Source organism: Lygodium microphyllum, chromosome 3, assembly GCF_053477565.2.
Source record: "Lygodium microphyllum isolate KBCC chromosome 3, Lygodium_microphyllum_v1.1.10, whole genome shotgun sequence".
Lineage (NCBI taxonomy): Eukaryota > Viridiplantae > Streptophyta > Polypodiopsida > Schizaeales > Lygodiaceae > Lygodium > Lygodium microphyllum.
In genome coordinates, this window is record NC_141137.1 from 84,379,176 (window position 1) to 84,451,264 (window position 72,089).

The window sequence follows — 72,089 nt, forward strand, 5'->3', positions numbered from 1 at the left end:
TGATGATTTGATTATCATAGGTGATAATGATGAAGATATCCTTCGTGTGAAAATGCTATTGAAGTAGAAGTTTGAGATGAAGGATTTGGGAGAGCTGCGTTATTTCTTGGGCATTGAGGTGATTAGATCACCAAGTGGGATATGGCTCTTGCAAAGGCAGGATGGATTGGACATGCTGTCCAAATATGGGATGGCAGGCTGTAAGCCTATTTTAGTTCCTTTGGAGCAGAATGTGAAGCTGAGTGCAGATGCAGGTGAGCTTCTAGAAGACCCTACTATGTGTAGACGCATAGTAGGAAGTTTGATTTATATGACTATTACCAGGCCAGATTTGAGCTATGCTGTTGGATTGGTAAGTCAGTTTATGCAGGCTCCAAGGAAACCGCATTTCGATGCGGCTAGACGCATACTCAGGTATGTGAAGTCCACATTGCAATATGGACTATTTTATGAGACTGGGGTTCAGATACAGTTGCATGGATACACTGATGCTAATTGGGCTGGTAGTATTTCTAATAGACGATCTACCAGTGGATATGTGTTCTCTTTTGGAAGTACTGCAGTCACTTGGAGCAACAAGAAATAGCCTACAGTTGCCTTGTCGAGTACAGAGGCTGAGTACAGGGGTGCACCAATGGCTGCATGTGAGGTAGCTTGGTTGCATAAGCTACTTTATGATATGCATCAGCCTACAGATGGGCCAGTTGTCATTTATTGTGACAACATGAGTAGTATACACTTGGCAAATAACCCAGTATATCATGCTAGAACAAAGCACATTGAGGTGCATTATCACTATGTGCGGGAGAGGGTTTTACTAGGTCTTATTGATCTAGTTTATGTCAGCATAGAGGATCAGGTAGCTGACATATTCACGAAGGCATTGGGCACAGAGAAGCTGCACAAGTTCAGAGACCTGCTTGGTGCGCAGGAATTGGGATTGAGCTCGAGGGAAAGTGTTGAGATATCAAGCTCCACTCGTGATATGCCAGGGTGACCGTTATGCATTTATGTCACCCACTTATTAGTTGCAGATGCGGTTGGTACACCGCCCATAAATAATAGCTAGATGATAGCTATCCTTATCTACTCTAGTTCGTGGCTCAGTTAGTATGCCACCTTAGTTAGTTGAGTTTGGTTTGAGACCCATATATAGGGTTATTCTATTTCTTTGTACTAGAGTTCTTTTTTGGCTTACACAACTAAGAAGAGGAAAAAAAATTTTAGCCTCCACCTTTGTGTGTATTCCCCCATTGTGCAAGCAAGAAAGCTACAAGTGAGACTCCTTCCTTCTCTCCCACATTCTTGACAGATTGGCCCCTTGATGCACTGCTCAACATATAAAACAATCGAATACAAACTCCTCTCTTTTATATTCCTCGTATTTCCAGGAGATATACCATGTTTCCTCACTTAACAGTCCCTTAGGAAACCGCCCCTCTATCCTACGGCAAGGATAACCTTACGCTCTCAATCGTAGGTCAAATTCCTAAGAAAACAATTGCTATGCAGTCTAGGAGCTTTTCCTTTGATACCATGAACTATGCATAGTGCATAACGTGAATGGTTTAGTGTATAAACAGAAGAAAAATCAGCAGTGTGCATCGTGTGAAACAATTCTTTTCATAATTTCCATGCTAACGTTTATGTAATGAAAACAGACACCGAGCCTTACGCTCATGCTGCCTTTCTCTTTATTTTAAAACAACATCCTATAGGCATGATGCAACACATAAAACGGATTTTAGCTTATATTTTGACGCTCAACCTCCCCTCTCACCCTACCGTTTAATGTTTTGCATTCGTTGATAGTGAAAATGTCGTTTTATGTGTATTTCCTTACAAAGAAAGCAAAAAAACACAGACGGAAACATAGAAATGAGGGTAAACCGGGCCAACCTCGTGCTCTACCTTCGTTATACATTGCACAAACTCACATGTAATTTTCTGAAATTTTTATTTTACCGTTTCTTAATTTTCTCCCATTTAAAATCCATTTTTCACCATTTTTTGTATTTTTTCTCTATTTTCTTCAATAGAAAATGACTTGAAATTAAGATTGATTGTGGGTTGTGGCCCTTAGGTTTCTTGACAGCAAAATTTAAGGGTTTTGTAGATATTATGTCTCATATTTCCCATTTACTTTGCAAAAAAAAAAACCCATTTTACTCCTTAAACGCGTATTTTACGGGTTTTATACCATTAATTTCAGCCATATCACTTATGATTTTCTGATTTTCATATCATAAACTGATAAAACTCATAGAAAGCAACATCATAATGTATAATCAGCCTATGGGAACAATGTTTCATCAACCGAATAGCATAAAAACTCATTTTTTCTTCATAAAAATTGAATTACCGCTTAGGCTTCATGTCTCGGGATCTCGATTTTGGTGTGGGACTTCGGGTCAGCCCACATTCAATGTCCAGCATCTTCACAATCAGCAATCTTCATGTCTTCATCCACCCGGAAGCAATCCGGTCCCAACCGGACAAGCTTTCCTTCACCACTCTTCATTTTCCTCTTGCACACAAGAACAGCCCCTTAGGGGAGAGAGAGGGAGGAGAGAGAAATACTAGAATTGGCTCTCTTCATTCAAGCCATCATTGGATGGGTGAAGAAGGGCAATAAGATCAACAGGGAAGGAGTAGATCAGCCCCATTGTCAGTTGGGTGGGTTGCATTCAGCCCCACATCTCCATCTCATCCATTCATGGCACAAAATGCGGCCGCTTGTAGACAATGTGCTTCTCCATTTTCTCACAATTTTTTTTCATCCTAAATGTCAAGTGGCATCAAATGCCCCAACTCCCCAAAGGTCATGCCCACTCTTGGCCAAAACAAGTCCACCTCTTCATATCTTGCCCAATTTGTGGCCATTTCCCCGTCCGGCATCCGATTTGAGTGCTGTAAATTTCTGGGCGTCCGGCTTTACATCCCGCACTAACTGCAACTCCTGACAACCCGCACGGCAGTCTGAAAAATTATCAAAAATCAACAAGTGTCTCTCGAGCGCCTTTTAAAAGTCGTCTTTCACTTGGTGCTTAAAATCAACCTAGCTACAGCCGCCGCCTTCGATGTTAAATATTTTTCCCCTAAATTCTGGATTTTTTGGCAAATTTAGGCACATACCAGGTTCAAAACTCCGCTCTCAATGTTGGTCATCCTCTACATCAAAACCAGATTTGCAAAGTTGACAACTCTAGTGCCTTGAATGAGAGGCCAATACCCTCTCTCCATCATTTTGTACTTTATAAGTACCTGCCATGGGTGGAAATCTTTGCCATCAAACTTTCAAATTTGAGGATGGACATCAGCATATGTTGTGGTCATTGGGAAGGTCTTACCACTTGTTAAGACAAGGGCAGTGTCTAGTCCCTTACAAACTTGCCACTGAATGCGGAAGCAAATCAAACAATTGAAATCAAAGTTGTAATGAGGAGAAAGGCTGAAAATCATACAAATGTAATAGTTCAAAGTATGACTGTGATGGTCCTTTCTTATGTGCAATCTTCTTCTAAGGTTTAATAGTCTTTTTAGGTTTTAATGAGGTAAACCTAGACTGGACTTCAAGCTCCTCCTTGTGGTATGGCTTAGTGGATGAAGCTTGTGTTGGACAAGGTCAGTCTATGATCTCAATGCTTGTTGTTGATGATTCTGAGAAGAGTACAATGACACTTATCCTTTTGATTGCATTGACTAGTGTACTTGAACCAAAGTCACTCAAGATATGCAATACAAATCTAGTGTATGATGGTCTATGTGTTTATAATTGTACACATAACCTTACAACAATATAAGAAGAGAAAGTTGACAAAATAACACTCACTAGATTTAGTAAATACCCAACAAGCAAATGATTAGATGATTAATGATTAATGTTTAGAAACACTAATGTCAAGCCTAGTGAAATGCTTGAATGAAAGCAGGTTGGAAGTCGGCTTCCCAATGCACTTATGTCCATTGAGCATGTCCGAGAGCTTTTAGATTTCAAATAAGCTTCAAAGAAGATGCTTTAGTGATTAGAATCATTGTTTAATAAAGCTCATAGTGAAAAAGGTGAAAAATGCCAAGTTTAGAGCTTATTGGCTATGGATACCACAGGGTACACAGTTAGGGTTTGTCAGAGATCTCTCTCTATAGAGAGAATTTCCAAGAACCATTGTATATGAGGATAGCCCACTAGGGGGGCTATCAAAGCCCCAAGTGGTTGTTGGGATTGTGTCACCTGCTGCATGCACAGTGGTACGAATGACACGCTGACAAAAAACTGTGCCATTATGACTCAGATCTTAATGCCGTCCTTCTGCATGGCTTATTTCACGGTCTATGGTGCTAGGCGGTTGTGCCTTGAGATGGGAAAGAGTTCTCCAGAAGGAACAAGGACTTGAAACCTCTTCCTTTATTCTCCCTGAGTCCTCCATCAGAGGTGGGTCTGGTTTGGCTATGGAGGCAAGAGGTAAAAGATGAAGATGATGGACAATCATGTGCACTTAGTGACGCTGAGGGTATAGGAAGATGAGGGGATCAGAGGAGGCTCTAATACCATGTTTAGAAATCAGAGTTGCAGCATTGGAATGTGTGCACAAGAGGGAGAAAGAGGCTCAAAGTACAAGAACAAATTCTTGTTTATTAAGTTGCTCAAGGTACCAACTTGGGTACACTCTATCTCAAGTTTGATAGTGACCCATAGACTGTTTATATAGCCTCTACCAAGCTAGGGTTAGGGTTTCCCCTGCCCCTAAGGCTACTCACACCCATCTGCCCTCATACACCCTTGCTTACAATGGGTTCCTATGCCTATCTTCTAGCAAAATCCATGTCTTCAACCAAGTCAAAACCAATAGACTTTATTACAAAGACATTTCTACATTGAAACACAATCCTAACATGTAAGTATAATAAGAGAGACCTAAGAACCTTTCGTGTAAAGCCAAAGATGCAAAGTAAACTCTAAATGCATATATAATAGAAGTAAGAAGAATCCACAAAAGTTAAACTATAAATGCAAAGTAAACTCTAAATGAGTATATAATAGAAGTAAGAAGAATCCAAAAAATTTCTTTAGCCTAGGCTAATTAGTCTATGGGCTCACTAAGTTCATAAAATTAACCTAAAGAGTTATGGAATGATAGCTTCACTAGCCTAAGGACAAATTAGCCTAGCTTAGCCCAAGAAAAACTTAACCAAGCTAAGAATCCTAAGTCAAAGCAACCTGTGGATCTAAAAAGGAGCCTAAGAAGGATTCAAACCAGTTAATAAGCCATCAAGGAACTATTGGAGGGGATAATTTGTAAATCCACAGCACTATAGCTAGCCACTAATAGGATTAGGTACCAAGTAGTGGAGAAATGGCACACTCTCTCTAGGTAGTACCCCTTTTAGCCTCCTTAGAGTAGCACTATCATTGCCAAATGGAATTGAGGTGAAATTGGAAGTAGAATTATTAGATTTGAATAAACTATCCTTATTCATTAAAACACAATTCTCATCAAGCTAATCGAGTTTCTTATCATATGTGCAAAATCTACTCATTTTAGGCATGGTGATGCTAAGCAAATTCTTTTTAATATACAGAACATGTGCTACAAGATGCACCTAGAAAAAAAAAGATACAAACCTAAACTATTATGAGGAAATGTGTAGAATGTAGATGGGTGTGATGACGGATGGGCATTGGAATTAGGATTTGTACCAATAACCAAAATGTAAACTTTAAAGTATACATATAGAAGATCTTTCTCTTCTAGATACTCCTTAATTTACATAGTAGTATTCATATAGGTCCCTAGAGTAACTTACTATCCATTTTGAATCAAAAGAAGCAATCAAGAGAGGATTTTGTTCCAACAAACTAGACACATATACAAACTCACCACCGAGCTTGGTTGAGATGAATGCATTGAATTGCCAATTGTTTTCTCAATGGTACATTCATCCCCAATGAAAAGTAACACTCTCCTAGAGCCTTTAAAGATAGGTGAGGATTCATGCTCTAAAGGTGGATGCTTCAATGGGGAAGACTAAGACATCACATGTCTATTTATATCACTCTTGCGCAACACAAAATGCAAAACACAAAGGCACTTTATGGCTAACGCAAAATCCAATGCTCATGATAGCATGTGAGGATGCACTAGAAACATTCCATAAACAAGCCTATTAGATTAACTCAAAAAATGCAAATGGAAGAATGTGAGAGTAGAAAGGAAGGATGTAGAGCTAGCAAATACATCTTCAAGTGGGGATGGGACTAAATATATTCAAGTGGTTGCAATACAACTCAGTAAGTTAAAGGCTAGTCAGTAGCTCTCAAAGCTAAAGGCATGGATGCAAATGATGTTGTCGGACCTCTAGATCTTGGAAACAAAATTTTGGAAGCTCCTAGGGCTATTGCAACATGTAGCAATGAGAAAGTAATGATGGAGCAACTTGAAAATGTAAGAGTCCTTTGAAGATTGTTCCCAGGATGGTCAGAGTGGGGTGTTGATGGGATTGGCCATGATATGAGAAATGGTAGCTTATGGAGTTGTGAGAATGAAGGATTCCAAAAGAAACTATAGAATGTTATGAGCCAATAATCATATAAAATACTCTCAAGTTTTGTATGTGGAATAAGTTTTATCTAGAGAATGTTTTTAAGCTATATGAGAGTTCAAAGAAATTAACCCTTAATTTGAGATTAACTGTTAGGCTAATTTTAAGGCCGCTTAACACCCCATCTTGTTTTGTCATTTCGTTGGAAGTTATTGGACAAAGGGTTGTTCTAGTGTCCCAAGGAGCCTATGATGCTTATCTCCTATAATATTACCTATATAGTTAGATGCATCATTGTACATACACGAGCATGTTTATGTATGCATATACATGTTCCCAAAACAAAAAACATTCACATCAATAAATGCCCAAACGAACATATGTGTAACATTATAGAGACATTCCTAAACCCTAATACCTACAAATCCAAAGATGCATGTGTACACACACACACACACAAAGTTAAAATCTCTCTTTTAAAACTATACATACCCAAATGTGAAAAGTAGCATACACCAATACTTTAAAATATGATACAAAGTCTTAAGGTGCAACAATTATACACCTACCCCTATAGACACGCACATGTAAGATGCACCAATCAATCTATCTATATATATATATATATATATATATATATATATATATATATATATATATAAACTTTTTCCTATAAATCTTTAAATTTTACACCCTTTCAAATATGCTCATGTAGCCTTTTCTAATCTCTCATGTGATTTGGGGCCTTGCATGCATGTACAAAAGGGGGAAGATTTGAAATATCTATGTTTGAGAATCAAGTTTTTATGGATAACAAGCAAGTTGTCGACATGCTCAATCCACTAAATTACATCCACTTAAGATCACTAAAGTTTTCTAAAATGTGAATTTGAGCACTGACGTAGGATATTTTCACTTCCAATGAATGCCACATTAACAGCATAGTGGTCCTTTTGCACTAGCACATCTTATTTATAATAGAGAAGGCATTTTGTACCTAGGCTATAGTAAGCACAACATTACAAAAATAAAGTACATTTCATACCCTAAGTTGCACCTTGTGTGACAAGAGTGTTACATTTACATTAACATATTGACATGATTATTCATATTAAAACATTATGTTCTTATACTAATACCATACATTGTAGTAATGTATTAAGAATGTAATAAATATGTTAGTATTTAGCTTATTGATATTAGTAATAAGCATATCCATAACTATATATTTCATATATTAACAGTGTTATTACCTATATTAAAAAACTAAAATTTATATATAAGCTATTAGCTATTCTAACATATAAACTATACTATATCTACTCTTATCATGGGTTACCAAATGACATTGTTTTCAATCAAGGATCACAATTTGTATCAAGTTTTTGGAGAAGTTTCCTCGAGCTTCTAGGTATCCAAACCAACCTCTCTTTCAATCAACCATCCTTGGAGTAATGGAAAAATAAAGGAAGCAAAACAAGTCTTGTAACAATATCTCCAATATACAATCAATTTCCATCAAGATAATTGGATGGATTTACTTCCCTTGGCTAAATTCACCTATAATAATGCTAGTTATAACTCTACTAGGCAAACTCCATCATTTACCAACTATGGAATGCATCCTAAAATGGATATTTACATGAGCCATCCAGTAAAGAATGGAGCAACTATGAATCTAGCTAAACACATCAAAGATTCACAGGGACTCAAAGTCATGTATTCAACACACCAAGAAAATATATAACAATGTCATTGACAACAAATGCAACATTGGAGATTAAGTTTGGCTTTTACAACGGTAAGGTTTATATTTTTTTCCTTCTCAAAATCTAATTTGACCATTTAAGATTATTTGCTAAGTGGATCCAATCACTTATCATCTCTACTTACCACAATCCATGAGAATTCACCCAATATTCCATATCTTAGCCTTGGAGGCTTGCCATACATCCTCAATAAGAGGGAGAAATCTACAACTACCACTATCTGCCAAAATCAAAGATCCACAAGTATGAAATCGAGACTCTCCTTGATTCAAGAATGTCTTACGAAAGACTTGAATATGTTGTTTATTAAAAGAGCTAGTATACTAGTGAGCGAACATGAGGATCAACCTCCCACCCTTACTGAGCACCTATAACAATGAAGGAGTTTCATCAACAATATCCATTGAAGCTAAGATTCATATCAAGAAACTCCACTACTCCTCATAAAGATCATCACTAAAGGAGGGAGTAATGTCATGGACACCAAGAAATATAGTATTAGAATATTCTAAGAATGTTCTAAAAAATTCCTTGAAAGTTCTAAAAAAGCACTTGCATTAGCATTACATATGCATTTCTTATATTGTCACTTATGTTAATTATACTTATGTCATCAATGGTGTCATCTAAAAGCTTGTCCTCCTTAACCTCCTCTAGCATAAATAGGGATTTGGGACTACAAGCCCTTTAGTCTTCCCAACACCAATTGTGAGACTCTTGTGAGATAAAGTCCTCTCTAAATCCACTTCAAGCCATGTATCTCAAGTTCTTATCTTATCTTATCTTTTTTATCTAGTCTTGTACCGGGGTCTTTTCTTGTATCAATCATGTGTCAGGAAATATATTGTTATACTTCATCCTTTTGTAATAAAGAAATAAGTTTTTTGTCTTTTTCAAGTTATTCTCTTGTAAGTTGTGAGCTAACAATCATTGTCTTGCCAAGTTCTTGTCACCCTCATAACACCTTTACTAAATGACTGTGTAGAATGTAAAAGTTAAACTCGAGACATCCTCGTCACCACACATTCGACTTAATCGTCTAAGCTACACCCATTTGCTCTCCCTCCCTCCCTCCCTCCCTCCCTCCCTCCCTCCCTCCCTCCCTCCCTCCCTCCCTCCCTCTCTCTCTCTCTCTCTCTCTCTCTCTCTCTCTCTCTCTCTCTCTCTCTCTCTCTCTCTCTCTCTCTCTCTCTCTCTCTCTCTCTCTCTCTCTCTCTCTCTCTCTCTCTCTCTCTCTCTCTCTCTCTCTCTCTCTCTCTCTCTCTCATGAATGAGTGTATATTAATGTATGAAAATTTTTACATTAGGCCTTTAGGCCAACCAAACGAAAAAGATATAAGTGTTACATCAGGCCTTCTAGTGAACCATGAGAAGTGTGTCAACAATGACATCTGAAAATCAGAAGGCTACCATATAAATAACACACAAATATCATACAAGCTATAGAGTCAAAGTAGATCCAACCAAGGAGCAACCACATCAAGGAGGACCAAGTCTATTAAAATCATGGAAGAAATCTTCCATAAGGGTAATCCTTGAGCATGGGTCACATGACCATAAATACTCGAGGCTAGATTGAAAATAAAGGCATTGTGGATATGCCAAATGTACTAAAGAGTTATCAATTTGAGGAACTGGAAAAGACATGGATAACCTGAGTGCAAAGAAGACAATGAAGGCATCTTGCACAAAACCCAAGAATGGATAGGTTATTGTGTGGAGTTGTCAAGGTCCACACCTGAGAGACAAAGCTCCAAATCTGTCTCACCAGAGAGCAAGAGATAAAGAGCTCAATTGGTGCCTCATCATAAGTAGTGTAAAAGATACAATGGCCCTTCAAGATCTTACAGGCACGTAGGACATCCCCAATAGAAAGACCATTGATAAGCAATATTTATATAAATACTTTACCCTGATAAGGAATCTTTGACCTCTAGATTTGAAGAAATATATCCCACCACTTCTCTCTACAATCTTGAGCATACCAGACTTTATTTGCTTTCTCAGCTACCATCACGTGTCGTCTACCATCTTGTGGTAGATCTAATTAGCTGATCTTTTTTTTAAATCATCAGGTTTCACAAACATCAATCATACCAAGGTAAAGTAGGCTGAAAAGCATGCAATTGATTATACTACTAAAGCTGCTCTTATAGGTTCAACTAAATGTGGCTATAGCCTCTAGGCACTCAAAAATATTGGTGTGTGTGTGCTGGAAAAAATAAAGATAAGACTATTTAGAAATGACAACATCATGTACCAATTACAACCCCAATTGAGCCATCCAATTAACTTGATCTCACTGCAAATCTTTATCTGGCCAATGAAGTAGCATGGATGTGACCAACACCTCTACCTGCATTGAATTAGCCTCATTTTGGAGCTCATGAGGATGAGAATTTATAAAGTGAAGCATCTCTTGCCACGAAGCAATCAAATGAGTGAGAAGAAATGGCTAAAATGATTTAAGAGGCCTCATAGAATTTAGTACCACATGCCATGAAGATGCCCGATTAATTGTGCAACCATGGGAGGTACCAATCTCCTCAGTAAAAAATTTAGAAACATCTATCTCAGGACAATTTTGCATGCAAAGGGCTTGCAAAAACACCATTCTCAAAGCTATCATGTGAAGATTAACATCCAATATATTAGCTCCTCCCAACCATTTTGAAGTAATATGTTGCCAAGATATTCATACCTAACCTTCATGATTGCCTTTCTTTTTCCACAACATAAAATGAATAAGTTGCACCAATTCCAAAAGAGACTTCTTGTCCAAGGAAGCAGGGGTAGGAAACAAGAGATCATACTAATCATGATATATTATACCACTTTAAGTTGCACATGAAAAGGCCAACCTTGAGATTTCCAATACATAAACCTATCATGAATTTGAGAGGACATCCAATCAAGCAGAGCTTAGGGAAAGACTTCCACACCAATGGGATATCCCAAGTGTTGTGTAATATCTCTTTTCGAAACAATAGCTCCATGCTATAACAGACACTCAAGTAAGGGCAACCCTTAGTTTCTATTCAACCTATCCATGAAGTTTCAAGAAGATTCCAAAACATTCTAGGACATTCTAGAATATTCAAGAAAGTACTACATGATTCTAAGAAGGTTCTAAATAATTCTATGGAAAGTTTTTAAAAAGGTTTGCATCAACACTTACATCAACATTGCTTATGTCATTGTGTTGTTTTAGTCTTATATCATATCGAGTATTGTCATGTAATCAAGCCATGCTCTTGTGAGCATTCTCTTGCAATCAAGTTCTAGTTCAATTTCTCTTTCAAGTTCTTCTCTTGTAAGTTGTGAGAGCAATATCCTCACTCTTGAAGAGCACTTGCTATGCCCATAACATTTTGGCAAGACTATCCTATCATAATCTTGCCTAATCATAATGGAGTCCATGATGGAAGATATTGTTGCTTCTTTACACATCATCCAACCACAAATCTAAGAACTTCAAGAAAGTAATGCAACACTAGAAGCAAATCAACCACAAGCTTTGGGCTTAGTTGTGCAAGACCTATAAAGAAAACTTCAAGAAATCCAAGAGACAAGCCTATATCAAGCTAGAGGCCCATGACCTACTAGCAACCTTCATTATCAACATAAGAAATAACCAAAGGTCAATCTACACAAAGTCAAAATTCAAAGGTTTCCTCTAGCATGTATGATTTTTTATATGTATGCAAGTAGATCATTATCCAAATGATGCTTCTCAGGTCACCCTCGTATAAACTCTTCTCTTAGGTATGCTCTCTCTTGGTTTTCCCCCTTATTTGGGAAGAAATCCCCATTGCTATATAATTTCGATAACTTCGTAGAAGAGGTCTCTACCACATTTGGAGAAGTAGATTAACAAAGAGTCAATGAAACAAAGATTAGAAATCTACACTAGTGGAGGGGAGCTATGGAGCTCTACCCCGAGACCTACGAACCACTTATTGATCAAGCGTTTCAAGCCGAGCGGCCATGGCTACCTCTCACATAGCCGATGCGTAATGCCTACCTTACGGGTGTAGTGAGCTTACCTTGATGCTCGATTGAGTTCCCTCCTCTCTCTTGCACTCCCATACCTCCACGATCCTTATGGTAATCTCAAGCAACCTCAAGACCTCTCCGTCAAGCTCCATCCTCCATAGCCGCGCGAGAAAAGAGAAGAGAAGAGAAAAAGAGAAGATGAAGAGAGAAGATGGGGAGCTTCTTCTCCACGATCCCTCACTCTCATACACTCACTCCCTCACTCCCTCAATCCCTCACTCAAGCACAAGCAAGAAGGCAAGAAACAAGAGAAGAAGAAGAAGAAGCTTTAGCCACACACAAGAATGAGCTTCTCATTCACTTTTCAACTTTATGTACAAAACCCTAAATCCCTTTTTGGCGGTCATCCCCTTATCCCCTTTTTTACATAGCCGACCATGGCCTAGGCCCTTTTTCCCATTGTCATTCTATCTTTCTAGCTTCCTTTCCACCGCCCGTCTACATTTACAAATTGCACAGGTGAGAGCCCGGCGCTCCTTAAATTAAATCATGATGCGCTTGCACTCTTTTACAAAAGTATTGACTTGCACTTTTTCTTCTGCACATTTTTCCTTTATTTAGGACTTTTTGCATTTCTTGTGCTTCCATGTTTTTCTCGGGGCGCCTTCGTCTTCCATTTCACTTTTGCATTGGCCTTTGTCCTCCGCTTTAAATTTTCCAGATTTTCAACCTTGTTTATCTGACGGTTAACATTACCCCCCTCCTAGACGAGTACCAATCCCATGGCACTCATCGTCATAGGTAGCAGGCTTTAGCATGCACCGAAGACGTGGGTGGCAAGGACATATGTGGTTGCCATGGAGGAGTGTTGGTAGTGGTGGGGAGGAAGGTCATTGGGGGCACGTTGGTGGCCTAGGTAGCTGGTGGTAGGGCTATTGGAGTTGGTGGTAGGGCTGTTCTTTGTGGGGATTACACTGATGGAGTACAAGTGGCGATTTGTTGTGAAATCTACACATGACGATTCTTGGCAGGCTTGCAAGATGATAAAGGATAGGAATTCAAAGTTGAGTGTCGATGAAGAGCAAATGACACTTTCGTTGTAGTCTTCAATACCTACAATTGAAAACCTCTCATAGGTGGTATCTTCCTAGGGGTAATGCTAGTCTTCTCTATCGTGCACAAGACATAGTTCAATTAGTTTGGGAAACAGGTCGAACTCTAAGCAAGCTGAGAGTATTGTCCTGCACTTGAGGACCCAAACTGTGTATAGTTCAATTAGTTTGGGAGACAGGTCAAACTCTAAGCAAGCTGAGAGTATTGTCCTGCACTTGAGGACCCAAACTGTGTATATACTTCGGTGTAGATATTATGTGAGTACTCATGCATACTTAGATATTACGTAGTTGGAAGACTGTGGGCTGGTTTCTCGTAACAATGTGTGGATGAAGCAAAGTTGTCCATGTTGAGAAGAAGTACACATGAAGGTGTATGAGACATCCTTTGCGTCGTGACTACACAACGTAGCCTAATTGAACACAATGACACCGCACTTTCGGTAGTTGGGAGCTATTGGACTTCCTTGATAAGGATGGTGTACTTTTCATGGCCATTTGTGCTGTGCTTACCACAATTGATTACAATGGTATTAAGGCAGAGTGCAAGAGGGAATTGTGCGAATGGGTCAAGGTGACACGTCTAACCATAAGCGAGACAAGCTCCCTAGGTATGTCTTGCCCTTGATGTGCCCTGAATAATTGTGGGTGATGCTAAAGGGCTAGGGGACTAGGGACGGAGCCAACCGACCAAGGTCATTGGTCGTACCTAATTTGAGGACCCCTAGGTGCTGTGCTGTGATTGTGGGTGCTTCTTATTTTTTGTTCTTTTCTTTTCTTTTTTCCTTTTTTTTCTTTTTTATTTTCTTTTTCTTGTTCTTTTTTCTTTCTTTCTTTCTTTCTTTATTCTCTTTTTTTTTTTTTTTTGGACTTGCCCGAGTACAACCATTGCAATATGTTGAGGCTATCACCCTTTCAATGGAAAATGTCAAGGTTCGAAGGCTCAGGAAATGGATATTACAGTGATGAGTGTGTCTTAGCCTCGTTGTTAGAGAAGCAGTTGTTGAGATGGGGAGATACACATAAGATATTGCAACCCTCTTTGGAACGTGCAATATTGGTACAACTGGGGTAACAACTCTCGTGAGTGCCCGGTGTAAAGTGTAACCCAGAAAGAGGAAGTGGTTAAGCTCATGCTTTGACCATGCGACGTGGGCACTCGCAAGGGTAATTTTCACTTTCGGCGGCGTGGCTTTGTCGTGGCTCTTTATGGGGTTGGCATTCTTGTGGTGTCTTGGGTATTGAACACTTTCGCACAAAGACCTGTGTCATCTTGCATCCACTTGTCACTTCATGAGAGTACGTGCACGGCTCATGCCACAACTATAATAAACCAGTGCAACACAAGGAGACATAACTTATTTGAATTCCATGGTGTTGACTTAGATACTTATCACATGCACTTGATTATCTTTTTCTTTTGCTAAAGACGTGAAACATAGTAAATGCAGATATGAAAAGTTTCTACAATTGGAGAACATGTTAGCACGTAACCCTTTCGAGACAAAAATTCATGGCCAGGTAGCATTTAATAAGCCTTTTACATAATGTGGGGCTACTCTATTTGTACAAGGCGAGGCGAGTCCGGGTGGTCCGACGATTGAGGCTCTACTGGTGAGGGGCTCCTGTGAGGCTAGTCGGGGAAGATGTCGGCTAGAACCCGGATGGTGTAGTCCCTGGCCGCAACTTTTTTCAAAATGCTTTTAAACAATGCATCAAATTCCTGCTTGTCCCGAGCTACCCTCTCCTTTTTCGAGCACCTGGTGCCCGAGCGTTTGGTGGGAGCCTGCACGGCTAGTGTTGCCACACCCCGTGTGCTCCCTTGAGCCCTCATCCTCTTGGCTTGGGGGTTTTTCGGCTTGCATCCTGGGCGGTGTTGCTTGGGGCCTTGTTTATTTGCATACCTTTTAAGGGTAGGTACGTAGCATTCCGGTAGAGGAGCTTGTGCTACATGCTCCCTTCGACGGCGAATAGCGTCCTTGCAAGCCAACTGCACTGGGTGCTCCATGTCGACTACCATAGGGGGACCTGCAAAATGTGAACCAAGGATTAGGCCCTGAGGCAAGATAAAACTATTCGCATGGAATGGATTATATAGTGGGTTATTAAGCGCATATGACGAGAAGGGGAGAGGTGAGGCATGCAGTGTTTGTTGTAGAGGGATGGCCCCCATGATGATGTTCATTTGGCCTCCAGCCATTAGCAAATCTTGGCTCATGCTAAGTTGCGTAGACTAGTTTTCATGGAGTGGGGCAAGGCTCATCCTCCGAAGGATAGACCGGAAAGGGGAAAAGGTATATAGAAAGGGACAGTACCCTGTCTACACCATCAGAGATGTTGGTCAGGGCTTCCTATGGTGGTAATGAGGATTGCATGCCCTCCACCTGGAGGCGGGAATGGTCACACAACTTCTAAATGTGTGGTGAGAGGAGGACTTGAGGAGCTTAGCCTGTTGAACCCAACTCTTCTCCCTGCACTTGACTATCATTACTTGTGTGTGTTGATATTGTCTATACATGGCCACAAAAGTCATCGTTTACTTATATACATATCTACGAATCCATGTCACTTCACGAGGATAAAAGCCAATTGTAGAACTCCAGATTGTATTGGAGTGTGGCACACGCATCTAGTACTCGTGGCAGCTTACTCAATACCGATAGATATTTTGCAACATCGAGTAGCATGGAACCTTGTCCAAGTCTACTGGCAACATGTAACTCCTCCTCAGTGAGAACTTTATCAAATAGAGAGTTCTCTTGGCTAGTTTCAGCTAAGTCTGTATCCCGAATGGCAGTCAGCACTCGAAAGGAAGTTGGTGTCACATAGGTTGGGTCTCTTTGAGACCACCATTTGGCCAATCGCTCCTCTGAGACTGTCATGAAATGGGCTCCTAGTTCGGCCATTGCAATGCGGTTTTCACACCAATGTTGTTCAAATTGACTTTGACCCTCTGATTGTCACTTTAGTTGCTCTATCTCTAAGAGATTTGGTTGGCAGGGCACATCATTGAATGTTAAGTTCAGCGTAGTTTGTCGGCTTTCTCGTCAAAGATGAGTCGCATGCGTTCATGCAGGAGCCTGTTATAGTGCTCGTCAATATGTTCTTGCTCTTCCCAGGATAAGGGAAATGGCAAGTATTCTTCAAGCTGCTCTTTAGGGAATGCGTCCATGTCTGCCAGGACATAGACACGTGCGAACACTTTGAGCTTAGCATCCAACTCAGTTAAGCATTCTGCGACACTTCTATGTTCAACGAGGGCTTGCTCGATTGCTATCTCATGCAAGGTTCTAGGAGTTTGGCTAGGCTTTAGCATAGTTGGGGGCTCAGGCCTAGACGAGCAAGATTGGTCAACGCTAGGATTTCTTATGCTCTTGGGGTTTCCATGTTTCTCCTGAGGCTTTGTTATTGCATCATGGTTCTCCTTGGATGTGACTGGTATAGATTTTTCACCCTGTTGTGATAGTGTTGTATCCACTCTTGATTGGTCAATGCGAGTTCTGTTGTCGATGGATTGAGTGTTGCAAGCAACCATTGATAGTAACGACTAGTTTGATTTTTCAGAGCACACGGATGTGTCTGAGGTTTCACCGCTATTAGAAGAGGCATCAATGGGGTCATTGGTGGATGGACTCAATGCTTTATTCATCAGTTCTCCAGCGCTCTTGGTATCAATGTTCTTGGGGTCCACAACCACCTGTAATTATTATTGTTTTTGTTGTTTTCTCCTCTTTTTCTTGGTCAGTGAAGGTGCATCTCTCAGCGACTCAGGATCCTGGACTAGGTCAACTGTTGATGTGCTTGGTTGGGCCTCAGCATTCTCTTTCTCTAGTGTGTCCTTATGGGACATAGCCATGGCTTGCTGAATAGCCTCGCTAGGTTGTGAAGGTACAACTGGCTCCCTTTTTGGAGAGTCTAGCTCTTCCCTTCTGTTTAACTCCTCCAGCCTAGACTTTAGGTGCTTTGGAAGTGCTAGAGTTGTCAATGAAGTTGGTTGCGACACCTCCTCCACAGATAAACTACTACGGACACGTTCCGCAAGGGGCATTGTCATGGCCAAGGGCTGTGACTACTATGATCCCTGATTGGAAGTAGTAGCAGCTAGTTCAATGGAGTTGCTACTATTGGTGGATTGTGGTGTCAAGTCCTTAGGTCGATTGGAAGTGGTCGTGTCTTTTGTTGCCCTTACAGCATTCACTTGCGTAGATTGAGTATCAGTTGAGCTAGCCACGGTGGATTGCACAGGCATATCCTTAGGTTGAGAGCTAAGGGTGGTGTCGTGTCCTGCCTCTTGGACATTTGGAAGCTCTGATATAGGTAGAGATTGGGATTGAGTAGTTTCACTTGACGACTGTTGTGCTTCCTGTGTCCGTTTAGGGAAAGAGGATGTAGAAGACTTGGGACTCCTAAGTGGCTTTGATACTGGCTGGGAGATTTGCTCATGGCTGTTAGATGATTTTGCTATTTGCTTTGTTGAGCATTTAACCTTGCCAAGAGCAATGTTGTGCCTATGATGCCTGCTATCCTCTTGGGGAATCAAAGGCTCCTTGGGCACTAGCGGATTTTGCGTATCTTCAACGATTACATCTGATATCTGCTTGTCAACCACGCTAGGTTGAGGATCTATCCTCCGACTAGTCCCGTTTGGTTTCTTGATTTCGACCATGAGGGGCTTGGTCACTCCACTGTTGTTGACTCGAGACTTCATTTTTCGTTTAGATCTCCTCCTACGCTTCTTTGCTCTTGATACAATCTGGCCTTCAGTCAAAAAGGGAGGTTTAGCAAGGGGTTTTGGCACCCAAATCCATCGGTTACCTGTGTAATACCCTTGAGCATATAGCAATGCTTTGGATATCCATCTTGGCGTTGTGCTGACCCTTCATCGATGCCTTCGTCTAGACATAAGGCTTGGGCTTCTTCTGGGTCTTCTAAAATATTTGTAAGTCAAAAGCCAGTCCTTGGCATTGTCTCTTGACCTTCTTGTTTCAGGCATGGCCTCACTCACTGGTTCTTGTTGTTCGACCTGTGCTTGTATCAACTCTTCCAACAAGTCCTTGCTCTCCTTAGCAAATTGACTGTTATGTCAGCACCCTCCTTGCCTTTCCCTCAAGGTTCAATGAGGTCACCCTTGCTAAAGGTTGTGACTATCCTCACACCTGATAGTGTCAGGTGTATCCTCTGTGCTACATAGTCGGCCTCACACTTGGTTGCCCTTTTGAAGGGTCTTCCTAGAAGGGTTTCCTTCCCGTAATTAGCACTATTTGAAGGAACATGAAATAGAATAGGCAAGCTTTCAGTTTCAATTGTCGCAAGGATTTTACACTTCCCTATGAGTGCTTATGGGTGTCCCCCATAAGGGCTAAGAGTTGCATTAGTCAGTGTGAGCTCTGGTTGGCCTAGTGGGGTCCGTGATTCATAGGTCAATATATTAAAATCTACTCCTTCATCAATCAGAGCATCGATAGTATGCTCTCTTTTCGCGGTGAATTTGACCCTAAGATAAGCAGGTGGTACTATGTCTTCGTCTTCCAGGTCTTTGCTTGTAAATTTAAGCCTTCTGACAAATGCCCTTGAGTCCCCAACTGCACGACCAGATGTGGATTCTCCATTGATGTCTTGGATCGTCAGTGCAGTGCTATTCAAGGAGCATCTATCGTCAGGACTGTCATATCTAGTCATTCTCGCTATTGTAGCTCGATGTTGTTGCTTTCTGCTTTGGCTAGACGAAGTCCGAATGCAACATGTATGTGTTTCTGTAGTGTGGCCTTTTTTCCCTTGTTGGCTAGATTGGCCCATTGATATTCTAGGGTCTCTATTTCTCTCTATTCGGGTATGGGCTTTTGGTTGCTCTTTTGCAAGTGAGAATCCATGCTCATGTAGAGCCATTACTACACTAGGGTCCAATTTGGAGGATCTATCACTACATGTGTTTTCTCTCCAACCTACTTGGGGGAGGTGCGGAGGGGGCAGAGCCCTCTCTACAAGGGTCCGGTGGGGGAGGGGGGAGTCCCCCCCGGCCTGCAGGGCCATTATGGTAAACACCATGCGCAATTTGGAGGACCGTTTATAGCCAAATTTTGAACTGCTTGCTTTAAGTTTCAGCCCAGTGATCGATCTACAATATGGTTTCGGTTCTATATGGTCTCTTGGTCAATTTCAAGTCTACGAGTTAAAATTTGAAAAAATCCAGATTCGACCCAATAAGTCCGAGTTGCAGGGGTCGAATCCCCAATTCGGCCCGTCCAAGGGCCGAGTAGAAAGGGCCGAATGTAAGTGGTCCGAATGTCAAATTCGGTCAGTCCAAGTCTAGTTGTTCGAGAGCCGAGTGGTCAAGTGGGCCGAGGGCCGAGTCAGGTGGGCCAAGTCAAGTGGTCCAAGTGGTAGTGGACTGAGGGCCGATTCTGGGACTCGGCCAGGGTGGTCTAATTCTAGGAATCGGATGGGCTGGTCTGATTGTGAGACTCGAACGGGCTGGTCCGATTTTGGCGTTGAGTCCGATTTCTACTTTGGTCTGAATTCCCTAGTCGGACAGGGTGGTCCTACTCCTGCGATAGGACATGTAGTCCGATTTTGGCACTGTGTACGATTTTAACATTGGGTCCGATTCTCGCAGTCGGACAGGGTGGTGCGATTCTAGCAGTCGGATGGTCCGACTCCAAAAATCGAGTGGTCCAATTCTGGAACTCGGACGGGCTGGTTCGACTGCACAGACGACGACCTACGAATTGCGCGCGATGACTCAAGCTCAGCGCCTACTCCACAGAATCATCCATCACCTTCCAAATAGGTGCAAAACACTGCAAGGAAATGCCATATATACCTGGAATCACTGTGGTGCTCAAATCGAATGGCACTCCAAGGATCTCCCTGCAGCTCTCTCTCTCCCTAGCTCTCAAGCTCACTCTCTCTCACAAGGCAATTGTCAAATGTGGTCTTTCTTGGCTCTCAAGCTCACTCTCTCTCACAAGGCAATTGTCAAATGTGGTCTTTCCTGGTTCTCAAGCTTACTCTCTCTTACAAGGCAATTGTCAAATATGGTCTTTTGTGGTTCCTTGAGTCTCTTATTGCACCATCCCAGCCTGTTGTAACCTCAAAAGCTAATTCCTCACACTCTTCCAGCTAGAAATCTGAATTTGTGTCCCTATTTCCAGCAGCAGTAGAACCCTTTCTGTTTTCCTTCTTTTTCCTATCCTAATCTTAACCTAATGCAACAAAAATCAAAACCAGAGATGGAGATGGATGGTCCTACTCTAGTATTCAACAACAAATCAAAATACTTACTTGCTCCAAGGATTAAAACCTCCTAAATCTCCTAATTATCTCAAGCACTGGTTCGGGCTGCGAACCCTACTTCTATGCTCGATTCGATGCGCGTGGCGCTCAAGGCTCGATTCCGTCAGTCCCGGCAACGGAACCAAAATGAAGGGGAGCTAGGAGCTCTACCCCAAGACCTACGGACCACTTATTGATCAAGCGTTTCAAGCTGAGCGGCCATGGCTACCTCTCACATGGCCGACGCGCAATGCCTACCTTACGGGTATAGTGAGCTTACTTTGATGCTCGATCAAGTTCCCTCCTCTCTCTTGCACTCCGATAGCTCCACGATCCTTGTGGTAAGCTCAAGCAACCTCAAGCCCTCTCCGTCAAGCTCCATTCTCCATAGCCGCACAAGAAAAGAGAAGAGAAGAGAATATGAGAATATGAGGAGCTTCTTCTCCACGATCCCTCACTCTCACACACTCACTCCCTCAATCCCTTGCTCAAGCACAAGCAAGAAGGCAAGAAACAAGAGAAGAAGAAGAAGAAGCTTTGTCCACACAAGAATGAGCTTCTCATTCACTTTTCAACTTTATATACAAAACCCTAAATCCCTTTTGGGCAGACATCCCCTTATCCCCTTTTTTACATGGCCGGCCATGGCCTAGAGGCCATTTTTCCCATTGTCCTTCTATCTTCCTAGCTTCCTTTCCACTGCCTGTCTACATTTACAAATTGCACGGGTGAGAGCCCGGCGCTCCTTAAATTAAATCATGATGCACTTGCGCTCTTTTACAAAAGTATTGACTTGCGCTTTTCCTTGTGCGCCTTTTTCCTTTATTTAGGACTTTTTTGCATTTTTTGTGCTTCCATATTTTTCTTGGTGCGCCTTCGTCTTCCGTTTCACTTTCGCATTAGCCTTTGTCCTCCGCTTTAGATTTTCTAGATTTTCCACCTTGTTTGTCTGACGATTAACAACTAGGAGTCGAGCCTACCTTAATATAAGCATTAGAATTTCAAAAACTCACATGCAATTTAACATGGCATGAGAATAATTTTATTAGTCAATTCTATTGAAGATTGAAAGATTATGTTAAAAAACTTTTACTCATTATGCCAAAGGTGTGTACACTTAGTGAATTTATCTTGCAAGCAATTCAATCTGACAACCACCTGTTTGAAAGACAAGAAAGACGTCAAGGAGTTGTCTTAAATTCAAGCAGGACAAAGATTTTTTAAGACTCGACCAAGCAAAAAGACCCAATACCTAAGGCAGAGCCTATGCAAATTGATATGATGTGGTTCAAGCCATTGGCAACTCAAGAAAAACAAAGGCAGCACATTAATGGATTGTGCATGTATCGCGGCCAGTTGGGACACAACTAAATTTCATCACTGTCGAGAAATGTTGGGACACAACGCTAAATATTGTCTCTATTTGCAGATCCAACATTTCACTTTATATTACCAATAAATATTCACATAGAGGGAAGACATACATGGGCAAGCTTTGTTGGACTCTAGAACCACTGCATGCTTCATGGATGAGAAATTTGCAAAGCAACATGGTATACATCTTCTAAGGAAAGTAAAGCCGGTATGTTCAGAAGTAATTGATGGTCAACTTGTTGCTTTGAATAGATGTTAGCTATGCAACTTAACCCATAAAAGTTACCCTAAGGAGTCTTGTATTAGATACAACCTTCAACATTATCCATTGTCCAAATAGTCCCATTGTTATTGGGTTACCTTGGCTAGAATTACATAGCCCCAACATCAATTGGAGGTCTAGAAAGATTGAGCCAAGGCCAATACAAAATAATAAAATGAAGATTTCTTAACCAATATACATTAGGGAAAACATGTTAATGTGCCAAGCAAAGAATAATCCATACTTTTTCATTTATGTAATTTCAATGGAGAAGCCAAAGGACGAAAGCCCCTGGATACACTCCCAACACAATCAATATGCAAAGCTCAAGGATGTGCTTGAAATAAAGAATGCAAATATGCTACCAAAACATCGACCTTATGATTGTGCAATGGATTTACAAAGAGCTCAACCTCCTTTCGGCCCCATCTATAAGCTATCCTAAGATGTAGTAGCAGAGCTTAGAAAATATATTGATGAGAATCTTGCCAAGGGGTTTATACATCATTGAAAATCTCCAACGGATGCTCCAATTCTATTTGTCAAAGAAAAAAGATGGATCCCTCTATATGTATGTGGATTATAGAGGGCTCAATAATATCTAGAATTGCTACCCTCTTCCCTTGATTCCAATATTCCTTGAACAACATACAAAAGCCAAAGTCTTCACCCAGATAGATCTTCGTGGTGCTTATAATAAAGGAAGGTGATGAATGAAAGACATATTTTTACGCAATATATGGGCATTTTAAATATGTTGTCATGTCTTTTGGCCTCACGAATGCTCCAATAGTTTTCCAACATATAATGGATGATATCTTTCGAGAATACTAGGACAACTTTATTGTGATATATTTGTATGACCTCTTGATCTTTTTCGAAAACCAAGAGACACATGAGCATCACCTCAAAAGTCTTAAATAAATTGTGAGAAATAGGCTTATATGCAAAGTTGGAAAAGTGTTCTCTCCATCAAACTGAAGTTAATTTTTGGGGTATATCATTTCTAAGAATGTAATTTCTATGGACCCTAAGAATATACAAACTATTCTAGAATAAGAGATTGCTTTTATACAAGATGTTTAATGCTTTTTGGGATTTTTAAATTTTTATCAAAACTTTATTAAGGGTTACTTTGATATTGCTACCCCTCTAACCAACCCAATTGAAAAGGACAAGTTATTATGGGATCAAAAGGCTAAACAAGCTTTTCAAATATTAAAGTAAGCCTTCACCTCAGCACCCATTCTCATCCATGTAGATTCATTGAAGCCCTTTATCGTGGAGATCGATGCCTCAAATTTTGCACTTTAATCTATTCTATCCCAAATCGGTGATAACAATCGAGTTCATCTAGTAGCTTTCCACTCAAGAAAAATCTCTCAAAAATCAACCATGAAATTCATGATGGACTTCTTGAAGGTGCCCCTCATAAAATCAATATCTATATGGATCGCAAGAATTTAGAATATTTATGACTTCTCGTGTCTTGAATCATCAACAAGCAAGATAGAGTAGTTTCATATCCTGATTTTACTTCATCATTATCTATAGGCCTAGCCACCAACAAGGGAAGCCCGATGCTTTATCTCAAAGGTCCTACCTAGCACCATAAGAAGACAATGAAGCCCATAACCAACAAAATTCAATAATCTTGAAACCTGAGCAACTGAAGTTAAGAGCAATTATCAACAAAGCCGTAGAAGACTTTGAATTCTTATCAAAGGTCAACGACATTACAAAAGACTCATTCGCCAAGGATAAAAGGAAGTAAGGAACATCAAGGCCAAGAACAAACTAAAAGACTCCTCTATATTCATCCTGGTTCTTTGCAAGTGGATGTACTCAAAAAGAGATTTGATCTCCCCTCATCATGGCATTTTGGATTTAACAAAACAATCGAGCTACTTTCAATGGATTTTTGGTGGCCGCAAATATGGAAACTAATCAAGAACTTTGTGCATTACTGTGACACATATAATCAAGCTAAAGTCCCTCCTCATCGACCTCATGGCCTTCTTCAACCATTACCTATTCCAAGTAAGCCATGGTCATCTTTTTCCATGGACTTCATTGTTGAACTATCTTCTTCCAAAGGGTATGATTTCATATTGGTGGTGGTTGACCAATATTGAGATATCGAGCTCCACTCGTGATATGCCAGGGTGACCATTGTGCATTTATGTCACCGACGTGTCAGTTGCAGATGCGGTTGGTACACCGCCCATGAATAATAGCTAGATGATAGCTATCCTTATCTACTCTAGTTCGTGGCTCACTTAGTATGCCACCTTAGTTATTTGAGTTTGGTTTGAGACCCATATATGGGGTTCTTCTATTTCTTTGTAAGAGAGTTCTTTTTGGCTTACACAACTAAGAAGAGGAAAACTGTTTTCAGCCTCCACCCTTGTGTGTATTCCCCCATTGTGCAAGCAAGAAAGCTTCAAGTGAGACTCCTTCCTTCTCTCCCACAATCTTGACATGGTATCAGAGCCTTGTTCGTGGTAAGGAGCTCAAGAAAGCAAGCCAAGCTCGCGGTGTTCTGGTAAGAGGAGCAGTGTTGCTTTCATTTTCTGTTTTGGGAGCAGATCTCTGCAGATAGCACAGCCGGAAAGTGCAGGAGTGCATTGTCTCAGGTTGAGACGCCGTTCGCAGTGAAGCAAGAGGGCAGTATATACTGCGGGATAGGGCTTTAGCCCTTAGCGACCTTGTTTTTTTTATTTGAGGCCATTTCGGGCCCTGTTTTGGAGGCGGAAGTTTTCTGCACGCACTCAGGAAAAGGCCCAGTTTTATGCTGTGCAGCCACTGTTCTACAGGTCGGTGAATAGTTACTGTAAAAATTGCATTGTATGCTTGTGCGCAGAGACATTGGGAGTTACAGAATCATCCCTGTTGCCTGTTGATGCAAAGTCGTCACTAGGAAGTGACTATGTGGTCAAATACCACTTTCGCCAGTTTTGCAGATTTGCCCTTGTGAGGGTGAAGCTGTGTTTTTTTGCAGTGACAAAATTTTTTGCAGTGTTCTGTAATGGCGTCTAATTCTCTTTCACAGATTGTCACTAAAAAGCTTGACAAGAACAACTTCCAAGCATGGAAGTTTAGAATGACGAATTTCCTCATGGGAAAATGATATTGGGAATTTGTTGCAGAAAATGAAGAAGAACCAGTTCTTCCTGATGTTCCCAATCAACAGCAAATGCAGGCATTTAAAGCATGGCATGAGAGAGCCAGAATAGTTATGTATTGGCTGTCTATCAGCATTTAAGACTCTATGATTGTGCATATTCAGGATGCAAGTATGCCAAAGGAGGCATGGGATACCTTGTCAAAAATGTATAGCACAAATACGCAAGCCAGGAAAATGCAGCTCAAGCAAGAGTTGCATAATGTGCAAAGAGAAAATATGAGTATCAATGACTACCACATGAAGGTGAAGAAGATTGCAGATACACTTGCTTCCATTGGGTCGCCAGTAGAAGATGATGATTTAGTTTCCGTGACCTTGAATGGTCTAGGAAAGGATTATACACAGTTTCGGACATCCATTTCAGTTCGTGAAAGATTTCCTGATTTTGAGGAGCTGATTGCTCTTCTAATTTCTGAGGAGCAAAGAAATTGTGGTGCATCTTCTTCAGGAGGAACTTCAAAAGAATCTGTCTTCTACTCAAATGCTGAAAGAGGTAGAGGCAGAGGTTGAGGAGGCAGATTTGGAGGCCGTGGTAGAAATCAGAATATGCAGCAAACTCAAGAAAACCAGTCCTATGGAGGAGGACGTGGTAACTCTAGAGGCAGGGGGAGCCAAAGAGGTCGTGGTGGATTGCAAAAAGGCCAAAATGCAAACAGTAATGTTGAATGCTACTACTGTGGTAAAATGGGTCATATGGCTAAAGACTGCTATAAAAAGCAGAATGACATCATGAATGAAAAACTGCAACAAGGGAATTATGCATCTTCTAGTAGACAGGGTGATGACAGAAATGAGCACTTGTTTATGGTGCAGCACATGAACAATTCTGTGACAAGTGCAGAAGAAAGCAATGATGTATGGTATGTTAGCTCAAGTGCATCAAACCATATGACAGGTCATGCAGAATGGATGGAGGATACAAGAAAAATGAAAAAACCAGGATTTGTGGAGACTGGTGATGATACTGCACATCCTATTGTGCAAATTGGAAAAATTCCCTTGTCTATGCAGGATAGGAAAAAGAAATACATGTCCGATGTATTTCATGTCCCGAATATCACCAAGAATCTGGTTTCTGTTGGTCAAATGGTTGAGCAGGGCTTGCAGGTCAGATTTAATCCTCATGGATGCTTTGTTGAGGATATGAAAAATAAAGGTCGCTTGATAGCAAAAGGAAATAAGAAGGGCAGAATCTTTACGTTGGATGCAGACATGTCTGAATTGAGTGCAGCAATGTTTGCACATGGGACCGGTGTAGTTGCAGATATTGATATCTGGCATAAACACATTGGTCATGTTAATATACAGCGACTTAAATCAATGCAGTCCCAAAATATTGTTGCAGGTTTACCGAAATTCAAGGTTGCAGAAATGCATAAGGTATGTGAAGCCTGTCAGTTTGAAAAACAGGCAAGGAAACCATTTCCTAGACATGTTCAAGAGAGTGAGAAGCCATTGGAATTAATCCACTCTGATGTGTGGACTACTAAAGCTGCATCTCTTGGAGGCTGTCATTATTTTGTCACTTTTATTGATGACTATAGCAGAAAAGTTTGGGTGTATTTTATGAAAAAGAAAAGTGAAGTTTTTGGACATTTCAAAACCCTTAAAGCTATGGTTGAAAAAGAAACAGGCATGCAAATAAAATGCCTAAGGTCAGATGGAGGGGGAGAGTACCTCTCAAATGAGTTTGCAAAGTTCTTGCAGGAGCATGGCATAAAGCAGCAATATTCATACAGTCATACCCCACAACAAAATGGAATTGCAGAAAGGAAAAACAGGCATATTTGAGAGATATCTCGTGCCATGATCAATGAAAAAGACTTGCCAAATTTTTATTGGGCTGAAGCAGTTGCTACAGCAGTCTACATAATGAACAAGACTCCCATTGCAGCAATACATGGAATGACTCCAGATGAGAGGTATACTGGTAGGAAACCAAATATTTCTCAATTGAAAATTTTTTGTTGCATTGCCTATGTACATGTGCCAGATGAGTTGAGATCCAAGTTGGATCCAAAAGCTGAGAAGTGCATCTTTATTGGTTACTCTATGTAGCAAAAAGGGTATAGATGCTATAACCCTTCTACTCGTAAGTTTACAGTGAGCAGAGATGTTTTTGATGAGATGAGTAGCTGGTATAAACCAGTAAATGTGATTGATGATGTAGATGCACAAAATGGTAATGCTGCACAGAATTCACAGCAGCAGTCACAAAATATTAGTGGACCTGGAGCGTCCTCTAGCAGTGGTTCACATTCTTCGCCATGGATGGGCAGATTGAGATCAGGAGAATCTTCTCAAAGCAATACAGATAGTGGTATGCAGGTATCACGAAAAGGAAAAGAGAATGTTGATCAGCCCATGTTTGATGTGAATGCAGGTCACTCTTATGTGGATGGTGAATCCAATGGCACAGAATAGAGCATTGATGATGAGTTGGGTATTCCTTCTATTGTTACACCTGGAGTAAGGAATACCAGGGATGTTTTGAGAGCACCTGGGAGTGAACCTACTTTGCGCAGGTCTACGAGAGCTAGATATCCTGTGGATAGGCTGAAATATGATGGATTTACAGCCATTCACTATGCATATATGGTCAAAGTGATACAGGAACCAGAACCCACTTCTTTTGAGCAAGCCATGGGAAAAGAAAAATGGAAGAAAGCCATGGATGAAGAAATGGATGCCTTGGAAGAAAATGCTACATGGGAATTGGTACCTTTGCCTAAAGGTAAAAATGCAATTGGCTGTAAGTGGGTTTATAAGGTGAAGCACAATGCAGATGGTTCTGTGAACAGATACAAGGCAAGATTAGTAGTCAAGGGGTATGCACAAACATATGGCATTGACTATGAAGAAACATTCAGTCCGGTTGCAAGGATGGCAACTGTAAGAGCAGTCATTGCTATGGCTGCATCAAAGGGATGGTCTTTACATCAAATGGATGTAAAGAATGCCTTCTTGCATGGTGATTTGCAAGAAGAGGTCTATATGGAGCAGCCACGAGGTTATGTGCATGCTGTTCATCCTGAGTTTGTTTGCAGGTTGAAGAAAGCCTTATATGGCTTGAAGCAAGCACCTAGAGCATGGTCTGACAAGATAGGACAGTATCTTGTCACTATTGGCTTTCAAATTTCCAAGGCAGATTTCTCACTTTATGTGAGAAAAACAGAGAAATGTATTATGCTACTTGTCATTTATGTTGATGATTTAATTATGACAGGTGACAGTGATGAAGATATCCTTCATGTGAAAATGCTATTGAAGCAGAAGTTTGAGATGAAGGATTTAGGAGAGCTGCGTTATTTCTTGGGCATTAAGGTGATTAGATCACCAAGTGGGATACAGCTCTTGCAGAGACAGTATGGATTGGACATGCTATCTAAATATGGGATGACATGCTGTAAGCCTATTTCAGTTCCTTTAGAGTATAATGTGAAGCTGAGCACAGATGCAGGTGAGCTTCTAGAAGACCCTACTATATACAGACGCATAGTAGGAAGTTTGATTTATATGACTATTACCAGGCCAGATTTGAGCTATGCTGTTGGATTGGTAAGTCAGTTTATGCAGGCTCCAAGGAAACCACATTTGGATGCGGCTAGACGCATACTCAGGTATGTGAAGTCCACATTGCAGTATAGACTATTTTATGAGACTGGGGTTCAGATACAATTGCATGAATACACTGATGCTGATTGGGCTGGTAGTATTTCTGATAGACGATCTACCAGTGGATATGTGTTCTCTTTTGGGAGTGCTGCAGTCACTTGGAGCAGCAAGAAACAACCTACAGTTGCCTTGTCGAGCACAGAGGCTGAGTACAGGGGTGCACCAATGGCTGCATGTGAGGTAGCTTGGTTGCATAAGCTACTTTATGATATGCATCAGTCTATAGATGGGCCAGTTGTCATTTATTGTGACAACATGAGTAGTATACACTTAGCAAATAACCCAGTCTATCATGCTAGAACAAAGCACATTGAGGTGCATTATCACTATGTGCGAGAGAGGGTTTTACTAGGTCTTATTGATCTAGTTTATGTCAGCACAGAGGATCAGGTAGCTGACATATTCACGAAGGCATTGGGCGCAAAGAAGCTGCACAAGTTTAGAGACCTGCTTGGTGTGCAGGAATTGGGATTGAGCTCAAGGGGGAGTGTTGAGATATCGAGCTCCACTCGTGATATGCCAGGGTGACCGTTGTGCATTTATGTCACCGACGTGTCAGTTGCAGATGCGGTTGGTACACCGCCCATGAATAATAGCTAGATAATAGCTATCCTTATCTACTCTAGTTCGTGGCTCAATTAGTATGCCACCTTAGTTATTTGAGTTTGGTTTGAGACCCATATATGGGGTTCTTCTATTTCTTTGTAAGAGAGTTCTTTTTGGCTTACCCAACTAAGAAGAGGAAAACTGTTTTCAGCCTCCACCCTTGTGTGTATTCCCCCATTGTGCAAGCAAGAAAGCTTCAAGTGAGACTCCTCCTTCTCTCCCACAACCTTGACAACCAATTCACAAAAGTGACACACCCTATCCCAACTACCAAGAGTATCAACGGGAAGGGATATCGAGGCTCTTCCGAGAATAAGTATATCAGCACCATGGGTTACTTGATGATTTTATCTATGATCGTGACCCCCAATTTATATTTGGGTTTTGGAGAAGCCTCTTTAAATTTCTAGAAGTACAAGTGAATATTTCTTTAGCTAATGATCCATAAAGTGATGAAAAAACATAAAGAGTCAATCAAGTCTTAGAGTAATACCTTAGATGCACAATCAACTGTCATCAAGACAATTGTGTGGATCTATTACCCCTTGCTAAGTTTGTATACAATAATTCCTCCCATGCCTTCACTCAATTCACACCATTGTTTGCTAATTATGGCCAATACCCAAGAATAGATAATCATGTATAATTACAAGAGAAGAATCCAGCTATTACAAACTTAGCTCAATACCTCTTTGATAATCATAAAGAGTTGCAAGCACATATTAAACACACTCTAAGAGAAATATAAGAGAGATGCAAATAAGCTTTGCATGAAACAACCATCAAACAAAATTTTATATCAAGTTTAGCTTCTTTAATGTGATCTATGTCCTTGCCCCTCCCAAGATTTGGATTATCAAGGACTCATGCCATTCAAGATTCCTAACCAAGTAAATCCAATCACCTATTGACTTCAACTTCCCTCGTCCATGAAAATCCATCATGTATTCCATGTTTAAGTCTTGGAGCCATGTCATGCATCTAGTATTCCTAGAAGAATATCAAAGCCATCACCTCCAATCATAATTGAATATCAAGAATATGAAGTACAAAATTTTGGATTCAAGAATTAGATAGATTATAGTATCTTTTCCATTGGAAAGACTATGATACAAGTGAACAAATGTGGGAACCAACTTCACATATTCAAAGAGCTCATATTAAGGTGCATGAATTTCATCTTCACCCCCAACCAAGATTCATATGCAAGCTTATACAACGCTAGTTCCATGAAGTTTCTAGAAGATTCCAAAACATTTTAGAACATTCAAGAAAGTACTAGAAATTTCTAAAAAGATTCTAGATAATTCTTTGAAAAGTCCTAAAAGAGGCTTGTATCAACATTTCCATCAAGATTTCTTGTTGTCACTTACGTCAATGATGCTTATATTATCAATGATGTCATCATCTAGAAGCTTCCTCTTAACCTCATTAATTCTAATATAAATGGGGACCTTACGCTACAAACCATTTAGTCTTGCCAACACCAATTATGAGACTCCTGTGAGGTAACTCCTCTTTTAGTTCTTGTCTTGTTCTGGTCTTGTCTTATATTGAGTCTTGTCTTGCAATCAAGCCATGCTCCTATGAACATTCTCTTATGATGGAGTTATCTCCCAATCAAGTTCAACCCAATTCTTACAAATTTGTCTTTGTACAAGAGAATGATGTTAATTTTTTAGCATTGACATGAAGGCACCATGCCAAACCAAACAAATAGCCACTACCCACTTGACATTAGTTCTCGTTCAGTCCTAAGAAAAATAAAGGAATCATTTGCCAAAGATTGACCCAAAAGTTGATAACCACTAAAAAGAGAGAAACCAATAATCTACCCATCCTCAACCAATAGATCCAACATAGAAAACATCAGGTGAGTAACTAATACAAACAATAAAGGACTAAGAGAGCATCCCTAACAAAGAGAATAACAATTGTCACATAAAAGACCAACTAACATCATCAAAAGCCTTTTTCAATATCTAACTCGTTCATAATTACCTTTTAGCCAAAAGCATTGGCATAATCAATTTCCCCATTTAAACATTCAAATTATTATGCATAAAGTTCCTGCCCTTAATAATCCCATACTGACAAGAATGAAGTAGAAAAACACTTTCTGCAATACGTTGACAATGACTTTAAGATTGAACCCATAACCAAAATGATCCTCCACAATTTTAAGTGGTTGGGAAAGGAACAGTAGGTAACGAACGAATAAATGCAATTTTTCAAAATGCACGCATTGGTTTGAATTTGCAAACGTGTTGACATAGACAAGTCAACAAGTCCCTAAGTTATTCCACATTGACTAGGAAGGCCGTCCCAACCTAGGCTTTTCCAATGGGGTAAATGACATAGCACTTCCTCCACTTATTCCTCTATGACATCTGCTTCCATCAATTTTCTCCATTCAAGCTTAACCTAATCTCAAACCAAGTCACAAATGTATCTTCGAGCAAAAAGAATACAATCAAAAATGACTTCTTGAAAAACCAACAATGATCTATAATATTACAAGCACATCTGCATGATAGATATAAGCTCAATCACTAGTTTCCCTTACTCGTTTATCAATCGCAAAATATTCTCCTGTGCAAATTTTTGACACAAAAGAGCAAAAAAGCAACAAAGTCTAACAATAATTATCATACAAAGCATCTACCAACAATTTGAACTCAACGTTCCAACCATTTATAACATGTAGCCACGTCATTAGAATTATCCCTAGTATGTTGCATACTGAGCAAATGTTCCAACAAAGAGAGTAAATATTGTAATTCACCACAAACATAGTTAGAACCAACCAACAAGTCAAGGACAATAACTCAAGTCAAGAAAGTCCTTTTAAAAATATAGTTGAAACTAGCCAACAAGTGTTGCTTATACTTCGCCACACAAAAAAATATCCCAATTACTCGTAAAAATAGTCCTCCACAATCTATACTACTTGCTCGCCAACGAAACCCCTTTGGCATTCCACAAGGTGAAGCTCATAGTAAACAAAGAGGGGAATATCTACCGAATCAATGCTTTCCATTTTGCATCCACCAATTTAGCAACATGAAATCTTTGCATTTCAATATGAATTAAAACCACAAGATCTACCCTCTAAAATCCAACAATCCATGCATGGAATAAAAGTTGATGTTGCTAAGCACGAAATGCATCCCAAGAGGGCAATAGCTTGCCATGTGCATCAAACCGCAAAGTAGAATCCAAGGCACCTTTACCAATCATTAGTAGCAAGCACACAAGACGATGAGGTTGGTGTTTAGAGTAGAATCCTCCGCATCGAAAGGCCTATGTGATAATATCAAAGTCAAAATGCACAAGAATCAAACGAGCCTCCTGGTGAGCATGGCATTTAACCACAGACACCCAAGGAGCATCATTAGGCACTTGACCCTAACCAGTAGGATGCAACTCATCAACACACCTAGCTTGAAGGGAATCTATATTAGCAAATCCATGCAAACCAAGCAACACCCTGGAGGAACAAATTGTTACAGCTGAGCTTGGGGTTTCACTCTCCTGCATATCCATCTCAAGATCCCAACCACATAAGACATCCGAAGCATGATCACATTCAAAGACAAAATGGCCCAATTGGCCACATTTGAAAAAATGTCCTACAAAAGTTCTCCATTTCAGCTCAAAAACCAGCATATACAACCCTAACACCTCAAAGCGAGTTTTATTAGGCCAAGGTTTTCCACTATCCCAAAGCATGCAAGCTCCGTTCCTGATCCGAAAGGCCAAGTGGAGCTCTACCAAGACTGAAGCCACCAAAGGTGAGAAAGGAAATTAACCACTTCTACCCAAATCAAGCATGCCTGTCTGAGAATACCCTGAAATTTTTCCATGGGTCTTCATGGAATGGCATGAACCAACTGACCATCCAAAAACACAGGAATACGCTGCATTATCCATGCTTGAGCATCTAAAGAGCGAAATAGGATCTCAAAAAAACATTTTGGGCCATCATAAATCTCCTCTACAAGAGGGGCCTGCACTTGCCCTAAAGTATCGATCTGACATGCCTCATCATTTAATACCATTGATTGCAGCCATGCTAATACGGAGAATCAAAGGAGTCCTTCCCGTAAAATAAAAGATGGCTGCCCTCCCATGGAAGGCAGCAATCTACGGTAATACTATTTCTGTCCCCATGGTAGCCACCGCAAGATCACCATCCAGTATAGAACTTGTTTTTCCTTCATTTGCACAGGCATAATCATTCATCAGATTATTTGCACAGGCAAGCATATACTGGAAAGACTCGTTGGACTACAAGCAAGGAATGCACACATCTTGTTGAGACATCTCACCTTGGAACACGTCCCGCTGCTCCTGCAAAGGAGGGGAACCACCCTGCCATGAGGGTTCCAAAACAGTCGTCTTTAGGATCCAACAGTATCTTGTCCTCAGACCGAGACTTCTCATCCAAATCCAATGCATCCTTGCCTTCTACCCCAGCCAAGTACTGATCAAAAAAACCCATATTGATGCCACAGGTGGTGTCCATTCCTGCACTTACGCAGCACTGCACAGGTGTCCCATGTCCAATAAACACCATCCACCTGCCTCTGTATTTGTTGCTGTTGCTGGGTACTCTCTCTCTCTCTCTCTCTCTCTCTCTCTCTCTCTCTCAGCCCTGCATACAGAGGTAGGTAGGATTGCACTCGCCTGTAGGCCTGATCTTTTCTCTGTCTCTCTCTCTCTTGCTGCAGATTTGCAACTACAGTCCTGTGTCTATGCAGGACTGCACCACTGCAGTACAATGTCACTGCAGGCCTAGTGCGGAATGAGCAGCAGCAGCAGTTCGAGCTGGTGCAACACCATGTCTGTCAGCCTGCCCAGGCCTGCTCACGACCCTAACTGTCCCAGGCAGACTGTACTGCACCCACCCTGCCCTGCGCAGTCTGAACCACTGCGAGCAACCATGCTGCTCTATTAACCCTAATGTACCCGAACTGCTGATGCTCCTGCCAGCCCACAGAGCTGATGTCGCCTTTGTCTGTGTATCCCACTAGCCTTCAACCTGCAGCATCGCGAGGAACCCTAAACATGGTGGTGGTCTGATGCAGGACTCACGCGTGCACACGAGAGAGAGAGAGAGAGAGAGAGAGAGAGAGAGAGAGAGAGAGAGTCACATCTGTGACACTCTCTCTCTCTCTCTCTCTCTCTCTCTCTCTCTCTCTCTCTCTCTCTCTCTCCTGTAAAGTGTAAACATTAACTTTAAATCCAATTCTCTCTCTCTCAATGTCTTGCTGCCATCTGACGCCTCTGCCTACTGGCATCTTCTGTGTGCTACCACCCCTGCACCTTCTGTGGGAAAGACAGAGAGAGAGCTGTGAGGCCTGAGCTGAATAGATAGAGACTTGGAGAGAGAGAGAGAGAGGTACATTAAGAATATAGGGAAAAAGAAAACTACTTTCGCTATAAAGAAATCCTTTGCCTTTGTAGAAAGAGGCATAACCCCATCCCGAACCACCTCTCATTACCCTTCTCCTTTTGCCACATAGGCTTGGTGACCCTCTTCTTGGTTCAGGAGTCATCAAGCCACAGCTATAAATGCTGAATAGTAAGGAAAATAATAAAGATAAAGATAAATAAGTAAAGACTATCATAGCAGGCAGAATCTACTGCTACAATCAAAATGCCAAGTTCAAAGTTCTGTGCTCATCTTGCATGTAGGATTGGAACCAGTGACAAGTCTACATCTTGAGAACTGACTCTGCAAAAGCATACATTCACTCAATTAGACACTTATTCTTGCCTTCAAAGACCTGGCCCTGCATGTTCGATAACATATCGTGCCCATTCATTTCAACTCAGCTATGATCAAGAGATTCTTTGACCAGAGGATTGCATTAACTCTGATTCTTTTAGTGCTGTAAGAAGAGCCAATAATACTTTCATTTTAAGAATAGCTCAGCAAGGAGCTCTGAGATAGTGCCACCTGTTGTTCAGAGTACTGCAGCAACCACTTCCAGATATTGTTAATCTCAATATTGCGCTGCTGAATGAGCCAATCTGGATCAGAATCTGAAGAAAACCGCAGATCTAGATGATGGGCTCCTGTAAATACAACATCAGCTCTTAAGTAATGACAAGTGCATCAGTAGCATAATGGACCTCCTTGTATCTTGATTACCTTCTTCTGTGACAGTTGCCACTATAGTTCTCGATATATTATACAAGACCCTGAAATTAGAAGTATCAAGGCATTGTAAATTCTGGGCATGCATATCCTTCAGTTGCTACATAACACATTTCAGCTTTACACTAACCCGCCTCCACTCCAGGGGTCTAATAAGCCATTAGAGAAAACTATATTGCTCCCAAAGTTTTCCAAAGCCGTCTTTATGTTCTGTAAACACATCAACCTGCGGTTAGGAACAGCTTTGCAGCTTAGGAATATTGGAGTTGATCACTTCAAGGGAAAGACTGTACTTGGCCTCCAAATTCATTGGTGATCCATGATGGCCTTGGTTTTATACCAAACTGTTCCATACAATCCTTCTCAAAACTCTCCAAACTATACGACCACGGAGGAAACATACTGTTGTTGGGATTACTACTCATTGGCATTACCATCTCTGTGCATGCCTGTTATCAGGTCAAGAGTTACTTGTAGCACTAACAGGACCCAAAACCCGAATTGAGAGAGAACTTAACCTGCCAGTTCCATCCGTCCATCCCATGTGGATCATCTTCAATATCAAAGCAACTAGCAGATCCAGTGTAGTTGTAGAATACACTAATGCCAGCAAAAATTTGAGACAATATATCTGTGCTCTCACCAGAGCTAATTACAGCATTACAAACCTGAAACAGATTGATGCTGCTTAGAGAAAAGAACCATAAAATAAGGATATTACAAGTGTTTGTCTTGGCCCTCATCACTGTCAAACACACAATACACAACTCACAACTACCCTCCTGAATACCTCCTTGATTGGAAAAGCAGGCAGTGGCATAATAAAATCTGCTGGATAAGGATAGTCCACCATTGCAAGGTAGGAGTAGGCAGAAAAAATCCAATCAACCAATTGGGATGTGCTGTTAAGCTCTCTGGTAATAAAGACGAATGGCCATCAGAAGCCTTCTCAATTGCTCTACAAATAAGTAAATGATGAGCAGTGTCCGTGTACCTGCACATCTTGAACTTGTTGCTGAGATAATGTAGACCTCCGTCTGCCTGGCCTGCAGCTTCAAGTATATCCCATGATTCTTTTATAACATCAAAACACACGGCGCTTTCCCTCTGCATAGAAGATCAAATGGCTTAGGACCAGAGCAAGCACAGGCAACTCAATGAAGCTCTTCCCATTACACACCTTGAAATCTTCAGAGACTATCCTGTAATAGGTGTCAACTGGAACTATATCTTCAAATTGCAAAATGGGTGCCGAGGATGCAACTGCTCCAACAGCAACATGTGGATACTTCAAACGCATCCAAGCAGCTAGCACTGTGAATTGAAAGACTAAATAAGAACCATACACCCAAGGATGCAACTGCTCCAACAGTAACATGTGGATAATTCAAACACATCCAAGCAGCTAGCACAGTGAATTGAAAGACAAATAAGAACCATATTAACATGCAGGTACCAAAGCTTCAGGACCAGTTATTTCTTACTTCCACCATAAGAACCCCCAAACAGCACAACTGGACAAGCTTCAGCAGACAAGTTGTGCTTCAAGTCTCTTAGCAAAACAACAAAATCAGCCAATGCTTGCTCAGATGTCAAATAGGCTAGTGAATAAGCATCCTTGTAAGCAGCTTCCTGGCTCCCGAATGGCATGGACTCCCCATAGTACCTATGCTGTCATCATGGGTTAGTAAAATTTTGGCCCCAAGTCAACTCATCCTTAAATTCCAATGTTCAGATTTGAAACAATGAATTCTGAAACTATGCCCACACATGCGCGCACACACACACATATATATAGTGTGCACGTGTGTGAGGGAGTGAATCTGTGTGTGCGTCTCTCTCTCCAACTTTCCAGCAATTTCACCTTGATTTGCATAGGTTTGAGGATACAATTTCACTTTGATTTGGATAGGTCTGAGAATACAATCATTTATAAGCACCCAAGGGAGCAGTAATAAGGGAAAATGACCAAACTGCATGTTATGGTTTTGCAAAATAAAGTGTGACTAGTTATATTACTCAAACCCAAATACAATGAAGTACAAGTGAGCTAAATGCTAATGAAATCAGGTATGTACATGGCCTCTCAGGGAAATCTGAGGGGGCTGGGAGAAAGAAGCCTCAATGGAGAAGTGTAACACTGCTGGAGTTTGCCATCTTTTATGTGAAAAGCATGGCATGGTGACCCCATGGATGAAGAGATTCATGCTGAAGTTCTGGCTGATGTTGCACTCCCCCTAAAGCTTCAATCGCTTAGCGTGCCCCGCGCCCCCCCCCCCCCCCCTTTCCAAAGGCTGTAAAGCCTTTAAAATACACCACTAGGAGGGATCCTTTTGGATCACCATCCTACATGCTATTTTAGAGAGAGAGAGGGAGGGAGGGAGGGAGAAAGAGAGAATTAGAGAGAGAATAATATATAAGAGAAGAGAAGAAGGGAGAAGAAGAAGAAAATATAGACTAAGAGAAGAGGATAGAGAGAGAAAGAGAGGAGAGAGAGGAGGAGGATTAATGTACACTAACATATAAATACATTCTTTTATTCGTGTACCATTACGATCTCGTACACCTATCCCTGAGCTCACTCTCTTTAACTCTCAGCTCTGCAGCTCACACCTCGATCTCACACTCCATTGTGCACTCTCCCCCCTTCAAACCAGTATCAGAGCACAAAGTGCACACTTCCCAAGGTCAAAGGTAGCTAGCGAATAGCTTGAGGCAAAAGGAGGTCAATCGAGCACCACTCAAGATGACTAGCAGTTGCTAAGTGTGTGACCGTCGGCAGACAGGAGATGAGTAGCAAGCAGCTGAGCAAGCACCAACAGCAAGAGCACGTGACAATCAGGCACACGTGACAACCAATCATGTGACGTGATTGGTAGGTCAACAGAACCTGTCATTTTTTCAAGTCACAAATCCTTTTTTCTTCAAAATTCTCTTTGAATTTCCCCTTGGCTTGACAAGAGTTCACGCGTGCAAGCACAAAGTTCAAATTTGTGCATATTTATGCCCAAAAATTTGGGCCTTTTTCAGATTGAGTGGTGTTCATGCAAAATTGAGGCATCTATGTCAAAAATTGCAGATATTGTGCACGTTTGAATTGGGGATTTCGCCAAATTTACTAAAATTTTGCTCATTTGAGTGAAATTTCTCAACATTGGACCCATAAAATTTGGGGCTTTTGCTGTATTGTGAAATTTTGTTCAACTGAGTCAAATTGGCTGACATTTGTGCACACTTGGACCCGGAAATTTTGGAACTTCTGCAAAATTTTGTGAAATTTTGCTAAAATTGCCAATTTTATGCTTTTGGGAACATGTATTAATGCAATTGGGGCAGATTTGATAGTGAAATTTTGGGGCTTTTGCTGAAATCTGTGGATTTTGGCAAAGTTAATGCGTGAAATGCACTTTGGGAATATTGCTGAAGCAATCTTGTTGTCATAAGCAGAGTGATTTGAGAATTTTTATCTTCCGCTTGTGCAATTTTGGAGAAATTGCAGAGATCTATTGGTGATTTGTGTATCAGAAGTTGATACGAGCACATATGTATGCAATACACATGTTGGACAGCTCCCATTGAGTTTATGTATTGCTGATTATTCATTTTGCAGTAGTCTTAGTGATTTTTTGCAGATCTGGGATTGTTGCAGATGTATTTTTGGTGATATTGCTGAAGTGGGAGTTACCTAGCAATGATGTATGCATTTAATGTATGCTGAAATTGCAGTCATACTACTGAAAGTCATTCATTCTACTGCTATACACATGCCTGGATTGATTCTTGCAACAAGACCTCTCTTGCGTATTTAAGTTAGATAGAGAGATGCAGAGAGAACCATCACACACACGGACATAGAAATCACCTCACCCCTCAACATCATTGAAAGCCAATGATCACGAGGTTAGGCCCCCTTACACTTTTCCTTTGAGCTTCTCTCTCCAAGAGGCCCACACATCTCTTGTCATGAAATTCAACTCTAATTCCACCCCTACAACCACTTAGCCCATCACCTCAATACAACCAATTAGTTATCTGAACCAAACCACTCACACTAAACCAAATCCGCCTCCTATCTTAAGACCACCTTACAAAAGGCCATCAATTTTAGAATTAGCTACTAAAATAACCTTGGAAATAGGTGAATATATCATCACAAGCATTTGAAAGCTAGAGAACATCTTTAGCTTGTTTGCCTGTAGCTATGCAAGGCTAGACCTTATTTGCTGAAAATCTGGGCTGAAATCAGCTGAATATTCAGCTCATTTTTGCTGTCATAAAATGCAGCATTGAATTTCTGGTGTATTGCTGAAAAATGGCTGCAAATGCTTCTAGCAGCAGTGACACTAAATCCCCCTTTGAAATCAAGAGGTTTGATGGCACTGGCTTTGACTTGTGGAAGGATAGGATGCAAGGCATTTTGTTTCTCAAGGACTGAAGATGCTCTCTTGGAGACTAAGCTTGCAGCTATAACAGATGTGGATTGGGCTAGACTTAATAAGAAGGCCATTGCATACATTAAGATGGCAGTGTCTGATGATGTACTTACAGACATCAAGCATCTTGATACAAGTTATGCTATATGGAAAAAGCTTAAGAACACTTATGAAAATACATCTCCTGTGAATCAAGTGCATCTTATGCGTAAACTTGTGAACATGGAGTTGGATGAGTCTAAGCCAGCATCTGAGCATTTGAGTGCTTTCACAGGGGTTTTGAGTCAGTTTGCAGGACTCTAGTTTGGCGGCTTTCGATGATAAATTGAAAGCTATTTTCTTACTAATGACTTTGCCTGACAGCTAGGAATCTTTGGTTGTGTCACTTGGCAACAACCATGCTTTGACTTTTGATGGTGTAAGAGATTCAATCCTTAATGAAGAAATTAGAAGAAAGTTAGTGGTGAAAGCAGTGGCTCAGCTTACCATGTGAGAGGCACGTCTGAAAAGAGAGGTAATGCAACCAGTAAAGGAAAAAGCAGAAGCAAAAGCAAGGGCAAACAGCAAGATGTCACATGCTATCAATGTGGGCATAAAGGCCATAAAAAGCCCGATTGCCAGTACTTCAAGAAAGAGCAAGAAAGAAAGAAACAGCAAGGTAAGAATAAGAAGGATGATAAGAAAGATGATGACAGCTCCTCCTCAAAAGAAGTTGCAAAGGCAAATGTTGCATCTAGTGTGGTCATTGAAGAGCTTCCTGGCACTAGGGGATACTTGTTGTAGCCTCATGTAATGATGCAGATATTATGGCAACAACAGGTGATATGCATATCATCAAAAAGGAGGTAATTGATGCCTTACTTTCAGCTCATGATGGGCTGTCACAATCATGGATAGTGGACAATCGTGCCTCTTTTCATATTACCCCCTCTTTGAAGTCATTTTCTGAATACATTGCACGTTGCCTAGGCAAGGTTTACTTGGGTAATTACTATGCATGTGAGATATGTTGAGAAACCCTTCACCCGCAGTTTGCGTTTTTGCATTTCTACGTTTTGCGTTTAGGGTTTGCAGCCCCAAAAAGGGGCACCATCCTAGACTGACTGTGCCTATTTATAGGCCACTCTCTCATTCATTCCTCACAGCCGATTCATTCAGTCCGTCACCTCTTCTCTCCAACCTCTCCACTACCCTCACACCGCTTCAGGAGGACATTGCGGTTCGTGATTCGTGGTTGTCATCATCATCTTCCTTGTCCTACGGCACCCTTGTTCCCTTGTATCACATTCACTCCATGATTCAAAACTTCATCATTCCATTCATCAGAGTTTTTTTCTCTCTTCTCCATGTTTGCCGAGTTCACTCCCTGTTCCTCCCCGCAAACCCTATTGTCTCGCCGGTATGTCATCTTTTGACATGGTATCAGAGCTGGATCTGCTCACCTAGCAGCGAAGATCCTCCACTCCAATGAAGGCAAAGACCGGTAGCAGATTCACCATCCACTTCTCTTCTTCTTCCGCTGCATCAAAATCTTATTTTCGCAGATTTCAAGTGTTTCAGCTTGCTGCCCACACCCCGTTCGCAGAGGACATCTCAGCCGAAGCTGTCCATTGCTGTCTCCATCAGTTGGCGCCTGATTTCTAGCCCTCTTCACGCAGTTTGGAGCTAATTCCAGCCAGGCGACTGCTGTTCATGTGCAGACCTCCTGCCGTACAGCCTGCCACGTCATCACAATACTGCTGCCTGCGTTTTTAGTCTTTCTCTCTCTTACAAGCTGTCTTGCCTACGTTTTTAGTCTTTTTCTCTCCTGTTGCCTACGGTTTTAGTCTTTCTCTCTCTTGCAAGCTGTCCTACCTACGTTTTTAGTCTTTCTTTCACCTGATGCCCACGTTTTTAGTCTTTCTCTCTCCTCACCTGCGTTTTTCTACTGGTTGCAACCTCTTAGTGCTGGTCGCATCCTCCTCCCACTAGCAGTTCACTTCCAACCCTTCCACTACCCTCCCATCCCTTGAGGCGAACATTGCAGTTCGTACTTCACACTGCCCTCACACCCCTTGAGGCGGACATTGCAGTTCATGGTTCATGATGGCTGACCTCTTCCTTCTTCAACAACAAGGCACGCTGGTATCCATGGCTTCTTTACCAACAAATGTCTAGACTACTGGGTGCTCCTACTGTGGCATCACCGGACACACCACCGATGCTTGCCGACTTCGACCTTTGCTCCCCATCCCCCCGGAGTATATGCATCTTCCACCAGGCACTCCTTATGCCGCTTCTCCTTTCTGGGCCACAGAGATCATTCTACATCGGCTATCAGACTATGCTCAAGGCAATAAGACGCATTCGATGCACACTAAGTCCTTTCAAGCACATGGAGGATCGATTCGTGCTACACCTCCTGGAGATCGTCGCAATGCCAGCGGCAGTCTTCTCCCACCTATGTTTGGGTGCAGTGGCTATCACGGCCCGTAGTTTTGCAGTCCGCTCCATCGAGAGACAGTGATTGTTTGATATTATCTCCTCGTCGATCCGCTCCTTCGAGAGACACTAGCTGCTCAACTCCTTCCTCTTCTTCGGCTACCCAATCCGCTCCACTGAGAGACAGCGACTATTGCCCACCTCTTGCTCATTCTGAACCCCACCCTGATTCCCCCTCAACTACTCAGGTTTGAAAGGCTACCTCTGGGAGCTCTTCGACACCCCAGATACCTTCTTTAGCACGACCGGCGGCACTTCCTTTGTCATCAAACATTTCGAAGTCCGTAATCCATGAGTTTTTGGATTCCCTATCTACTTCAAAGGGGGATTCAGAGGGGAATGTTATTTCTTTGCTCTCAAAGGGGGCATCTACTTCTTCTTTGACTTCAACGGTAGCCCCTCCACCTCGCCTCAAAGGGGGAACCTACTCCACATGAAGTTCTTCACCCATCCTCTACTTTCTTGGGATGACTGTCTTCGACCAGTCATCTTTTCTACTGATATCCAAGATCCTCAGGTACCACCTAGATCGGGACCTTGGAGGTTCAGCCACGACTTGGTGACGAGGCCTTCGTATTCCTTCCAGCATGGATACACGGAGCTAGTGGCTTCTCTCCCGAGGTTGTGTTTTAGGTTATCTAGTTCACTCTGTCTACTGGTCTTTACTGCAAGTTCCCTTTCTGGTGGAAATCTTGGATCTTAGGGATCCTCTACATCTTCTTCCTCCTCTTCTTTTCTTGCCTTGGTCACTTGGTTAGCATGGAGCCACCTCCCGAGATCGAGTACAAGCATATCCTTATGGTTCTCGGCACTACACAAAGTCTGACATTTCTCCTATGCATTGCATGTTTTCATCATCTTTGTACTAGGGCGCTTAGGCAAGTGACCAATTTTCCCATGAGGGACACTGTCCAAGTGGCACCTGCTGCATGAGCATTCTTCAACATGTTGTCCACAACTAATCTCCGTAGCAGTTTGGAAGAGAGGCTCTTAAAACTGCAATTCATGTATACAATCGCTCTCCCAATCGTACATTGGAAAATGGCATTCCTAAAGAGGTTTGGTCTGGCAAACCTACTTCATATGACCATTTGCGTGTCTTTGGTTGTGATGCCTTTATGCATGTACCTGTAGAATAGAGGACCAAACTAGACATGAAATCCATCAAGGGCATCTTCATGGGATATGGAGATAAGGAAGAGATGGGTTATGGAGTTTGGCTTCCTCAAGGTAGCAAGATAGTACACAGCCGAGACGTAGTATTTAATGAGGCAAAGTTGCTAAAAATGCTACACATGGTGATCTTGACAAAAATAAGGTCAAATTTCAGTATCAACAGCCGGTCATTCAGCAGCCATTAGCTGAAAGTTCTCTCCCTTTCGATGCTGAAAATGAGCAGCAACCTATTGTGCTACAGCCAAAATATCATGGACAGCAAATAGATGCACAGGATGAAATAAGACAGCAAGAAGAACACGCTGAAAACAGATTACAGCAGCAAGAAAATGCTGAAAATCAGCCACCTGGTGATGGTATACACATTCCTTAGGATGTAGGCCCACTACCTAATAATACAAATCATTGGATAAGGTCTATACGTGTCAAAAGGCAACCACAAAGGTTTCAGCCATCTTTGGATTACATTTTGTTGACTGATGAGGGTGAGCCTCTAACATTTAAAGAGGCACAATCATGTGAAAACAAGAGAAAGTGGGAGCTTGCTATGCAAGAGGAGATGAAGTTTCTATATGCAAATAACACAGGAAAGCTTGTACCTTTACCCAAGTATAGGAAAGCTATTCCTAATAAATGGGTTTACAAAGTGAAATGTATTGATGGAAAGCCCAAGTATAAGGCACGGCTGGTTACTAAGGGCTATACACAGAAGGAAGGCATAGACTTCCAAGAGGTCTTTTCACCAGTGGTGAAGATGACTACACTCCATGTTTTGTTTGCTCTCACTACATCCTTGGATTTAGAGTTGGATCAGATGGATGTGAAGACTACTTTTCTTCATGGTGACTTGGATGAAGAGCTGTACATGAAGCAGCCAGAAGAATTTGTTATTCCAAGAAAAGAGCATTTGGTTTGTAAGCTGAAACGCAGCTTATATGGGCTGAAACAAGACCCTAGACAATGGTACAAAAAATTTGATACCTTTATGCTCAGCCATGGATTTAAACGCAGTCATGCGATCACTACTTATACACTAAAAAGGCTGATGATGGAAGCCTTATTGTGCTGGTTTTATATGTGGATGACATGCTGATTGCAGGACAGCATAAGAGTACTTTGAATGCTCTTAAAAGGCAGTTGAGTTCAGCCTTCTCCATGAAAGATTTGGGGGCAGCTGAACACATTTTGGGCATGCGTATTAAAAGAGACAAAGGCCAGCATTTGTTGTTTCTCTCACAGGACAAGTACATCAGCAAAGTACTTGACAGGTTTAATATGGCTGATGCTAAGTCGCTTGGTGTAAACACACCCTTAATGTACCCTAACATATGAATACATTCTTTTATTCTGTGTACCATTATGATATGGTACACCTATCTCTGAGCTCACTCTCTCTAACTCTCAGCTCTGCAACTCGCGCCTCGATCTCTCACTCTATTGCGCACTCTCTCCCCTTCACCCTTGAGTAGGTGGGCCCATGGCACCTGAATGGAAGCCAAATTGCAAGCAATATGTTGGAATTTTTCTTGCTATGTGATTAAAATCAGCAACCGTGTCTTCAAGCAATGAAAACCTTGATGCCTCTCTGTTCATGGAATCAAGAGGCAATGGAAGGAATGCATTGCCTGACAATGAAATGGGCATTCAACATGGGTAGCATGATGAAAACACAAGGTTGGTTCATGAAATGGATACTTCAATGCCTCACACACTGAAGATTAACAAGAAAATAAGGATTCTAATTCCCAATTTAAAGCTAAACTCATGGCAGCACTGAGGACTTCATCTCAGCTCACTAAGTGGTAAGGATCCATGATTTGCTGAATTTATTCACCAAAGACGCAACAACAAGCATAAAAAATGGAAAGCACCTCTTCTTGCTTTGGTGCAGCATGTAACTCCGAAATTGGATATGGCACAGCCTTAGAATGCACCAAATGCATCTCATGAACGGATGCAAATGTTTTCCTTGGGACATGGTCCAACATGCATATGAATATTGGAAATGCATACACTATGCCTTTGGGATATGCAACAAGCATAAAAACAAGAAAGCACCTCTTGATGCTTTGTGACAACATGTAGATCCAAAATCAGATGTGGTATAATCTAAAAATGCACCAAATGCCTAATGAGTAGATGCAAATGTTTGCTTTAGGACAAGGTTCAAAAATGCGTGGGAATATTAGAGATACATACTCTATGCCTTTGAGACACCAAGCTATGTCTCAAAATGCAGAACACCAAGGAGATTTTGGTGGTGGTTATGTGTTTCATGCAATGGATGGCCATAGTATTGGTTCTTTTGGAATGCATGGCACTACCAGGAATATATGGAATGCCTAGACAGAAGTATCATGGTATGGAAATTGGTATGCAAAATCCTATGTATAGTCACATTGGCATGGTATAGGACATGCAAACTGGGATATTTGGCAATGTTTCTAGAGTTCCTAAAAGCCAAGAAAGCTATCTTCATTGATGGAATACACCAAATATGATATTTGCTTGGCTGAAACAACCCTCAAACTATTGTCATCTACTGTTGTAGCCTCGTCAAGGCATGTCACCAGCCCTCAAAGGGTCTCTTATTGGCTAGAAATGGCCTATCAACTATTGTAGCAACTACCTTTGTCTCTCTTAGCTTGCACAAGGTTGGAATGACCCCCTCTCTCCCCCAACCTCAAAAACTTCTTTCCCACTTGCATGAGCAAATTTTGCCAAGTGGCAACCTTCTAATCTCATTTTTCAATATAATATACATTATTAAATTGATTTCAGCTTTAAAGTTTTAAAAATTAATTTAATACTTATTTTAGTGCCCAAAAATTTGTCTAACCAACCAACAATTAAATTGGCTAGGCTAATTCATCTCCCAAGTGTTTCTAAGTCTTCTTTCATACCCCAGATTGGCATCAAGTACCATTAAATGCCAAATCCCTAGTATCACCAACTAACACTTATGGCTAATAAAATGTCTTAGGTCAATTTTTGGCACCAAATACCACCTAGTATTTGTGCAACATTACTTTAGACAACTTTTGCCTTTGATATCCATTGACTTCATCGCGTCCTTGGCTTGTAAAAAGAAGATGGAGTTTTATTAACTTCAAACAATTCAAATAAGCATGATCTTTCTGTTGATGACTGCAAAGAAAAATTATTACAGCTCCATAAGTATGCTCATGAAATGAGTAGAGACGTCCTAAAAAGCAAGTTCATTGAAAGACTGAAGGATGACTTGAAGTATCAAGTCAAGGGATCTAGATATACTGATTTTCTTGATGCTATAGCAAAGGCAAAGAATTAAGAAAATATGCAAAAATACAACGAGAAGAAGGCAACGAATTTCTCTAGTCTACAGACTATCTCCACAAGCCATCGTCTGCAAAGCTCCTATTCTACTATCTTAAAGAGTAAGCCATGCCAGAATCCCAACAATAATAGAGATCATAATACTATACTAAGAGAGCCTATACAAGGTTCTCAAGAAATATATGCCGAATACATCCAAGATCCGCTACTGTCCATTACTTAAGGAGTGGAGATGCTAGCTCCCTCACAAGCATAAGATAATACTCTCGACCCCTGCTCCCCTCAACCTGACTAAGCCCAAACCAAACTCGGCTCTAACTAGAAAGCATCAATATAAAGCTACTATAACTGAGAATGGTCTACCAAGTCATCCTCAACCATCCATTTGGCATCCATTGGTGAATACTTCTAAAACTTCACCAAATATTGTCTAGAAACTGTACCACCATCTTTCACTCGTTATATATCAATATCTGCTCAAGTATTAATATCTCATCTAGCTCCTCAACCTTGGGTTGAATTTCAATAGATGCATCCTTTAGCACATCATTATGAAAAGGCCTCAATAAGCTTTACATGAAAGACATTGTTGTATATCCATCAATATGGAGGCAATTTCAATCTATAATATACATCACTGATCCTCTACAACACTTGGAACGGCCCATGTTACAAGGACGTGAAATTTTAAGATGTTTTAATATTGCTGATAACATTTAAATAAGTTATTAATCAAATGTACAAGGTTGTTCAAGCACATATGATACACATGGCAAATATTCCATAGTGACAGGCCAAGGATCCCACCAATTTAATTATGGATGGGCAGAGGGCAAGGTTAGAAGAGCTAAATTTAATTTTCAAGATTATTTAATTGTAAAAATTAATTAAATGATTGGATAATGCTGAAAAATAGGTTTAGAAGGCTGCCAGTTGGCAAAAATGCCCATGCAAATTGAGAAAACGTTTTTGGGGGGGTTGGATCTCAACCATTCAATTAGTTTACAGCTTTGGGAAAAGAGAGAGAGAGAGAGTCGCTAGTCCATTTTCTGATCAAAGAACAGCAATTTGCTGCAAAAGATAGTCATCTGGGGGCCTCAACAAGCAAGGGATAGCAAAAAGTCACCTTCCAGGGGATGGCAATAGCATTGCTGATCAGGTGACAGCATTTTGGAGGTGCCTAGCAATAGGCGACTACATTTAAATGCAGGCTCCAACAAGCAGAATTTAGGGTTTTCTCGCGAAGAAAATCAAATTTTTCTCTTATCTTGGCTTCCTCTCACCTTCTCCAACCATTCTCAAGAGATTTCAGCATTTCTCAGCCATTTTGAGCAAATCTCAACCAAATTTGGTAGACAACAAAGATCTCTGCTACAAACCCTAAGTTTTTGCAAAAATTAGAGTTTAGCAACCACCTTGAAAACCGTGCCAACAAGCTAAGGCATTGTACACTTCATGGAGTTGATAGGGATTTCAAATATGATGCCATCCATTGTAAATTGACACAACATTTGGCCAGTTGGTGGTTCCATTTGTGCAATTATTGGGTGAAAATCAAGAAACAATAGGTCCAAATTGCTTGTTGATTGTACGTACAGCAAGGGGCTTTTGGATCAATAAAGAAGACTATGAAATCTCAAAAGAAGACTGTGGAATCTCAACTTGTACTCAATCCATTAGCAATTAAAGTTAAAGAAATACTGAAAGAGGCACCAGTTTTGGGGCCAACTAGGTATCTATTGTCCAAGATTATTAAGGTAAATTGTGCATTTCAATTTATGTTTATTTGTTGATTGCTGTAATTAAGTGCTTGATTGAGGAATTACCATCCTTTCCAAGAAGGAAGGTTGGTTTCAGCCCATAGTATCTCATACTCAACTTTGGGTACAATCTATCTTTGCCCTTCATCTTTTTCAGACCTTTTCAAAACGCAGCAATACATAATCGCCCTCTACAAATTGCAAAGCACATCTATGACGACTAGCTACCCTCTTTTGCTTATTCTACAAGCTTTAAAGTGCAAACTTAACCTTCTCATAAGCTGTATCCATACTCTCCACATAGAGATCAGCCTCAAAGATTTTATTCTTTATGTGAAAGATAGAAGGTACTTTCTTACCACCCTCTACCACCTACTTACCAGTGGAACTATGCACCGTATTATTATATGCAAACTCAACCAATGACAAATACTATTCTCACTACGCTTTGTGATTTGATACATAGCACTTCAAAAGATCTAAAATTGTGAAGTTAGCCTTCTCAAACTAACCGTTAGTTTGTGGATGGAAGGATGAAGAGAATTTTAATATAGTGTCCATGTTCTCAAATAGCCCCTTTCAAAACAAACTAGTCGTCCGTGGGTCTCGATACTGATGATCGACTTTGGCATGCTATGGTACATCACACATCCTCCATAAAAAGACATGCCATATGATCAACCTTTATTTTCTTCCTCACTGGTATAAATGGGCCTTGCTTACTAAACTTGCAAATTATAGTCCATATTTCATCATTCTCTATAGATGTACAAGAAAGCTCAAAGATAAAATTCATAGCAATGCTCTATCAAGGCCTGTCTAGAATAGGCAAGGACTGCAATCAACCCAACATCTTTTGCCTATTATACTTCACTTCCTAACACACAATGCATGCCCTAGCATACTACTCAATATCATGCCTCAAATCTGGCCAATAAAAGAAGTGCTCCATTTCCTTACCTATGGTATCAATAACTATATAGCTTGCATAAGGAGAAGCATAACTCTCAATTATCACCTTAGCCCTCCACTACTTTGTGACACATTGTCCATGCAATATCAAAAAACCCTCTCTAAGCATAAAATGATCATGCCTCTAGCCATTACAAAGTTGATCATATATATTTCCAAAGTCCAAATTAGCAGCATATTGATTTCTCATGGCATCCAATTTAGTGTGATAAACCATGCTAAACTGAGGCTTACATGATACCACATCAGTGCATCAACCACTACATTCTTTTTCCCATCAATGTATACAATCTAAAAATGAAACACAGAGAGAAAGTTTGCCCATCTTATATACTTCTCTAACACCTTTGTTTATGTCAAAAAGTATCTCAATGTCTGATGATCTATCTACACTGTGAAATCGCCTCTTAACAAATAGTGTTTCCACATAGATAGTGCATGAATGATGAATCACAACCAAGAGCTCTTTCTCAGACTTGCAAATTGTTCTCTATACCATGGAAAATACGAATTTCATAAGCAACTACATAGTCATCCTACATTAAAACAACCCCGATGTTATTTCCATATGCATCACACCACACAACAAATGACTTCCTAAGATTAGGCAACTCAAGCACAAGATTTGTAGTCATTTTATCTTTCAACGTATCAAATGCTGAAATTTCCATTGTTATCCATCTAAAAGGCACGTTCTTATTCTACAAAGTATGCAATGAAGAAGCAATTTCAACATTGTTCCACACATACTTTCTGTAGTATGAACAAAGTTCTGTAGAGCTACGAATCTCATGAACATTACTAAGATGTGGCCATGAACAAATTGCCTCAATTTTTGCAAGATCCATATGAATGACCATGCTAAGATGCATCATCACCACTTGATCCCGTATCACCATGGGAAGACATACTTGCTATAATCAATAGCAAAGCACAATTTCAGCAATAATGCAAAGCTTTTGACTTACAATCAAGTGCCTCGAGCCCACCAATTCAAAGGATTTGATGGAATCCTGGCAATGGAACCATAAAATCAGTCTTTCTTCCATGGAGAGGTGGTAATAACCTGAATATAACTTAATTACAACAAGTAATAATTAATTAAATGCTAAAACACAAACATTCACCTTCAATCTTAGACATTGGACATTCTTTTGGTCCCAAAGCTAGTGCCCCTTTCGGTATTTCTTTATCTTTAGCTAAAATTGAATTTGAATACAATGGGTTTCTTTTAATCCCCTTCACAATCCAAAAGCCCCTTGATGTCAATAATGACCAACAAGTCTTCAAATTAATTCGCCTCTTGATTTGCTCGAGTGATCGGCCTTCATTGACTCCTTGTAAAATGAAATTTGCCCCAAATTCGAATGTTGGCTAGTCCCTCACTTGAATCTTGCTTAATTCTTAACTCTAAAAATTCAAGTCTTAAGGCTTCAATCTGATGGCACACTTTGTGAGATTATTGTCAAACCCTAATTTCTACTGTAAATTAGTTTTACAGTAGAGAAAAATACAATTTCTTAGCCTCCAAGGATTAGAATGCTGCGAATCTTCAAAGCAAGGCAAGGAAATGACTGGATAACAAGAGAGAATGATGAATAGAGAGAAAATTCAAACTTCCATCGCGAGAAAATGAAAGACATTAGTTGTTGCCTTGTTTAGATAGCCATAAAAGTTGTCTCCATTGATGGAGCACACCAAATATGATGTTTATTTGGCTGAAACAAACCTCAAACTGTTGTCACCTACTATTGTAGTCTCTTCAGGGCATGTCACCAACTCCCAAAGAGTCACTTGCTGGTTGGAAATGGCCTGTCAACTATAGTCTATTGTAGCAACTATGGGAACCTTCTTTCTATCTCTCTCAACTTTCACAAGGCTGGAATAACCCTCTCTCTCTCTCTCTCTCTCCCAACCTCAAAGACATCTTTCCCACTTGCATGGGCAAGTTTTGCCAAGTGGCAACTTTCTAATCCATTTTCTAGCATTATTTACATTACTAAATGCTGCTCTAGGTGAGCACGAATTGGTTCCTAAGACTTGAGAAGGTTTTGCAACAACAAAACAAGCAGCTCTCTCACAAGAAAACTGCCTCACTCAAGTGCTCCCACAAATAACAATTGTCCTTGTTCACAAGCAAACTACGATGGAAACTGAAGTGAAATAAAATGGAGAGCTCCAATTACAGGAAAGCTTGTCTGGACTGAATCCCTCACAGTACCACACAAACAGCAATTTTAATTCTTCATGAGTAAGCTTGCAACGATGGGTCTGTCATGTGGGGACACAGGATGGAAGTATAAGAGTAAGAGTTGTGCAACTATCCACATGCAGGGCAAAACAGACTTTCAAAAAGTCTAGGGAAGTTCATATAGCCTTTAATCATAGTATGAAGCAAGAAAATGTGCTGCAGCAAGGTCGATTTACGTACCGGACTGTGGGTGGCCTCACTTGGATGAAGCGGACTGCAAAACCCTTGAGTAAAAGGACATCTCAAGGACCTTACTCTAATGAAGTGGACAGCAAAACTCGGTGTGAAATGATCTCTTAAAATTTCCTGGATTCATTTTATGTATTGACAGTGGCATATACATGACTGAATGCAATAGAGAGTGTCAATCTTATGACTGAATACAACTGCTCTGTTGCGAAATCAGCTTAAAATCAATAGCCGGTCTCTCAATGGCCTTATTCTAACGAAGTGGACAGCAAAACTCTTGGTGAAATGACCTCTCACAATTTCCTGGGTTCATTTTACACATATATAGTAGCACATATATATAGTGGACAGCAAAACTCTTGGTGAAATGACCTCTCACAATTTCCTGGGTTCATTTTATACATATATAGGGGCACATACAATGACTGATTTAATCGAGTGTGCCAAATTTCTGACTGAACACGGCCGAGATACTCCAACGTTTTCAAATGACAGAATCGATCGAACTTCTGTTGATTCAACTTTTGATGTAGTAAAGCACAGCCACTACAAACCTCAGGAAAAAGCACAAGAGCACCAAAGGCAGGGGCAAGCTCCCAAAGCAGGCCTGTGTTCTCAGCAAACCACACGATATCACCCTCGTTGCCACAGTACATGAAGATGGGACCGGAGCCATTCCAATGGTCGGAATTGATGAGGTAGCGCTGCTGGAAGGTGGACATGCCAGAGGACGTGGGACGGAAGCTGAAATGGTCTACGGTTTGGGTGAAGTAGCGAGTCAGGTAGCTCAGACCGGCTTGTGAATGCGAAGATCGAAGAGGCGGGACGATGGAACTGCGCAGGGGTTTTGACAGGGTGGGTGGACGCCATAGGAACGAAGCAGGAGAGGGACATACGCGAGGCAGGCTTATGCAAAGGCACAGGAACCCTAGACAGGCTGGGGAGATGGCTGGCAGCGACCACGGCTTGCGAGAAGAGGAGGTGGCCATCAGCGTACTGTCGCTGCTACGATGGAAGAATCGCGGACTCGTCTATACAGCAACATATTGATATATTGATATATTTATCTATTTATCTTAAATGCCAATGACTTGAAGGGTGATGCCCGCGGTGTGTGCATGCGCCCCCTCTGAATTCGATTTCAACGATAAGGCTGGTTGCACACCAAGTGGGCGAAGGAGTTCACCGATATAGTAAGTAAATAATAATAAGTCATATTCTCTTTGGTATGTAAAGGATTACGGATGTTCAACCGCTTAAAAAATATTTTGATTGTTTAACTTTTGTGAGGTGGGAGTTCGCCTCTTGGTATGTAACCAACTTGAATTAGCTTATATGGGGGATCTTAGCACCTTAAAGAATCTCATAATTAAAATTTTGTTTAAATTTTTTTAAAACCAAATGCCATTTTTTCGAGTCCCACCACTACCACGACACAACCTAGGACCTCTTTCCACCAGCATTATAGTTCCCTCCTAGTTTGAGCACTTGTTGGGAAATTGGAATCTATAAAGACTGATGGGCACGTGCAAGATCATGTCATAGATAAATATTTTTCAAGGTGTTGAAATATGTGCTGACAAATGGAAAAATAGCATATAAATTTCCAAAAGGTTTTCAAGTGCAACCTAGTTGCGATTGTTTTTGAACCATACTTTCTCTTATGGCTTGAAAGGGTTTCAAGTTCAAAACCATTTGCCAAACCAATAAACCATGGAAACTTACAAATTTAACAAATAGTTTCCATCATGGTTGGGAACCTGGCCCTTGTGGAACTTGTGGAACAAGTACATCTAACAACCAGGCTTAAAGGTACATCACTAAAGAGAACCCAATGATCTAACTCTATGGTGCATCTCTAGGGCAAATTGCTAGTTCTAATACTATTAAAGAGAGTAAAAAGAAGGAAGATGCAAGTCAAACTCAAAATAAAGTTGATGACAAGAAAAAGGTTGTGATTTATCAAAAGATTGAGAAGAAGAAACAAGTTGTGACAAGTTGCCTCTAAGGATGTTAGCAAGGCTAAGATTGCTACAAATAAAGAAAATGTTGACACAAATGTTCTCAAAGAAATACTTTTGGTAAGGAGAAAAGAAAGGAAAAGGTGCAACCAAAATTGCCCCTTAAGAAACTTGTAGATTTAAACATGCCTTGACTAACATATATACACCTCAAGGTTGGTAACATATGCATGCCCTTGATACCTACATGGAGAGCTACGTGTGTGTGTGTGTGTGTTGGGGGGGGGGGGGGGGGGGGGGGTAATGTGCTCTTTAAGAAAGAAACCTATATGTAATAGAGTATTGTGATAGAGAGAGCATTCAATATTGGCCTTGTGGATGTAGAGAGAGAGAGAGAGAGAGAGAGAGAAGCTAGTTCATTGAACATTGAACATAAGTGCTCTGCCAAAGCTTGGGAGAGAAGCTAGTTCATTGAACATTGAACATAAGTGCTCTGCCAAAGCTTGGGAGAGAGGTGGTACCTCACTTCTTATAAAATAATCTCTCCATCCAACCCACATAATGAGGGATGTATCTTGGCAATTCAAGTAGAGGTTAACTATGAGAAAGTGGACGTGGTTAGGTCTATGCTCCAAACATGTAAACTAAGAAGAAGAAAATGTGGAAGTGGGTGATTGCCTAGATTAGACCATAGAACATTGTTCAAATTGGAGATTAGAACATGACAAAAAATCTAAATGACAAGTCTCATGGTATAGGATACATGATGATGGATGAGAGGGAAGCTTGGTAGAATATTTGTGTAAAGTCACAAATGATTAATGTGATCAAGCTAGCAAGGAATTGCAATAATGTTTGGTAGAATCTTTGTGTAAAGACACAAATGATTAATGTGATCAAGCTAGCGGGGAATTGCGGTAATGTTTCTTACACCTAATATTAGGCTTTAGAATATCTCAATGGGACATTGAATAGAGACTATTATTTTTTCAATAGCTCAATATGTATATAACTCAACTACCTCTCACCTAGTTGAGTCATCCCTTGCTCTAAACTATATAAGCTCTCCCACTCCTCACAAACAAAGAAAGCGAAAATTCAAAGGTATAGTACTCACCTACTTATTAAAATGCATGGTGCTAGAGGTTGTGCTACAAGCACATGTAAAGTATTGTGTCCCATAAGCAAAGATGAAAGAGTGTGTCCAAGCTAAAATGCTATAAAAGAATATACTTGGCACAACTATCAATCAAGCAAGTCTCTTTTATGGCATTATGCTTCTCTACTTGTTCTTCTTCTTTCTGCCATAGCTCGTCTGCATCTTCTAGCTCAAACCATGTTTTGCAACATGGTATTAGAGCCTCTTTCATTGAGCGTGCAAGATAAAGAGGCATCCATTGATGTGCACAAGGTAAAGAAGCTCAAGACAAGGAGGTGCTACTCAAGAGGTTTAAGGCTTGGGATTGAAGCTTGCAAGGGTGTGAAGTTAAAAAGGTATACGTCCCTTGTTTTCCTGTCATATCTTGATCCATTTTAAAGGCTATCATTGAGAAAGAAGGATAAGGTTGTAGTCATTTGAGGGCTAGTTTCAAGCCCAAATCATTTGAATTTTCTTGGTGGCTACTGCCAAGCAAGGGGCCTACTTAAACCCTCTACTTAAAGGGGCTACTTGGAAGAAGCAAGGGGGTATCTTGGTTCAACATGCTAGGGCTTTGCTTTCTATGTTAAACATAGAGAAGGAAAGAAAGATTGACTTGTGGCACCCAAGAGGGAGCTCAATCCTCCACCAAGGCGGTCATCTATTGTCTTGGGATGAGCTTGGGATGCCCTTAGTAGAATCGACGGCTATAAAAAGGTCCTCATGGGCATCGAATGATGTGGACAAGTCAACTTGTTCGACGTGCGTGCGTGTGTTCGTGCGTGTGTGCGTGTGTTCGTGCGTGCGTGCGTGCGTGCGTGCGTGCGTGCGTGCGTGTGTGTGTGTGTGTGTGTGTGTGTGTGTGTGTGTGTGTGTTCTTATAACCTTTGTTATAAGGTTAAGACCCCTACCCTTCTTAAATATTCTCTTTCACACTTACTTAATTACAAATTGGTTTCTCATAAACTTGATTCACACTGCTTCTATTTGAAGTAGTTTATGTAAGGGTTGTTCACACAACTGAGTATTTTATTAAGCCACAAATGTTTGTAAATTGGATTTATATTGCCTATGCTTGAACCAATTTAGTTCAAAATTCATTTATGAAAGGATCATATTCACATTTGTATCATTCATGCACATCTAGCCTTTGAAAATAATATGTTTCTCCTTGTGTGGAGGTAGAAACTATGTGACTCACCAATAAGACCTCTCCATTCCCAAAATGTCCAAATAGAAATAGATCAAAAAGTCAAAAAACAATAGTTTTCTCACTTGGAAAATGAAAACCATATATAATGTGATGAGGAAAGACCTTTCCTCGAAAATGTTTGAAGAACCTAAGGCCCTTGATGACCCAACATGGAAAAGAAAAAATAATTAGGCACTCTAGATAATAGTATGGGGATTGTCAGATGATGTTCTGCACCACATATTCAGGATTACAAAAGCAAAAGAAGCCTTGGATAAACTCGACAAAACCTTCAACTAAGTAAAGAACTCAAAGATAAATCTTCTAATGAAAATTATGAGGCTAGATTTAAACAATTATGGCTCATTGACTTCATTAATAAATAAAATTAAAAGCTTGAAGATAGAATTGGCTTCTATTAACAAAAACATAAAAGAAGATGAAGCAATTGTTGTGCTACTAAATAGTGTGGACAAACCTAATAAAGGATATGAACAAGTGGTAGCAACGTTGAGAAATGTGTTGGATAGAAAACTCAACTCACTAGAAGTTGCTCTTTATGAGTAAGAAAGTAAACTCAAAGAGAAAACCCAAGAAACTTCATCAAACCTCATAATATCTACATTGTATAGCAAAGGATCTTGTAAGATTGTTTGCAAGACATGTAAGAAAGTTGGACACAAGAAGCAAGATTGCTAGAACAAGGGAAAGCCTGAGTATAAGAAGTGCAACTAATTTGGAGACATAGAGAAGGACTGTTGGAATAAAAAAGCTAACTATGTACAATAACATATTTTGAATAATGTAATGAAACCATTTTCTAAAAAGTTGTATTACCTATAGTCTTTTGACATTGCATGAGAGCTAAAAGGCATTGCAGATATTAAGGGGGGGAGGGGAGGAACCTACATCCTTAGGTGCATTTATCTAGATGGTAAGCTAGCACCATGGGGATGTTAAAATATATGCTACTAGAGACTATGCTATATAAGCATATGTAAAGTGCTATATCCCATAAGCAAAGAGGAAAGAGAGTATCCTAGCTTAAAATCTATAAAAGAATATACTTGCACAAGCAAGTTCCTTTCATGGCATTATGCTTCTCTATTTGTTCTTATTATTTTCCCCATAGCTTATCTCCATCTTCTAGCTCAAACAATGTTTTGTAACACTACTTACCTTCATTACATTGTAGTCCAAAAGCATGGAAGGCTTATCGATGGTCTCACAATTCATGTGTTGCGTTTCAATCCATGCCTCTATTCCTTCTTATCCCCACCATGTAGCTACAATGACAAGAGAAGAAGAATGAGGAGAAGATGATGGAGAAGAGCTACTCTTGATTGGTCCCTAACACACACTCTCTCCCTCACCCTACCTCTCACTTAACATATTACCCTTCAAGCTATGGAAGCAACAAGGAAAAGAAGAGATGGAGCAAGAGATGAAAATGAGCTTCACCCTCACTTGGTCTCTCACTCAACTCAATCTCTCACTCCACTCTTCCTCATTCTCAACCACGGATTGCGCGACAAGAAAGAAGACAAGAAGATAGCAAGGTAGAAAATTATAAAATTGCACACACAAGAATGAGAATTCTACTCAGTTTTACACATTGCATACATTAGGTTAAGGTTTTCACTTTTTAGATTGAGTAGCATCTACCCCTTTTCAATTGGTTTATGACTAGTCCTTCACATTTTTTGCATGCACTTTGGCCTTTATGGACCTGATATATATAAAAGTAGACAAAAGTGAATCAAATTTTTCCACAACCCTCACATCCATCGTGGGTCTTCTAATGTGACCTCGAGCATTGTTACAATTTGCATGGGAGTAAGCCTAGCTCTCACTTTATTTCTATGAAAATATAGGAACCCCTTATAATGGATGGAAAATTTGCATGTTAACCTTATGGACATATGATGCATAAATTAACACATTGAAGTCCTTAGGGATAACAATTCTTTCCAAAATTCAATACATTGATTGACCTTTTTCACTTCTAGAATCTTGCATCACTATATTCAATAGTTTCTATTTTTGGCAATTGGGTGTGCTCAAATCAAGTTAACATTTTTAAACAAGATATTGGGACTTGAGCTAGAAGGTTATGGGGGAACCAAAGGGTGTTACTAATCATGAAGATTGATATTGCTATAGATATGAAGTATGATTGGCTTTGCCATTGAATGGTTGTTGAATGGTTTACTTGCTTATCGAAGCTATTGAGGGACTATAGGTATTGTATTTATTGGTGCATGTGATTGGTGGTCCTTCATTGTTAGATGGAACTTGAAGGGTGATAGAAGATTGATTGTGATGTGCAAAATGTGGAAGCTCATTGTAGAAGTCGAGGTGATGGCTCAATGTTCTCCATTACTTACATGATAGGCTCTTTGTTGAACTGACATCCAATTCAAAGGGCAATGGTATGAGCCATATGTAGAGGATAGAAGTGCAAGCAACTTAGAGTGACATATCTAACCATATGCGAGTCAAGATTCCTTAGGTATGCCCTACTTTGATGTCCTCGAGTATAGAACCCTAGGTGTTGTGTAGTGCACTTGGGTACATATTCATTTTATTGCTTTATTTACTTTTCTTTCTTCTTTTTTGGTGATTTTAGAGATATATAATGTGATACAATCATATTACATTAGGCTTTCTAACCTTTTGTGAATAGAGATGGAAGTGTAAGAGAATGCAAGGTCTATTCAAAAACAATAAGCTTGGCTCTCAGGATGGCTTTGTGCACCCAAGTGCATACAATGAATATTGAGGGCCAAAATAAAGGCTTCATGTTCATGAACGTGTTGTTGAAGAAGATTCAAGCTCTTGATAGAGGTGTAGGTGAATAATGTGAGTTGTTGTTGAAGTGGGTTGTAGCTTCTCTTGTGGAAGTTGGTTACTGGTGAAGTGAAAGTCAAGACATGTTTTGCTCAAAGATTATAGGGTAGATATAGTTGATGGGCTATTGAGTTTGTAGAATGGGTGTTGCCCTTTCCTAGTATTTTCCATGTATTGAGATCATCAAGAGGTCCTTCCTTTGATGGTGTTTTCTTCAAGGTTGGTCTCCTACAACTTTGTCACTTGTTCTTGCTATGTGCATTTACTAGCTCCAATGTTGAATGTAGCATATAGTTATGAATCAAAAATTGACATGTGTGAAGGTCCTTTTGCATTTCTTGCTTATCATTTCAACCTTGGTGTGCAATGAAATCCTCTTTAAACTATTTGAGAAATTATTTATGCACAAGGGAAGTAAGGTTGTTTATTTATGGTATAAAAAGGATGTCATGTTAGTCCCCATGAACTATCTGATAGTGCTATTTATGAGCCTACACATACTTAATGAGTCCTTCTTCCAAACCCAAGTTAGGATATAATGTCACTTGGCCTTGAAATAAGCCACTTATAGGAGTTTGAATTACATAGAAGACGTGCATCAATCATGTCATCTTGGCCTATCCTATTGGCAACATACAACTATTCCATTGTTAGGAGTTTGTTGAGCTGAGGATATTATAGTGGTTCCTTACTTAATGGAAATTCACGCATGGGTGCCAGCACTCTAGGGAAGTGGGAGCTACATATGTTGGATCACATGTGGAAGTTTTTGTAGCTCTTGTTTGTTCAATGATAGTTATTCGATAACTTTTGATTTTGGCAAATAAAACTTAAAAGGCATACCATTCCTTCTTGAATGTGTTTTATCGTTCTACTTTCCACTATAGCTCATGTACCTCCTCCAAGCTCTTCTAGCAATGTGTTGTGTAGTAAGAGGGAATCAAGTAGAGATTCTTGATTATGCCTTTACAAATGAGATATGAGAGCTCCTCCACAATTAGTGAGGGTGATGTGTGTAAGTATACTATTGTTCTTCCCATGCCATTCATATTGTCAATTTACTTGAGATACTTGGCTACCATTGAATTTTCCTTTTGTGCCAGTTAATCACAAAAGGCAAAAGGCTATGAAAGATGCAAAGTCAAAGTCAAAGTGCTTGAGAAATGAAAGAATGCAAATTAAAGTATCGAAAATGAATTTTCAAAAGAGATATTTCATCCAACTTCATTATGTTAAGTTGGGCATTGTCCATCCATAAGCTACAAGAGTGTAATTTATTTCATCTGTATTGTATTGTTGCGAGAATATTGTATCACTATAACACTTTACTTGATCCAATCTCACTCCCATACAAGTTGTAATATCTTGTACACGCTCTCTTTGCTCACTCATTAGAGGCCCTCTTTCTACTGGAAAGCATTCAAAGCCCATCACGATAACCAAACAATCAATTAACCGTGAGAATTTAGATGTGCTACTAGCTCCCTACTTTGCCCTATGCAATAGTAAATCAATGTTTGGAGGTCATTTATTTGTATGTGTGTAAAGACATCTTGAAGACTAGTTTTTATGCTCCAAAAATGATACATAAAGATGATGCATGAAATCAACAATGAACCCTTGGTTGAAATTGAGGTAAAACTTGAAGTTGAAGTGCAACCTAAGGAAGCCATGAAAGCCCACCACAAATTGAAATTGTGTTGCTCATGTGTCAACTTTGAATATGAGATTGCAATAATTCCACATAATGATAGTTGACTAACAAGAATAACTAGGTTGGAGTAAATTAATGTTTGATAATTTTCAAGGATATGTTCATGCACAACCTAGTTATGTAATAATTGAAATGTATTGCAAGAGTAGTAGGTATTTTGTTTATTTTTCACTGCTCAAAGGGTAAAGGATCAAGTGGTAAGTGTATCCCATGATAAAAGATGGCTTTGGAGGTGTAAGAGAGCTTAGTAGAACTTTGAGATGCATATGTGAGCATGAAGTTGTTGAGGTGCTATAGGAAACACATGAAGGCATTATAGGTGGTCATTTTGCCACAAATGCCATGGCCAAGAAGGTTCTATACTCCCAATGTGATAGCCAATATTATTCAAGGATGCAACCCATTTCATCAAGCATTTTGACAAGTGCCAAAGAACTAAACTATTGATTCAAAAAGACAAAGTGGAACTCTTCCTTGTTATCACCTATCAACCCTCAAATAAGCGGGATATAGACTTCATGGAAAGCTCACTACATTATTGTGGCAATTGACTATATGACCAAATGGGGCATATGCTAGGGCTATGTAAGAATGATGCCCTAACTATAGAAAATTTTGGATGGGAGTAAATGATCTCATTATTTGACTACATCATTGAGATAGTCAATGAGATCAAGGAACCCATGAAGTCATTGAATACCTAGTATCCACATTCTTGGTCCAACATAGAAATTGTAACCCATGCTATCCTCTATAGAAAACACTCAAGTAGAGTGAACCAATAACATATTTATTAGTGTGCTAAGCAAGAGTGTTTTAGCCTTGAGTTTAGACTATGATCATAAGCTCATGGCAACATTGTGGGCTTTTTGAATATCTTATAAGATGGTTGCCACCAGTCATGCCACAAGTCGACATGCTAACTTATGAAACCAGTACTATCATATTTGCTGAGTTTTTAATCTCAAGTCTTTGTATCACAGTGCAAGAGCATTGGGAAGTCATTATGACTTGGGCTAATCTTACAACAAAATTTGAACACCTAACAGAGATCCAAATTTTAGCAACTCATGCCCTACTTGTAAAAAAGCCCAACAAAAGGCTTGGTTTGATAAACACATCAAACAATGATCCTTCAATAAAGATGACCTAGTGTTTTCATATTCAACAAAGGGTTGTAAATAGAAACTCAAACTCTCAATCTTGGACTTACCACATCCATTTAATCAGCAATATAGGTTATGTGGAGTTAGAAACCTTGAATTTGCACAATATCAAACATTTTAATGGAAACCACATAAAAAGATACTACCATCGAGGGCATTATTTGAATGAGTCACCAATGAGGAAGCTCAATATTCCAATCAAATCCACCATGGTGGTTGAACAATTTCAATGGCAACCACATAAAAAAGATATTATCATGTTGGGCATTATTTGCATGAGTCACCCATGAGGAAGCTCAAAATTCCAATCAAATCCATCATTACAATAGAATGAACCTAGTATAAGAAAATGGAACAATAAGCTCAACATCTCATCCAATATTCGACTAATTTTTCTCCCACATCTATAAGGTTCAATGTCAAGGCAGTGACCATTAGTAGCTTATGATTGGATGATGATATCATAATATTGCTAGCCTACCTCCACATTTGACTAATTGTGGCCAAAGGTTTGGCTATTGATGTGCTCATTGATTATGAGGGAGTTGACTTTGACACCCTTCTTCACTATTATTGGAAGGAATTAGGTCAACCTCAACTTCAATTGATTGACATTGAATTGAGTCTATATATGGGGACAAGCCCTACTCATTGGCTAGAAAAATGTAAGATAATGTTGATTGTGGAGATTAAAAGCATTTGTCTACTTTATGTAGTTTATTGAATAAGGAAGGGGTTGGAATTAAAACACTCTTGGAATGCCTAGTCAAATACCTCATAAATTGCAATGTTAGTTATGTTGATACACACATTTACTTTTAGTTTGTTGATGCAAGAATCATCTCAGCTTTCAGTTTAGGGGATTTGAAAATACAGCACAAAGTTCACTACTCCTATCTCACCACCTCAATAGCCATCATGAACATTAGATACATCTCTCAAGAAACTCCCAACCACCTAGGCCTAGAATCAGTAACCTATAAGCATATACAGTCCATCTCAACTACAATGGAGACCTAACAACTAGTCCTAATAGGAAGTGAAATCGAGTCAAGCCACCAAATATTTGTGAAGAGAGCTTAAAGGCAAATATGAACTCAATGGAGGCCATACACAATGTCTTGATGGGTACCAAAGGCCCTACTGCATGCATAAGGGTATTATCAGGGTTGTTGATATCTCTTGCTCCCTAAACAATCTAAGCCTAAGCAATTGCACCACTGGAAGCCATTGCTCATCCTACCCAAGCCACTAGAAGCAACCAAAAATGGGAGTCATAACAACAGCTCCATGCCATTGCTCCCTCCGCAGGAAAACAATAGGAAGAATAAGCAAATTGAACCCAACTACTGAAATCCATGAAAGAGCCCTACCACTCTTCACAAAAGTCCTCCAAAGAACCCACATCTAATGGCAACTTTAGGCCTACTATGATTTATAGATAAAAGCACCTTTCTTTGAACTATTTTGTCTCTCATGAGGTGCCAAACCAATCAAATTCCAAAGTCCTTAGAAACAAAAGTTCATTGCCTGACGCTATTATAATCACACCAATCCCTAATTTCCCAAAACATAAGGAAGGAACAATCATTGCACCTCAAAGTTTACCTAATTTGTCTCTGAGGATGATCTTAATGTACTTCCCTTCAAGATTAGTGACCATAGGCCACTACATATAGCCAAATTTAAAAGATTAAAAAACTACAATTGCCACTCCATTTACCCAATGGCATGTAGATAGGTAGCAAAAAAAGTTCTATGACAAAACACTTTTTGCAGAGTTGGACTCAACCTTTGATACTTTTGCAAAGCTATTTGCAATGATTGATTTGACCTAGTGGATGATGGCATGATCTTACTTGTCTCCCAATGGCATCCCACTTGGGAAGAGTAGGAACATTGTATCACAAAAGTATTCTAGTCTAGAAGTAACTCATGTGAGATCCCTGAAAAACAATTACTGAGGTGCCAAATACTTTCTACTTATGTGCTTGCCCCATTAACCTCAGAAACCAATCCAAATTTGAAAAACTCCATCCATAATGCAAAACTTTGAGCTGTTTCTTAAGAAACTAGTACATGTTATGGTATGGCATTGCCATGCCCAAACAACACCACGTAGCAGTTTCTTGAAATGCGATCCCATGCATTGTGAGACCATGTCTCTGAGAGCAATCATTTAATTGTGAAAACTTGACTACCTAAGGAGTTTCTCCATTATCCACTCCTAGATAAAATATCCATTGAAGAGGAGTCACACATAGCAAGTTGCTTTAGCAACCCCCTTGTTGCTTTGATATTGCTCCTTACTTACATACGCTTATGATTCAACTTTTTGATCTAGATGTCTTCATTGAGCTTAAATATAATCTTGAATTGTATAATTGGTGGCTTTGTAAAATAAACATCATACATAAATAAACAAATTTTGTCTACAAATATAGCTAAAATAATATTCTTTAAACAAACCAAAAACCAAAAAATTCATGCACACTTTAACAGACTCCTCTGAGCTTAGAAGCTTGAACTCTTTTTCTATAGGGGGAGGAAAGCTAAAAGCTATTGGGTATCCTCCACATAATCCATATATTGACTTTGACCACCCATATGGAGTAATTAAATGTTAGATAATTCTAATGGGCAATTTTTTCTTGTTGCCTTGCATATGGTAGCTCAACAATTGCCTCTACTCAAGCCCACACCACTTCTAGTGCTTTATCAAAGATCCCCTCAACAAAGATAAGATTATGTTCTCCTTGCAACAACGACAATACTTTAACATGGAAGTGAGATGTGGAGGGTATGTCCTCTTTGATTTCCAATACTAATTAACTTCAAAAGCTTTATCAACAAGTACCAACCTAGTAGGTAGCTCATGTCCATAAGTCAATTATATCAAGGTCGTAGGAACTTGAAGTGTGTAGGTCTTATTAGGAATTATGACCTAGACACCAAAACTAGTAGCATCATCTACTCAATGAAATTTGGCACCACTACTATGAAGACATGGATACAAAAATTGAGTTTACTCTAATTGATAGAAAAGACACTCAAGATCAAAGTAGGAATAAGAAAGTACACTAGAATGTAGAACATTCCACATGTCACAAAGATGAGACAAACTAGTGCTAAATAATGAAGGGATTCTTTTGAAGGCAACTCCAAAAGAGGAGTTAAGGGTTGTAGCGTAGGTATTCCACCACTTGTCCGCTTAAAATATAGCAAGATGTTTATGGGTATCAAGGCTTTAATAGGTAGCAAGGATTTAATGGGAAGTAAGGCCCAAGTGAGATTTGTGATAAGATCATTCTCACAAGTACAATGGGTAGTCACCATCCCCATTTGACTCCTATAATCCATGATTAAAAGATTCTCTTTACTTTATTCATTTAGAGGGATTTTGTCACACATGCTGACATTATATACGGTAGGAAAATCAACAATTCATTGTTTGGGAGGATATTAGAATGCAAATGGTGTAGGTAATTGTATCCCTAAAAAGAGTGGTTGGCAAGAAGGTGGTACCAACTTGACCAACGAAACCTCACAATGCGGGAGTGCACAAATCATTTCATGAACTTAACAATGTATGTCAAAAGCATGAATGATGATGGAAAGTTAAGTACATTTATGGGCTAGAATCAAGCCTCTCTGCTAATGTAATGGCTCAAAAACCCTCCATCTTGTTTGATGCTATAGAGTTGGCTGAAAGATATGCACGTAAGTATGTTAAGAATGATAATTGACAGTAAGGTTATGGATAGCAAAGAGCTCCATAAGGTAGGGTCAATATGGAGGAATTTATGGAGCAAGTAACATGTACAATACCATCTCGAAAATCCTTACTTATCTCACATTTAATGTTGAAAGAAATCAAAGCAATTTTGGGACAACATTCAACCTAAGGGAGAAACTAAGTATGTTGAAAAGAGGTCAAGGAATACCTCAGTCCAAGGTGGACAAAGTGATCAAACTTTTATTTTACCAGATGTAGTTAAGGAAAGAAAGGTATAGACTTTATCATGGGCCTACCCACAACCAAGAAAGGATGGAACAACATATATATGGTGGTACACATGCTCGTCAAAGAAACCCACTTAATTCCCACAAAGACTCAATATACAGTGTTCCAATTGCCCAAGTGGTTTATGGATCATGTATTTAAATTACATGGATCAACATAGGTCATAGTACAAGATAGGGATGCCAAGTTTATGAGTAGCTTTTTGCAGGCAGTTTTCAATTCTATGGACACCAAATCAGCTCCATCCATGTATCATCCCTAGACTCATTGCTAGATAGAGATGGTTAATAAATGTCTTAAATCTATATGAGATACTTTGGTCATTATGTACAACATACTTGGGATTCATGGCTCCATTTGGTAGATTTTGCATACAATAACTCCACTTATGGGTTTGCTAGCTCTATATCCTTCCTTTCGATTCTCACATTCTTCCATTTACATTTTTTGAGTTAATCTAATAGGCTTGTTTGTAGAATTTTTTATATACAAATCCTAGTGCATCCTCACATGGTATTAGAGTTGGTTGCTATTATAATAGCCACTTGATCTATCATAAGCATTTGATTTTGCATTAGGCATAAAGTGCCTTCATGTTTTGCATTTGGTGTTGCACAGGAGTGATATAAATAGACTTGTGATGTCTTGGTCTTCCCCATTGAAGCACTCACCTTCAAATCATGAATCCTCACCTATCTTTAAAGACTTTGGGAGAGTGTTACTCTTCATTGGGGATGAATGTACCATCAAGAAAATGATTGGCAATTCAATGTATTCATCTCAACCAAGCTCGGTGGTAAGTTTGCATATGTGTTTAGTTTGTTGGAACAAAATCCTCTCTTGATTGCTTCTTTTGATTCAAAATGGATAGTAAGTTACTCTAGAGACCTACATTGATATTACCATGTAAATAGAGCAGTATCTAGAAGAGAAAGGTCATTTACATGTATACTTTAAAATTTTGCAATTCCATTCTAGCATTGGAGTTTTCCCTTTCGAGGCATTGTATAGTATCGTGTGGTTACATGTTTAGTGAACAAAAATTAAGGAAAATACATCTATATAAGTATTTTTGATATATGCTTATGGGATACTTGCTCATGATCCTAACACGTTTTTCTAGGATCAAAACTAGTCCATTGAAATAGTCTAAGTTCCTATGATTAATTTCTATCAACTTAATGCAAACTTCAAGTGGATCTAAACACATGCAATGAGTTATCTTTAGTGCTACAAGGCATCCATGACTAAAAATAAAAAAAAAGTAACATGCTTTTCAAAATGTGGCATTTTTGGCTATTTTGAGATGATTTTCACAATTCTGCTTGCAATGGCTTGTCAATCAAGTCTATATCTTTTGATTTGAGTACCTAGACAACCATATTCAAAGTTTGGATATGAAAGTTAGAGAGAAGACAAGTTGCAACCAAGCTCAAGACTATTGTCCTCAAGGATTTTGATAATATTCCATTGCTTATATGGTTTCTTGTTCAAGGCATCTACTTGCCTATTGTTGGTGGATGCTTTAGGCTATCAAAAGGCATTCTTTTGGGTGAATTTGAGTAGCAAATGAGTGATATTTTATCACTGTATATACTCGTAAAATAGGGTTGAAGTCATGCTTTGAAGCTTCTATAGGGATTTGGTTAGATTTTATATATTCGATCACTTAGTTTTGAGGCCTACATAGGGATTTGATTAGATTTCATGTATTCCATCACTTGGTCTTATGCTCAAATGGTGGAAGCAAACTTATGCTATAGGATTTCTTAGGTTTTCATGATTTATGAAGCTTATGTGATTGCATAAAGCCTATGTATAGTAGAGTGTTGTCCTAAATCATGGATATCTTTGAGTTCTCATCTTAGAGTTTTTGGGCAATCATCTTATCACATGGTATTATGCTTGTATAATTAGAGCATGTATTGGACTTGCTTTTTTTTGTACATCATATGAATCAAAGGGCTTTGGGAAAATTTCAATTAGTATTTCAATATTCTTGATATGATTCAATATTCTCTTTTCTTATTATTTTCTTATCCTACTCTCTTAAACCCTCGTAGTTAAAGCCTTCAATTTAGTCCCCCAAATTTTGGTAAACTTGATGTGAAGGCCACCAAAAGGGTGCAAGATGGGTGATGCATTCGTTTCGAGTTCTTCTATAGGAGCAAGTGATGTGACAAATCATTTGATTTAGACTTTTAACATGTATATTCAATCTCAATAGCAAACGGATGCAATCTATTGTAAAATTGGAATTTGAAATGGTTAATGCCTTACAAGATATGGAAAATGAATTGAAATTACTTAACAACTATAATGTTTTGGCTCATTTGCATTTGTATGCAATGAAAAAGGGATTCTTGGGATTGCACACCTTATGAGGATAAGAGAAAGAGATACGAAGATATTGCAGGAACTTCAAGAAGGATGACATATCGAAATCCTGAGCAACCTAAGGCTTGTTGGGGTAAAGGCGCCTCCGCTGTGCCGCCCCGTGTATTACTACACTGACAGTACCCGCCACTGCACACTACAGGTGGCGGGCGCCCGTCACGTCACTTTATTCTTTACATTCATTTTTTAGTGACTAGTAAATAAAGGAAGGCCCGGTCACACATTGTGACTGTTGGAGTTCCCATTTCTTGTCTCTCTCTTTCTTACTCTTGCTCTCCCGCCATAGCTCGTGTGCAAGCTTCGATCCTTCTCACCTTTCAACTGGTATCAGAGCTTGGCTTCCTCTTGCTCGAGCTTGACTCGGTGCTTCTCTACCTTCGCATCGACTCCCTTCACGCATTGGATCTCCATCCCGACAGCCATATCCGATCTCCCCGAGCCCCCGGCTTCCCGAGCACCTTCCCGGCCTATTGAGGCACCTTCAAGGCATTGATACTGAGGTATTTGATCATTCTTTCAGGGTTTTATTTCAGTCTACAGGTTGCAAACAGCAAGGGCAGCCATGGTTTCAAACCCTTGAAGCTTATTCCCCTCATATTGTGCCTTACACCTATCAAGGCTCAAAGAGGCTTGTCATAGGCCTTTGATAGGCCCTTCTTGAGCCCCCCATTACCCCCTTTTCAGCCCATGTGGAGCAGCAGCAAGTTCAGCACCAACAAGGTAGATTGCACCATTTTTTCCAAGCTGTTAGCACTCGTCTACTTCAGCTCCACACTTGGCCATTGCTTCTTGCTCTCTACCTTGATCAAGAGGGCTATAGACTTCATATTTGATGTCATTCAAACTTTGGGCATTGGTCTTGATCATTTGGGGCTGATTTCTTCAGATTTGGGACTGTCATAAACTGTCATAACAGGCTGAAAACAGGGCAGCACCATTGGCATTAGCATTTGTTGCTTATACTCCATTCCGGTTGTGCTATTTGATGCCCGTATGCGGTCTACATGATGCCTAGTGCCTTGGGAATGTATGCACATGATTATGCCATGATTTTGGCCTGAAATATTGGCTGATTTGGGACTGTTATTTACTATTATACAATGCTGGAAATAGGGCAGCCACACTTGGCATTGCCATTTGATGCTTATACTCTACTCCGGTTACCTTGTTTGATGCCCGTATGCGGTCTACATGATGCCTAATGTCTTGGGAATGTATGCATTCAATTTGCCCATGATTTGGCATTATTTTTGGGCTGGAAATTGACAGTTTTGGACTGTTTAGAGCTACTGTACATGAGCGGGCTGAAGCTCATTTGTCACATGTATTGCTTCTCTATCGATACCGGATGTATGCTATGGGTTATGTCATGATGTATTACACTTTGGGGATCGACTTCGAACTCATGATCGTGATTCCGGAATGCTTTTGAGCATCGCATTTGCTTCGTTGTTATTGGTAGTTTGGTCGACTTGACTGGCATTTGGGCCGCTTATGCCTATTGTCTGTACTTGACGGATAAGCTCTATGCATTACATGCTTTGGTCCGTGGTTGATGCCTCTTAGTTCGTCCATGCTTGACAGATATTTTGGAGCTCTGATTTGGATGTTTTGAGCACTTCTGACTCACAGGGATATTGACTTTGGCTTGCTACTGGATGTATTGACTTGACAGAGATCTTGCCATCATGTATGTCATGCTCTTGGGAAGCGTATGATGCATTGACTTGGTCACTTGTCACTGGTACTTTGTCTTGGGTTGCTTGAGCCCTTAACTCGATTGTACGCCTTTTGTGCCAGTGGGAGCATCTTGCATGCTTACTTGACCTTGAGCAGGGATTACATACTATTGGAGCAGTCTATGTCATTGAGCAGTTATGGATGTATTGAGACTTTGGGATTATACTCCGACAATCGGATGTTGCATTGAGTATATGTCTTGGTTCACAGGATGCTTATGAGCTGAGTCTCAATTTTGGATCCGCTTTCTTTTGAGCAGGCACCTATTTGTGTCAAGTTTTGGCAGTTGGTTCTATATTTTGCCTAGATTGTTTGGGGTGTGCCTCTTACTAGCAGATGCTATTTGACATCTCTCGGTGTTATGCTCATGTATTTTCACTGTCATTTGGCTTTGCTTTGTCCTCTTTATGCCGGCTTTGGACCTAGCATTGTTTAGTTGACATTAGATCCAGTTTTGGGACAGTTTGCTCTCATTATTGCAATTCTGAAATTTATTACAGCAAGCATTTATTGGTGGACTGAGCAGTATTTTTATGCTGAAATATCCCGATTTGGTGTACCGCACCTACTAGTACTAAGTGGGCGGCATCTTTTGGCACACTTTTCTCGCCATTTGGAGCTCATTTCAGTGGATTTTGGGCATTTTCTGCAGTAAAACAGCTAGCAGATTTACATTGTTTGTGCATTTCCAACTTGCATTATGGCATCCTCTTCGACTGATAATGCCATATTTAACATCACAAAGTTGGATGGTACCAACTAGTCTTATTGGAAGAGTCAAATTTGGCAGGTCTTGGTGCAGAAATCTCAGATTAAGCCACTTCGGTTGAGTGGGGAGCAGCCTGAAACTATGGACAATGACGACTGGCTTGAACTTGATGAGCTATGCAAGTCCACGATTGTATTGTCTCTCACTGAACAGGTACATTATAATGTATTTGAGGAAGCACAGAGTGCATGGGATCTATGGAATAAAATCAAGAATCTTTATGATAAGAAAAGTCCGGTGAGTCAGATGTACTGGTTGAAGCAGCTTATGGATTTGCGCATGAAGGATAATGCGACTATGTCTGCTCACTTGAGCCAGTTCCATGCTATACTGAAGAACCTGACTTCGCAGGATATCACCTTTGGAAAGGAAGTAACTCCTCTTTTCTTGCTTGGGACTCTGAATGAGTCATGGGATGTATTTCGCACTGCCCTATGTGCCTCTAGTGCTACTCTGAAACTGAATTATGTTGAGAGTGCTCTTCTGCAGGAAGAGGTTAATCGCAAAAACTTGGATGCCTCTCGTGTTTCACATGCTTTGACAATTAGAGGAAGGAATGACAGGAATGATCGTGGTAATAACCGTGGCCGTGACTCGCAGAA

At 40.1% G+C, this 72,089-nt stretch overlaps 1 protein-coding gene across 4 annotated transcripts; it reads right to left on the bottom strand.

The window, feature by feature from the left end:
* Positions 1-32,919: 32,919 nt before the first annotated feature.
* Positions 32,920-53,580, bottom strand: LOC148038584 (Serine carboxypeptidase S28 family protein). Of its 4 annotated transcripts, none has more exons than XR_015689861.1 (12): positions 53,091-53,355; positions 37,444-37,625; positions 37,140-37,273; positions 36,954-37,066; positions 36,750-36,873; positions 36,478-36,627; positions 36,253-36,408; positions 36,090-36,169; positions 35,954-36,003; positions 35,759-35,877; positions 34,125-34,382; positions 32,920-34,010 (listed from the first exon to the last, which is right to left on the bottom strand). XR_015689861.1 is itself a non-coding variant. In XM_087673648.1 (11 exons), exons 1-11 carry the CDS (start codon positions 53,523-53,525, stop codon positions 34,284-34,286), a joined length of 1,647 nt encoding a protein of 548 aa, XP_087529774.1. In that variant the 5' UTR covers positions 53,526-53,580; the 3' UTR covers positions 34,124-34,283. The 4 variants fall into 4 exon arrangements, 2 of the variants coding, with proteins under 2 accessions (XP_087529774.1, XP_087529781.1); XR_015689859.1 differs by having other exon boundaries at positions 32,964-34,010; positions 37,444-37,630; positions 53,091-53,580; XM_087673648.1 differs by lacking the exon at positions 32,920-34,010 and having other exon boundaries at positions 34,124-34,382; positions 37,444-37,630; positions 53,091-53,580.
* Positions 53,581-72,089: the final 18,509 nt, after the last annotated feature.

Excerpts from the sequence above, each read along its gene's own strand:
- LOC148038584 (XM_087673648.1), bottom strand. The coding sequence starts at position 53,525 with ATGGCCACCTCCTCTTCTCGCAAGCCGTGGTCGCTGCCAGCCATCTCC. Across the intron at positions 37,067-37,139 it reads TAGTCTCTGAAGATTTCAAG|AGGGAAAGCGCCGTGTGTTT; the intron begins GTGTGTAATGGG and ends TCTTCTATGCAG. Across the intron at positions 36,874-36,953 it reads AACAAGTTCAAGATGTGCAG|AGAGCTTAACAGCACATCCC; the intron begins GTACACGGACAC and ends CTTTATTACCAG.